This window comes from Ylistrum balloti, unplaced genomic scaffold, assembly GCF_031769215.1.
Source record: "Ylistrum balloti isolate Yb309-2 unplaced genomic scaffold, AGI_CSIRO_Ybal_v1 Utg369742, whole genome shotgun sequence".
NCBI classification, from domain to species: Eukaryota; Metazoa; Mollusca; class Bivalvia; order Pectinida; family Pectinidae; genus Ylistrum; species Ylistrum balloti.
The window spans coordinates 1,287,365-1,341,815 of NW_026781951.1; the positions used below are offsets into that span (position 1 = coordinate 1,287,365).

Below are 54,451 nucleotides of genomic sequence, written 5' to 3' on the forward strand. Positions count from 1 at the left end.
TTCAAGTCAAATAAACAATAAACAGTTAACTAAGAGACACGTACGTCCAGGTTATATAGATATATGTTGTTATGGGTTACGTCCCCTTAGCGTTTATCGAGTCTTAGCTAGGTACGTGAGCGCACTGGTAAAATGGTGTCTGTGATGATTGAGTGATTTTATCAAATTTCTATTACAGACTTAGTAGTTACAGTTTTACTCTTTCAGCCCGTGTGAGGATTGACCACGATAAAGATCCCCCTGAGACTTTTCGCAAAAAAGGATGCTAGTACAGGTGTCTAGGGCGATACAATTATTTTGAAGATATTGGACGGAACTGAAAATTAACACAAACCCAATCTAGATAGGCCCCACATTCTTCCTGCTAGAGTTAGGCTAAGGCAATATTAGGTCGGATCCGTCTTCTAAGACTAGTATAATCAAATGATCACAGCTATAGACGGTTAGACTATCCTTCTGAGGGGGATGCAGGTCGACCCTCATGTCGCAAGAACACTGACGTTCGTCAGTGAGACGATATACGAACACGGGAGGTGTCACGGAGAGGAAAAACTTGTCAATCTTACAGTTTTACTCGATGACCCGTACAGCCATGGTGATATAGGTATTTGTTGTAGTCTACATAGACACATCTACTATTCCTTAATAGTACGGTACATAACATGTCGGACTTATTTCGAATTTGAATCTATACTAGTATAAATATCCATGTTCAAAATCACAAACAAAAAATAACCACCTTCGATGATTATTATAAAAACCAGAGTGTTACAATTCAGTTCAAAAATATCTGTTGAAAAAAAAACATCATATTATATTATATGAGTGCATATGGTCAGTTATTACGAAGGACGCGCCAGTAAAGCCCCAGCTGAGAAACTCACAGATTACGAATATACGCAGACATCATCTGCTTTGGCTAGGGGTGTATACTAAAGACGCTCATGGATTTGGTTTAAAACAAATAAAAACTGCAAGAAGACCTAGAATTCGAAATTACACGGTTTGTATTGCACTGATTTTTGTCAAAATGCCAATTTCCAGTAATTGTGAGATATGTTCATATTTAAGATTTTCCGCTGAAGAAATGTACAATTTATTGTAGGAACGATGCGACGGAGGTAAATACAATGAGCAACGAAGAGAAATTCGAAGAGCGTTCATTTCAATGCCATTTTATTTTCCCCCGGCTCACAACAAAACAAAAGCAATTATTACATCGGATTTCGGTAAATTGTAATTTTAAAAAATAACCGGACAAGATATCCGGAATTGAATTATTAATTTCAGATAAGTTATTTGAAATAATAGAATGTAACTAATTTGTGCCATTTGAACTGTTCATATATTTTCCATGTCTATAAACAGGAATACAACTTTATTATTATATTTTTTTTTTACTTTTTTTAATCTTCATAACCTACATAAAATGTCAGTAACTAATAGAAAAATAAATGAAGAAATACATACTTTATACTTTTATTTGGGCAACTCCTTTAACTCGCAATCTCGATATATATTTATTTTATTTTGAAACACGTACTATTTAAAATTATCGCTACTCTGTAACAGTTATTCCCCTTGATAAAATCCGGATATGTATGAAACCGTCTGTTGCTTTATTGTGTATGATTCGTGACAGGTGCGAGCGACCTCAAACTTGCCAATAGTGAATGGACGGGAGAGAGAATTTGTAAACGGTTGTTATCATGGACAGGCCTATAAGATATCAAGTAGTAAGTAAACAAAGGTCTTAGATTATTTTCGAAAGCCATATGAATAGGTATCCGATGTCGTACACATCGGATTTCGGCCACCAAATCGCTAGCCTAGGCATTTGTCGCAGCTGTCAGTTGTCAGCCATGTTTTGTGATTGGGTTTAAGCTGTGCGTATAGTTATAGTTTTGTTATCAGTTACCAGGAGGTAGGTTTGTAGATGGTATAATGTATGATATTTCGGGTCCTAGTATCCCTATTTTCTGGAAAATTGCGAAAAACTGAGTTTTACTTTGATATCAATTATCAGGAGAGTAGAATTGAAAACGTATCACACTTTCTAAACAACCCTGGAGGACTAAGTAATGATCTTGTATGAAACCTGGTAAAACACTAGCCGCAGTATAACACTCGGCTAGAGAGCTTCTCTTTAGCTTGACCATCAGTTCAGCGTCAGACTCGTCAAACCAAGGGTCCCAGATTCGAAACCTAGAGACATTCAAATAGTGAACTCTGTTGCATATACAAACTTTGTATGTCCTATTTATGTTATATGAAAATCATTTGGCATTGAAAGATTTTTGGAAAGTTTCGACCAAAAGTGTCTGTCTTTAAAATGGTGATATGATGTCAATATTCACATTTATATTGCTGTTATTGATTTCAAAGCAAAACAAATTTATTTTCCTCACTGACCTGCTCAGACCGAAGAGTTGGCTATTTTCAAGCCATTCCAGGGTGTCTTTTTCTCTCTGTGCTTTAACTCTAAAATTCAGTTGTGGCATCATTACCAATTATACTAATTACAGTCTGGCACTGCCCATATAGGCTATCCCAGGTGGTGCCAGACAGTTATAGTTTCTGTAACTTAAAACGGAGATGATTGAGTTGAATTGAAGAATTTTGAAATAAAAATATTGTAGGTGAGAAAGTGTTTTATTCAGTTTTGATAAAATGATGTTTGAAAAAGAATCTGTTACCTGTATTGTCACAAAAATGTGTCATAGATACTGCTAATCATTTATCCACCTAATGACTTCCAGTTGACAAATGAGGGAGATGATGAACCTGCTCAACCTCTAGCTGTGGCTATGGTGCTGCCCCCTGTGGACCAACAGTCATCTCCACCTAGTGAGGAACCTGGTCAGTTAATATTATGATATAGATAAGCCTTATATTAATGATATAGTGCAAGATGAGTAATATGACTCCTGTGTCCTTTCATAGAAATCTTGATTTGTACAGCTTTGAAATAAAGTGTAATTTTATGGAGAATGTGCCACTAAAGAGAATGATGCTAACTTATTTGCCTGTCAGACTAAATCTGAATACTTGACATGTGAAAGCAAAAATGTGGTGAAATTATCCTTAAGGTTTGGTTAGACAAAGAAGGAAAATAACAGAATTTTCTGTTTGCATCCAAAACGTTTTACACACACTGACAGTTTTGAAGATAATGACTTTGTTACATGAATGCCATGAGAACTGTGGCAATTTTACAAAAAGAACACGTTGATTTTTACTCCGGTGAATGTGAGCAGATATTTTACACTTAGGATGTTTTCATTTTTAGAACATATGTACGGCACCAAGCTGCCATCTTATGATGAGGCTACAACTTTACCCACATATGAGGAGGCAGAAAGGTCAAAGGCTGCTGAGGCAGAGCGACAACAGGATGTGGAGAGTCAGAACCAGGAGGTCAATAAGTTGAATTATTATGGATATTATATATTTGCAAAACCAGAGGGGGAGGGACTGTATTTTTCATTAGCTCTCCATCCATTCATGTTTGTAGGTACATAGTTTTCAACTTCAGACATTTTTTAAAGACTAAAAATGGGTCAAGGTCACTTATTTTTCAATATAGTCATTGTCAACACAGTGGTAGCCTCAATTCTTTAGGGATTTTCATCAAATTTCACATACTTTTAAAGCACTAATATATCTTTGACAAGTTTGAAATTTGCCAAACAGCACAAAGCCCTTTACAGTGAAACAACTTGCAGGTGCCAGTAGGGGACATGTATTGTGAGGGCAGATAGGGGATATGTACTGCTCTAACAATACTCACTAACAATAGGCTTGTTTATGTTGTTTTTGGAACAAAACTTTAAATTGATGTACATGAAGCTGGATCAGATTTCACCATGAACTGATTAGCTCTGTATCTGATTGAAGGTTTATTATATTAGAAAATACTTAAGTGATATGAAATATGTAAAGGTACACAAGAAGAGCAATTCAAATGAGAAGTGCTAGAAACCTCACCCCCAGAATTGATTTCAACAGGACTCGTGGAAAAAGTTGTAATATTAAAAAAAGACCCAAACAGTACATCCACTATTCTTTCTAGGTGAAACATTAATTATAAGAAGCCACTTATTGACAGTACCATCATGTGTTTTTTGTGACCTTAAAGAAAATTATTTGATTGATAATTTTACCTTTACTAAATGTCTATTTCAGGATGTGGAACACAGCAGGCATCTTCTTAGAGTGACCTCCCTTGGTACAGATGGCATGTTTCTCTGTGCATTTGTGGGTTAGTGTACATCTATTCAATTTCCATTTCCATGTATGAGAATCAAACCTAAAAGATTTTAATGAAGTTTGATACTGTGTTGAGCACAGAAGTGTAATATAATACTTTCATAATGTAATGTATAGACAGAAGATTTTCCTGTGAAATTATTCCTATAGAAGATTGTACAAAAGGTACACAAGTGACTTTCAAGAGGCTGTTGGTCGTCCATTATAGCTGTTACTGATACAGTAATCAAAAATGGCAGTAGTAGTCCAAACTTTGAACAAGTGGTTCACCAGCTGATTTTTGAATCATGATTTTTAGCTCACCTGGCGTGGAGGGCCAAGTAATCCTATGGCATACTGAAGCATCCCTCTGTGATCTGTCCATCAACCCTTTTCCAAATCATTGCTACTTGTCATAAATGATGTACAGTATTTTGACCAAATTTTGTCAGAAACATCCTTAAGGGTGAGGGGTCACATGGTCAGGACCAAAAGGGGAATTTTTTAAATCCTATTTCTCTTGTAGGTATTATGGGGTGTTGTCCAAATTTGGTCTGAGGCATCCTTTGGTGAAAGAGAATCATTTCGAATAAACAATGGATATCGATAGGGCCCAATAGGGGAAATAGAGCAAATACTTCAAAATCCAACTGTAGGAATGTTTGTTATTGGTCAAATTTAGTTTAAAGCATTCTTTTGTTTCAATTTTTTTAAATCATACTTCTCCTGAAGGAGAGATTAGATTTTGCTGAAATTTGGTCTGACTCGTGCTAAAGTAAATTGAAATCAGTTTTGTATTAATGGTGGGTCTCTGGAACCCTTGGGATGGAAGGGCGAGTACCCATTTAAGGGGAAATAGAAAAAGAACACATTCTTTTAAATTCGTTGTAGGAATGGCAGGATTCTGTCCTAATTAGGTATGAAGTATGCATTATTTGTCTTACCCCCTGACAGTGATGGGGCCCAATGAGGAAACAGATATTGTGTGCGTGTTGTGTGTTATGAAATTAATAATTTATTTTCCTTTAGTTTGGATGAAGCATTCTCAGCCAAACAAAGCTATGTGAATGATACTGGCCCTATGGGCCTCTTGTTGGAATGTGTCATCAATGTTTGGTTATATTTCAGTTGCGTTCTTTTTTAACTGGATTGGATTTCTTTTCTCCATTTGTGTGTTCACCACAATTGCTGGAAGATGTGGTGCACTCTCTGGACTTGGGCTTTCCATTGTCAAGTGGGTTGCCATTGTCAAGGTAATAAAATTTTAGAAATCACTTTAGTTTACCAAGTTTTGAAGTTAATTTAGCACCACAGCTTTAATACTGTAAACTGAAATTAGCAGTGTCTAATTTCACCTTACTATTGCATGGTGAACATGTTGAACTGGCAATAAAGAAAAAGTTACAGTATACTGTTTTAGCTCACCTGGCCTGAGGGGCCAAGTAACCTTATACTGTGGTGCAGCATCCATCTTCCAGTGTCAACTTTTTCCTTTAAACAACTTCTTCTCAATAAGCAATGGACCAAATGTTGTGATCTTGGCTGGTATGTTCCAAGGATTAGTTGACAAAACAAGTGCTTTCTGTTTTCAGCAAAATGACTGGGCTTCTGGCTATGCTGACAGCGATTCCTGGATATGGTGGCTTCTAATACTTTGTGGTATGTTTAATAACCTTGACATGTACTGTGTAGTCAATTTGCTTCGCCATAAAACATCAGTTTTAAACTGATAATTTTAGAGAGGTATGTGTACATATATTACCAAAATATTAGCAGAACAACATAGATGTACAAGTGATATTCAAGGGAAGTTTTCATACAAATGGCTGCTAGTCATGATTGAACTTAGTTTAGTACAAACAGTGCATCTAACTTACATGGGGAGGAGGTGGAGGGAGTGTTTTAAATACATATAGATATACTATATATTTTTAATTAATAAATTTCAGCAAACTAAACTGGGCAATACAAGCCCTATAGTCTTCTTGTAGTGCATTTGTTTAGTGAAACTTCAATATAAAAATCAGTCACAAAAATAATTAAGGAAAAATCATTGATCCCTTAGTGATGTTGTTCTTCAAAATTCAGACATTTAAAGAATGATTCTGTTGTGATATATGCTTGCGAAATAATGGCTCAACCTTCATTAGCTTACCTGGCCAAAATTTAGGACCAACTTTTCTATAAATTGTAACTAGTCATGAATATCTCAGCAGATTTTAATCAAATTTTGGCTGAACCATCTCTAGGGGAAGGGGAACCAGCTTTGTATAAATGGTCAGTCTTGGTCCCCTAGAGGCCAGAAAGGCAGGGTCCGATAATCTATCAATTCTTTTAAAATCTATCTTGTTCATCAGGAATCACAGGATATTGTCCAAATTTGGTCTGAAGCATGCTTGCATGAAGGGAAATCAGTTTTGTATAAACAGTGGGTCTGGGCCCCCAGGGGCCAAAGGGGCAGGGTGCAGTAAAAAACATCTGTCTTGTTTTTAAGAAAAACAGGATATTGTCAAACTTTGTTCTGATGTATGCTTGGATGAAATCAGTTTCATATAAATGGTGGGGCTGGAGCTAGAGGGGTGAGGCCCCATTGGGAATATCTGTCAATTGAAGGTGACGGGAAATAAATCTTGTATAAATGATGGGTTTCAACCCCCTTGGAAATAGAGAAAATCCCTTAAAATCCTACTTCTCATGTAGGAATGATTGGATTTTGACCATATTTGGTCTGAAGGATTGTTTGATGTAGAGGAATTCGTTTTTAGGTCACCTGAGACAAAGTCTCATCGTGACCTATTGCGATCACCTCCGCTGTAATGCATCTTGTGTCATGCATGTGCATTGTACATCCATAAACAATTTAACATTTTTGACTTCTCAAAAACCCCTGAGACATTTTCAATGAAATTTTGAAGAAACCTTCCCTGGTCTTAGATGAACCAAAATAGTGAATTATACGGTCCCCACCCTACAGGGGCCTGGGAGACAGGGCCAAAGGGTCAAATTGACTTAAATTTCAAAAATATTCTCCTCAACATCCAGATATGGTAGAATCGAATACTCTTCGTGGATAGAAGTATCTTAAGGTGGTTTACCAAAAGTGTGAATTTCACGGCCCAAGGGTCTGGTATATCCCCATTGGGAGGGGGTAAAGTTTACTATAGTATATAGGAAAAATGGATTTTTTAACATTTGTTTAATTTCCATTGGAGACGTTTCAAATTTGGTAAGAATTATGAGCAAAGGATGACAGCTATATGGCATGTCCATATTGATCCTATTTGATCCCAAGGGGCCTATGGGCAGGAAGGAAGGGCAGGGCCCAACAGGGGAAATACAGCAAGTTCTTTGAAATCTTTCTACTGTAGGAATATGTGGATGTTGTCCCATTTTGGTCTAAAGCATGCTATGGTGAAGAGGAACAATATTTTGTGAACAGTGGGTTCCGTCCTTCTTGAGTGGGAGAACTGGGACCAAATAGTGGAATCAGAGAAAATTCTTTAAAATCCTTCTTATGTTGGAAACCCTAACATCTGATCCCCTTTGGGAGGAAGGGTGGGCCTATTACAGGGAAATAGATAAAAGTGTTTTAAATACTTTTCCCTTAGACAATAAATAAACTTTTTTAAAAATTTTTGTTTATAATAAATAAATTTCAGCAAACTAAACCAGATAAACAATACAGGCCCTATGGGCCTCTTGCTTTGTAATGATTGACTGTAATGTGAAACAGTATTTGTAGATGTACTTAAAAATGTCACTAATATTTTAAACATTGTGTTTTTATAGGTTTCATGATCTTCCTGAGAGGTGCAATCCATTATGCCAAGATAAAGTATGAGTGGAATCGTCTAGCTCATAACATTCGCTCTCAATACTTCTTCACTCTGTAAGGCAACCTGTTTGTACTCATCGGTGGGAACTATGAATAGAGGTGGTGAATGATATCTGTTTATCCATGGAATTGGAACTTTGGGCAAATCATTTATTCAATACCTGAATGGTATATTTTTGATTTTGAATTTGATTTTTTTTCATATTTTTGGTACATGTATTTGGAATCCTCCAGAATGTGAATGGTGCCAATCTCTTTTTTTTCAGTGCAGATATTTGTGTTCCATAGAATTAATTAATGACTGCAAAGTATCTATCGCCATGGTAAATATGCAGAGTATGTTATATGTACAGCTTGGTGAAAATACTGATAACTACGAAAGAAAAAAGCAAAAAAGCTGAAATATTCTTTTCAGTGTGATATTCCTGAAAACAGTTTTGCATACACTTGAACAGTGGTAATTTTAATTGGATTTTTCAGGCCAAAACACAATATCCAAAAATGGTGGTTGTTACTCAGAGATAAAGTGGTATCTCAAAGCATTGGTGAATCCACTGGAAGAGCACTAGTCTTAACTCCAGAAATATTACAGAGTGGATTTACCTAAAAAAAGTCTTAATTTATGAAGGATCTGAGAGAACATTCTGATCTTCCAGAGTTACTGCCCTTCATTTCACTCTGTTAGTGCCTCTGATGTATCCTGCCACTTTTTTTGGACCGAGGCTTGATCATGTGATCCATCTGAGCCAGACAGTTTTATGTTACATTGTCATGAAATAGGGATCACATGGGACTCTACCAAACAGAGCTTACCTATCATACACTGTTCGGTTTGAGATAATGGTGAAGAACAAACTTTATTATTAGACTCTGCATTAATATTTTCCAATTAGATTTGACAAAGTGTTAATTTTCTAATAAATCATTTATATATAACAATATACCAATATGGATTAGAACAGTCTCAACACTACAGTATTGTTCAAACATCAACTGCTAAATAATGTGCAGTTACCCATAAATATTGATAATATTATTCAATTTTTAGAACCATATTAAAACACATATGACATCATTCACAGGATGTTCATTATTATATCATCTGAAGGATGATTTAGAATCGTTCATTTGATTAAAAAGAAGTGTGCTTGTCAGTAATGGACAATGAAACATATTTTTAATGAGGTCATAGACTTAGGATGTATCATGTATACGTTTATTCTATAGATACATAGATGAACATACATATAAGTATGTGATGGAAATGTTATCAAAGCTTAGTAAGTTGGTGACACTTTTACCCAGAAAGATATTAATTGTTGGAAGTATTTTATATATCTATATATAGACAGCTGTTATAGAATACTGTGACCAGTGGTCATGAAAGTGATTGGTTGATTCCATGATGTAATGCATTATTAAGAAATAGTCTCTCTCTTAACTCATTTAAGGATGTTTAAGTGATTTTTATGTGCTTGAACAAACTTGGATATAATTCTATATACAAGTCTGTGGTGCTTTTGATTAAACAAATGGAAAGGGCGAGCCTCTGTTAAGGATTAGTATCTAATACAAGTGATATCTGACCATCTATCTGTCTTATCCAGATGAATTCACAGTCCAATTAACTAATGACTGTCAAAGTGTGACACCTAGTCCCCTTGGACTGTTGTAGCCATGGTGATAACAAATAACAAAGACTTCCTATTGGAAATTACTTGTTAAGAATTACAGGCTAAGAACTTTCTCATTGCAAGATCTTCAATAAGAATGAAATGTACTCTTGCCTTTGAAATTCCAACTGTATTGGCTATGCATCTCTGTAAAACTCGCGTGTCAGTCATAACAATATCATGGACTTTATTGACCATTTCCGAGGTTGCGACAGTGACAGGCCTTTCAGGATAGGCATCATCCCCAAGGCTATGCACCACCCACCTTTTCACTGCAGCATATGAAAAGGCATCGTCCTTAGAGTTGCTACCATATCAGCATGGATTTCCATAGGTGATACACTTTTCTTACGCAAATATTGAATCACTGCTCTTTCAGTGATTTTGTCCATTTTGCAAAAGTCACTTGCCTTGTTAAGAGTGCCACCTCTTTGACATAAAGTGACCAAATGACATCATTCTTCAGTTACACAACTTTAAATATTCAGAGAATAGTAGAGCTGAAAAAGGACATCCCTTTTTAATTTCCTCAATACAAGGCTGACATTTTATCAATCAGCCTTCATAGTTATATTTAACAGTTGCTGTTCAAGTCTGTTTGGTCACTTCATAAAGTTTTGAAGGATGAAAGTTGTTAATTAAAGGTTGAGTAGGAAATGGCCTAGCCAATATTGGCCTGATAATCTACTTAAAACTCGGAGAACAGTTTATGTTAAGCAACTCTCATTGCACTGGAAACATCAAAATCAAAAATAAATTTCAATTTTACTTTTTGAAATTTCTTTTGCAGTTTCCGTTGTCTGGCCAGTAGCGTCAACTTTTCCCTTCAAAGGAATTTTTCTCAATAACCAATAGGTCTAGTGTACTGATATTAGGCCTGTGTCTTATATACAAGCGTGCCTGTCTATGATAGGTTGTCTTCCAACTGGTCACTTATAATATAAGTCTGCACACCTTTGCATCTTAAGTAACCACTTCACCATCTACATCCTCTTTCTTCTTTCCATCTCTAGGGCTACATTAGTTTAATGAAAAATGGTCAGCGTTTGTGATATGATGTTGCTATACATTAAGACCTGATAAAAACTCAGGATTTTTTTTAACAGTAGTAGTTGTACGAGCCTTATTATTGAAATGCTACATGAATCAGCATGTTAAAATCAATAAAAGATACCTACAGGTAGCTTTGATCCTGTCCCGTCTTTTCAAACTTTGTGGCACCATAAAATGTCATTTTCTTTGGTAATGTTGTGTTAAATTTCCTTTGTAATGTTCAAATAAAATATGTTTTTGTTAAAAAGAAAAAAATTCTACATACTGAATTTGTGCAAAACTGTGCAAAAACATTTCGGAAGTATTAGGAGATTCTTTTTTGTATACTGGACGTACATATGCTTGTGGAATATTTTTACATAAAGTCACTTTAAGACTTAAAGATTTGATGTTTATATATATACTAATATTAGTAGACATTTTCAAATTTAATATTTGAACTATTTAATGTTTTAAGTGTTATATGCTACTTTCAGAGCCATTGTTCTCTATATATTTGTCTTTCCATATGACTTGTGTGAGATTTGTGTCATGATATCGATGTATTGTTGTTCTAGTGGTAACAGAAACTGATTCAGTGTATAGAAATGTTTCCATCTTGGTTATGTTATATCGCCAGTTAAATTACGTCTGTAGCTATAGGATCATCCATGCCAATCTTCCATGGTACGGAATTAAAAAATAAAATAATTTTATCATCACAAATATTGTTAGTGTGTCTGTGTTTCCCAGGCTTTGATAACAGTGTATTCAGTTTCATGTAATACACACATAACACTACATCTGAAGTTGCTGAATGGTCAACAGATTCCAAACAGAAAGTTGATTTAGTTAAAACAATATTTTTATTAAATATTCAACAATATAACACATAAAAGGGTAAATATTAATTCCTTTCCCAAATAAGTTACTGAATCATGTCTTGGTCAGCATTTATTTGGACAGATCAATATCATAACAAAGGTAAAAGATCAATTTTGAGCACACTGCATACTATCAGCTTAAATTACAACTTCATCACCAATTCACCTTTTAGATTTTAACTAAATTTTTGAATTCTGACTTGGATCACTTTCTGATTTAGCCTGAATTTGGTCTCCATTCTTGGTTGAAGAGGAGTGAATTCTGTATAAACAGTGCATCCCAGCAATTTTTATGAAAATGAATTTGACCTCTGTTTGACCACAAGGGTGGGACCCAATAGGGAAATTTTTTGTCATATTAGAAATTCTTTATTAAATGGCTGAATAGCTAAATTATCTAGGTGAGTGATGCAGGCCCCTTTGGCCTCTTGTTATATTTTTCCTTCACAAAGATAAGAGTCCAACAAAGCTTTAGAAAAATTGCTGTCCCTATTAAATTTCATTTCATAAAATTATTTTTTATTTTTCTTTTTTGCTGATTTTGAACGCTGTGCAGTCAAGTCACTCAATTTTTTGTCCAGTTTCCTATGGAGAGCAGCCTGTCGGGCAGGATCTGGTGGAGGTGGTTTGGTAGCACTGCTACAATACAAAACACCTTTCTTAACATGCATAGAACGTGCCTGAGCCTTAGCCACCTCTCCACACCCGTGAATCTCCGGAATATGGTGAGACAAACAGAAACGTCTCATACAAAACTCACACTGTTGACCCAGGGTCTTCACTTTCACTTTACATTTTGTGAAGCCACAAACTTCATCAAGTTTCTGAGCTGCAGCTAGCAATCCATCAAAGTCAGCTGCATCCACTTTTTCAATTTTGGCAGTAGCACTTGGTGGAGACAGCTTTTTTATACCATTTTGTTGTTTTACCGTGACCTTAGCTGAAGTGCCCTGAGACTTTTTATTTGCTTTTGCAGAGCATTCTCTTCTTGAACAATGGATTTCATGTAGGCTGAAGTTGGCCTTGATGACATCTTTACTACAGTGAGGACAAACTAACTTGTCACTTTTTTTTCCCTCCTGCTGCGTTGACTTTTCCTCTAAAGGTTCAATACTTTTAGTCTCTTCTGTTTCATTTCTCAACTGATGACTAGAAGTCTTTGTTGTCTTAGATTGAACCTGACCACCAGGTTTGGACACAACAATGAACCTCTCCTTATCTTCTCCCTTGCTGACATGAGTTAGAGACAGCTTCCCTGCTAGCTGTAAGAAGGAGAAAATCATTACATCAATGGAAATTCTCCAAGACACTGACTATTACAAACATCAATTTGCCACCTGGATAAGAGTTCTCCCAATTTTCAAAAAATATTTTACACTGTTGAGAAAGAGTTCAATACATATAAAACCTTTTCAAATGCAAGTAGAATGCATATCCCGTATTTACCAATTAAAAACAATTGATTCACAAATTTAAACAAGCCTCTCAGATTTGTGGAATGTGTCCTAGCTTATATACATACTTCATGCACCAGCATTCTCTCAAAAGATGTGAGTGTAGCTGGGAACTCCATACAATCCACTTCAGTATTGGCAACAAACTTTTCTAGGATCTCCCTATACTTCTGTGTTTTCTGCTCTGTAATCACTTCATCACTGAAATGAAACATTCAGTCTAAAAATAAAATACTTCATTTTAATTGTTGAACAGCATAATAACAATGCCTCTTGTTAATTGGTGCCACATGAACAAACTAAAAGAACAAAAAGAAATTTTCTGATTGCTTATTTTGACAAATTGAAATACTTTTTTCATTATCTTTTGAAAAATACATAAACAAGAGGCTTTGCCTGTTATTCAATCCAATTTGACGTTTACATCTTGTCAATAAAATTTGTTGAAATGAAAAAATGAAATGAACAAGAGGCCTGCATCGCTCACTTTGCTATATTAGCTATTCAGTCATTTAATAAAAAAATTCAAATTTGATTAATAATCTCTCACCCTAGGGGGCTGGGATGACCTGTTTATACAGAAATGGTTCCCATTCACCAAAGAATACAGAACCAAAAATCCAAGCATTGCTACAGGAGGAGTAGGATTTCAAAGATTACTCTATGTCCCCTCTTGAGCCCCACTCCTCCCGCCCCAGGGGGCTAAAAACCTTATGTTTACACAAGATCATTTCCCTTCATCCAAGAAATTCTTCAGACTAAATTTGGGGAAAATCCATTCATTCCTATAGGAGGAGTAGGTTTTTTAAAGACTTTACTGTATTTCCCCTTTGGAGCCCCACTCTTCCTTCCCTATGGGGCCAAGACTTGCAGTGTAAACAAAACTGATTCCCCTTCCCTAACAATGCTCTGAACTAAATTTGGCCAAAATTCTATTATTCCTACAGGAGGAGCCTGATTTTAAAGAATTGCTGAATTTCCCCTATTTGGCCCTGCCTCTCCTGCTCCAACGGGTCAAGACCTTCTGTCTATACAAAAGTGATTACCCTTCATCCAACAATGCTTGAGACTAAAATAAGGCAAAATCCAATCATTCCTACAGGAGGAGTGGGATTTCAAAGAAATTGCTAAATTACACTTATTGGGTCATGCCCTCTCACTCCAAGGGGCTGAGACCCACCATTTATACAAAATATGTTCTTCTTCCCCTAAGGATGCTTCTGACAAAATTTGGTCAAAATCTGCTTGGTCTTTCATGACTAGTAGTGATTTGTAGAAAAAGTTGACAGAGGGACAGACAATGGATGCCTTGGGATGTCAAACTGATTCATTTTATGGCCTAACTAGTTAACCTGATCAACTGAATGGTTTACCTGATGTCATCATTGGTTAACCCAGTGGCCTGGTTGGTTAACATGATGACCTGACTGGTTTACCTAATGACCTGACTGGTTTACCTGATTGGTAAACTGGTTTACCTGATGACCTGACTGGTTAACCTAATGACCTGACTGGTTTACCTGAATGCTAAACTGGTTTACCTGATGACCTGACTGGTTTACCAGATTGCCTAACTGGTTTACCTGATGACCTGACTGGTTTACCAGATTGCCTCACTGGTTTACCTGATGACATGACAGGTTTACCTGATGACCTGACTGGTTTACCAGATTGCCTAACTGGTTTACCTGATGACATGACAGGTTTACCTGATGACCTGATTGGTTTACCAGATTGCCTAACTGGTTTACTTGATGACCTAACTGGTTTAACTGATGACCTGACTGGTTTACCAGATTGCCTAACTGGTTTACCTGATGACCTGACTGGTTTACCAGATTGCCTAACTGGTTTACCTGATGACCTGACTGGTTTACCAGATTGCCTAACTGGTTTATCTGATGACCTGACTGGTTTATCAGATTGCCTAACTGGTTTACCTGATGACCTGACTGGCTTACCAGATTGCCTAACTGGTTTACCTGATGACCTGACTGGTTTACCAGATTGCCTAACTGGTTTAACTGATGACCTGACTGGTTTACCAGATTGCCTAACTGGTTTACCTGATGACATGACAGGTTTACCTGATGACCTGACTGGTTTACCAGATTGCCTAACTGGTTTACCTGACGACCTGACTGGTTTACCAGATTGCCTAACTGGTTTACCTGATGACATGACAGGTTTACCTGATGACCTGACTGGTTTACCAGATTGCCTAACTGGTTTACCTGATGACATGACAGGTTTACCTGATGACCTGACTGGTTTACCAGATTGCCTAACTGGTTTACCTGATGACCTGACTGGTTTACCAGATTGCCTAACTGGTTTATCTGATGACCTGACTGGTTTACCAGATTGCCTAACTGGTTTAACTGATGACCTGACTGGTTTACCAGATTGCCTAACTGGTTTACCTGATGACATGACAGGTTTACCTGATGACCTGACTGGTTTACCAGATTGCCTAACTGGTTTACCTGATGACATGACAGGTTTACCTGATGACCTGACTGGTTTACCAGATTGCCTAACTGGTTTACCTGATGACATGACAGGTTTACCTGATGACCTGACTGGTTTACCAGATTGCCTAACTGGTTTACCTGATGACATGACAGGTTTACCTGATGACCTGACTGGTTTACCAGATTGCCTAACTGGTTTACCTGATGACATGACAGGTTTACCTGATGACCTGACTGGTTTACCAGATTGCCTAACTGGTTTACCTGATGACATGACAGGTTTACCTGATGACCTGACTGGTTTACCAGATTGCCTAACTGGTTTACCTGATGACATGACAGGTTTACCTGATGACCTGATTGGTTTACCAGATTGCCTAACTGGTTTACCTGATGACCTAACTGGTTTACCTGATGACCTGACTGGTTTACCAGATTGCCTAACTGGTTTACCTGATGACCTGACTGGTTTACCAGATTGCCTAACTGGTTTACCTGATGACCTGACTGGTTTACCAGATTGCCTAACTGGTTTTACCTGATGACCTGACTGGTTTACCAGATTGCCTTACTGGTTTACCTGATGACCTGACTGGTTTACCAGATTGCCTAACTGGTTTACCTGATGACCTGACTGGTTTACCAGATTGCCTAACTGGTTTAACTGATGACCTGATTAGTTTACCAGATTGCCTAACTGGTTTAACTGATGACCTGATTGGTTTACCAGATTGCCTAACTGCTGGTTAACATGATGACCTAACTGGTTTACCTGATGGCCTGACTGGTTCACCAGATTGCCTAACTGGTTTACCTGATTACCTGATTGGTTTACCAGATTGCCTTACTGGTTTACCTGATGACCTGATTGGTTTGCCAGATTGCCTAAGTGGTTTACTTCCTGAATGGGTTACCTGATGGCCTGAATAGTTTGCCCATTTTTTGTACTAATGTCTTACCTTAGATGTGTCTTGCTGTCTCTGTTTCTCTGATCCCTTGAAGAACCAATGGCAGATACTGTTTTACTACTGTCAGAACTGTGAGTCTGTTTAGGTTTGGACACCGATGATTTTGGCCTGGCTGCAGATCCCTTACTCTTTTTAACCGAGTTCAATTTCAAGAGATCATCAAGATGTTCAGGACGAATATTTTTGTTGTTGAAAATTCCAGCTAAAAAGTAGAAAAATAAATAAAAATAAACATTTTGCTTTAAACAAGTTGAAATATATTTACAATGACAATACATTAAATGAACTTATTCATAATGAATTGTAAACATCATTCTGATTTTTCATCCCCACATATGTTTTAATCTCATGTTAAGATACAAGGTCACAAATTTGTCATGCTAATCTGCAAGAGGCTCAGACTTGGATTTGGTTGACAAAGTCAGCACAAAGGAGGAAGCATTAATTTCAACTGGACCTTTTTTTACCCTAACCTACCTTTACAGTCTTAAATGAAGTTTTATAGTACTCAAACAAAGAGAAGTTAGGTCTGAGAGCAGGCTTTGAAAGTTTTAAACAATTATGACACTGGCAAGGAATCCTAGCTAACATGTTAACTAAAACAAGAGGCCCATAGGGCCTGTATTGCTCATCTTGATCTTAAAAGCTAAGCAAGGGTATACAAGCCTACAGGTTAGGTATTTCAAATATTTCCATATCAAATCTCAGTAACTTAACCTGTTTAATGGAGAAAGACCAATGGGTAAATTCTTATATCATTACCGTCTTTTTCTTTTGATGCCGAGTAAGAGTTTTTATGGTTATTGGATTGGAATTTGACCCAGTGTAAGGCAGTAGTAACGCAGTTGATTTGCAGGCTAACTTACATAATCTGCAGTAGTGTTAGTATTATTTATTGTGTTGAGACTACTAAAACCTCTGCAGTTTGTACAAGAATCATTGGAGAAAGTAACAAAAAGGATTCTGCATGCCTCTGGCCAACTACTGCAATTCCACTGCAATAGTCTACTGCTAACTTATTAACATGCTCCTGAATTGCAACAGGGAATTCATAAGGGGGTTTTAAAGAATTTGTCCTATTTCCCCTTTTGCACTCCTTCTCTCCCATCCTTGGGGAAAGACTGATCATTCACACAAAATTGATTGCCCTTTTCCCAAGAATGCTTCACGCCAAATTTGATTAAAAACTAATCATCGAATGGACAAAGGGATGGACAGAAACAAACATTATAATCCCCTTCTGTTTCACTAATAAGTCATTTGGAGTAACTGATGGTTTCATTAAGGCCCTGTAGAATCAGCAACAAATAAACATCTTATAGTATAGATGATAATACACAACAATACAATACAGTGTGTACAATAGCTACGGAGCGTGTAAGTGTGATAGTAGGATTTTTTTTTCCGTGTCAAAATCCCGAAAGTTTTAGACAAAGTTACTTACAATCTATGTAGTCCTGAGCTGTCTGCACCTCTCCATGTGATCCCAGATAATCTACCAAAGACTTGAGAAAGTTGTTATGTGAAACTGTCTCAGTGTCACAAATCACTGCCAGGTGGCGCCGGGCTCTGGTCACTGCTACATTTATTCTCCTATATTCTGACAGAAATCCAACTTCACCTGAAAAGATGCCACAAAAAATATTAATCTAGATGAAATACCCTTCAGAATATTTTTGAAATCAAACATCCAAGAGCAACTGATGGGTTACAGCAAAATCAAGAGTGACTCTTGGCTTGGTTTCATACCCCATCAACAGCCAGGGTCTGGGGTGACTGATGCCTGGGATTACTTCCCCATCAACAGTCAGGGTCTGGAGTGACTGATGCCTGGGATTACTTCCCCATCAACAGCCAGGGTCTGGAGTGACTGATGCCTGGGATTACTTCCCCATCAACAGCCAGGGTCTGGAGTGACTGTTGGCTGGGATTACTTCCCCATCAACAGCCAGGGTCTGGAGTGACTGATGCCTGGGATTACTTCCCCATCAACAGTCAGGGTCTGGAGTGACTGATGCCTTGGATTACTTCCCCATCAACAGCCAGGGTCTGGAGTGACTGATGCCTGGGATTACTTCCCCATCAACAGTCAGGGTCTGGAGTGACTGATGCCTGGGATTACTACTCATCAACAGCCAGGGTCTGGAGTGACTGATGCCTGGGATTACTTCCCCATCAACAGCCAGGGTCTGGAGTGACTGATGCCTGGGATTACTTCCCCATCAACAGTCAGGGTCTGGAGTGACTGATGCCTGGGATTACTTCCCCATCAACAGCCAGGGTCTGATGAGTGACTGATGCCTGGGATTACTTCCCCATCAACAGCCAGGGTCTGGAGTGACTGACTGGGATTACTTCCCCATCAACAGCCAGGGTCTGGAGTGACTGATGCCTGGGATTACTTCCCCATCAACAGCCAGGGTCTGGAGTGACTGATGCCTGGGATTACTTCCCCATCAACAGCCAGGGTCTGGAGTGACTGATGCCTGGGATTACTTCCCCATCAACAGCCAGGGTCTGGAGTGACTGATGCCTGGAGTGGGATTACTTCCCCATCAACAGCCAGGGTCTGGAGTGACTGATGCCTGGGATTACTTCCCCATCAACAGCCAGGGTCTGGAGTGACTGATGCCTGGGATTACTTCCCCATCAACAGTCAGGGTCTGGAGTGACTGATGCCTGGGATTACTTCCCCATCAACAGCCAGGGTCTGGAGTGACTGATGCCTGGGATTACTTCCCCATCAACAGTCAGGGTCTGGAGTGACTGATGCCTGGGATTACTTCCCCATCAACAGCCAGGGTCTGGAGTGACTGATGCCTGGGATTACTTCCCCATCAACAGCCAGGGTCTGGAGTGACTGATGCCTGGGATTACTTCCCCATCAACAGCCAGGGTCTGGAGTGACTGATGCCTGGGATTACTTCCCCATCAACAGTCAGGGTCTGGAGTGACTGATGCCTGGGATTACTTCCCCATCAACAGCCAGGGTCTGGAGTGACTGATGCCTGGGATTACTTCCCCATCAACAGCCAGGGTCTGGAGTGACTGATGCCTGGGATTACTTCCCCATCAACAGCCAGGGTCTGGAGTGACTGATGCCTGGGATTACTTCCCCATCAACAGCCAGGGTCTGGAGTGACTGATGCCTGGGATTACTTCCCCATCAACAGCCAGGGTCTGGAGTGACTGATGCCTGGGATTACTTCCCCATCAACAGCCAGGGTCTGGAGTGACTGATGCCTGGGATTACTTCCCCATCAACAGCCGGGGTCTATAGTGACTGATGCCTAGGATTACTTTCCCATCAACAGCCAGGGTCTGGAGTGACTGATGCCTGGGATTACTTCCCCATCAACAGCCAGGGTCTGGAGTGACTGATGCCTGGGATTACTTCCCCATCAACAGTCAGGGTCTGGAGTGACTGATGCCTTGGATTCTACTCCATCAACAGCCAGGGTCTGGAGTGACTGATGCCTGGGATTACTTCCCCATCAACAGCCAGGGTCTGGAGTGACTGATGCCTGGGATTACTTCCCCATCAACAGTCAGGGTCTGGAGTGACTGATGCCTGGGATTACTTCCCCATCAACAGCCAGGGTCTGGAGTGACTGATGCCTTGGATTCTACTCCATCAACAGCCAGGGTCTGGAGTGACTGATGCCTGGGATTACTTCCCCATCAACAGCCAGGGTCTGGAGTGACTGATGCCTGGGATTACTTCCCCATCAACAGCCAGGGTCTGGAGTGACTGATGCCTTGGATTCTACTCCATCAACAGCCAGGGTCTAGAGTGACTGATGCCTGGGATTACTTCCCCATCAACAGCCAGGGTCTAGAGTGACTGATGGCTGGGATTACTTCCCCAACAACAGTCAGGGTCTGGAGTGACTGATGCCTGGGATTGGTTCCCCAACAATTGCCAGGGTCTGGATGGTTGACATGTTCCCTGACGTTCACTATGAGATGTAGGGGGTGTGTTCTCTTGATTTACATTATTACAATGAGATGGCTATATGTGTATACTGGCATTTAGAAAAGCAACTTGTGTTTTGAAGCAAAACAGATTCGGGTGTAGGTCTGTTATGTTTTGTGGAGGAATTTTCCATCGTATAACGACACCTTTAGTGATCATGAATTAGCATTTAATGTCGGTACACTATCAAGAAGACATCCTGAGGCCCCATGTTGTGTCTTTTATTATAGGCACCATTTGACCTTTCAGCATGGCCAGAAGTTACAAAACTTTCTTGCAACCCAGAACGTCCCTATTGATTGGCCTCCATATAGCCCTAATTTGTCCCCAGTGGAGGACTTGCATAATGAATTAAGTAAAAGAGTTCGGAATTCAGCAAACATTCCCATATTTCCGTACCTCTCCTGTTACTTCTGACCAGTGTTATGATGACAGCTTCTTTCTCACGTCCTTGAAAACCATCCACTGACTTGATCTCCACATCTGGATAATTAGGGCAGATTCTGAGGCGTAACAGCTCCACCTATATTCATATGTGACAAGTCTAAATAAGATTTCATTTAAATCTTGCATTAAGAGGATGGGATTGGTTTCATAATGTTGAAATTCATAATTAATTCTCTACTATCAGTTCATTCATTAAAGTCTTTTTGAATTCAACTGTAGCCTCAAAAGAAACATAAACAATATTGTGAGTTTATAAGGTTGGACTTTCATTAATTCAAATGTTCTATATTACAGACACCTCAACAGGTGTTGCTGAATTGTCTGTCACAATGTCAATTGTATTTTCTGAATTACCTGTAAGTTGTAGGGAGCTATGACTGCTATCTCCTGCTGTTTTACACCTGTCATAATCAGCCTGTCAACATGACTACAGACTATATCTGCCTCTCCTGCAAAAGATACATGGGTCTCAGAAATATAGCTACTGTATCATGTGTTTTAACATCAGATTTCTTGGTCTCAGAAATATAGCTACTGTATCATGTGTTTTAACATCAGATTTCTTGGTCTCAGAAATATAGCTACTTTATTGTGTGAAACTACTTTATTGTGTGTTTTAAACATCAGATTTCTTTATTGTGTTGGTCTCAGAAATATAGCTACTTTATTGTGTGTTTTAACATCAGATTTCTTGGTCTCAGAAATATAGCTACTTTATTGTGTGTTTTAACATCAGATTTCTTGGTCTCAGAAATATAGCTACTTTATTGTGTGTTTTAACATCAGATTTCTTGGTCTCAGAAATATAGCTACTTTATTGTGTGTTTTAACATCAAATTTACCTAATTGTGTTGAGCCCTAGTGAGTGAAGATTCCTACAACAAATTACTGCCGAGACTAGCACATCAGTTTTTCATCTAATATTTTTGTGTCTATTTCTAAGTTTAAGAAAATTTCATGAAAACAAAAGCAGGAGGCCATGAATTAAAAATACTTTTCTTTGAACTTTTCACAAACTAATCTGTGTCAAGTGTTACTGTGTATGATTAAGCATAATGGATCTATCAGGTTATTTTCAACAAGTGAACAGTCACCGGAGTTACAATGCTTCTTTAACATGTCACAGAAATGTTTTTGTTTAAAGTAAAAGTAAGAAAACTTTAACTGCATTGTACACATAATGCAAGCTGCAAAACATTAACTGCTGTTCCATGCTAAAACTTCTAACCAAGTCTGATTAAATGAAATTAAACTCAAATATTGTATTTCCTCTATAAAATCTTCGATCCATGAAGAGTTGGAACATCGTTGGCCCATTTTTGGCCCCATCCATCTGCCCCTGGGGGTCAGCCGAGGTTAAAATGTGCATCTCATTGAACCATCAGCTTATACTGATAATTCTAACCCAGACTGAATGAAAAAAGAAAATTAACATATTATGCTCAAAAATATAATTTCCCTATATACACTATAGTAAGTCTCACCTTTTCCCCAAGCAGAAATGTGAGAACCTGGGGTCATGAAATTCACAATTTTGGTAAAGCACCATTAGGCACTTTCATCATGAGGAGTATATAATTCTACTTTATCTGGGTATTGAAAAGGAGATTTTTTAAATTTCATATTAATCATGACTAACCTTCGTTTCCCTTAGATATTTCCTCAGGTGTGTCCATCTCAGATAAGTCACAACCAGCTGTGTCAATTAACAGTAGGGGCATGCTGGCTATCTCCTCCTCTGCATTTACAGCCTCCAAGTCACTATAAATATAGAAAAGTGTTGTATTTTAACTAAGCAATCTGGCCTACTCATTCTCATAGTCTCCAAGTCACTTCAAATATTGGGTTATATATACTGTGTTTTAACTAAAACAAGCTGGTCAGCTTCAGAGTATTCACAGCCTCCGTGTCACTACTAAGACAAGTGCTTTACAAACTGACCTTACCTATAACCACAGAATGTTTGTAAAATGTAATGACTCTGTTCCTAACGAAAAAATAGATCACCTAACAAAAATTTTAGTTGTTATACATCATATCAAAATGTGTGAAAAAAATTGTCTTAAACCAATGCAAGTGCATACACTAGCAGGTTGTACCTAAATATTGTACATTATTGACCATTTGTTTAAAGGACATAACTCCAAGGGTTCTGCTCACATTCTGAAAACAAGAGGCCCACAGTCCTTAAAGGTCATCTGACTATAAAGACCTATCTCGAAAAGGCCAAAAAGACCAAAAATAAATTGCTCAGATACTCTACAGATTTCAAAGAGACATTGTTGGTTCAGAAAATCATTTTAGAAATACACAGAACTTGAATTTATTCTCTAATATAACAAACATTCCATGTTAATAACAAAACCCTAGAGTATGTCCCAATAACTGCTGACATGTTAATAATGACATGTTAATAACAAAACCCTAGAGTATGTCCCAATAACTGCTGACATGTTAATAACAAAACTAGAGTATGTCCCAATAACTGCTGACATGTTAATAACAAAACCCTAGAGTATGTCCCAATAACTGCTGACATGTTAATAACAAAACCCTAGAGTATGTCCCAATAACTGCTGACATGTTAATAACAAAACCCTAGAGTATGTCCCAATAACTGCTGACATGTTAATAACAAAACCCTAGAGTATGTCCCAATAACTGCTGACATGTTAATAACAAAACCCTAGAGTATGTCCCAATAACTGCTGACATGTTAATAACAAAACCCTAGAGTATGTCCCAATAACTGCTGACATGTTAATAAAAAAACCCTAGAGTATGTCCCAATAACTGCTGACATGTTAATAACAAAACCCTAGAGTATGTCCCAATAACTGCTGACATGTTAATAACAAAACCCTAGAGTATGTCCCAATAACTGCTGACATGTTAATAACAAAACCCTGGAGTATGTCCCAATAACTGCTGACATGTTAATAATTGTCCGTCTTCCACTGACCTGAGAAGATGACCAGCCACTGTAGGGTGAGCTGTCAGTTTGCTGTGATAGATTTGATCAGATGACCACTGCATGATTAGCTGGTGCATGCGGTACTGTGTGGTCAGCATGCGGACCACTTTGGTATGATAGAGGTCAATTATCCTTTCCATCAAGGTTACTTCCAGCCCGTCTTTGGCTGCTCTGAAAATACAATGTTAGTGAAAAAAGGAACAGTTAACTCCATAATAACATTGTTATATTGTAATAATCAACAAGAGGCCCAATGGACCTGCAACACTTACCTGGTGAATATATACCAGCCAAATATGCCTATAAGCCTTTTAGCTCATGGAAAGAAGTTTAAATAAGGTATTAAATTTAACCCCTGTGACCTGAATATAAGTAAAAGTTATTTACTTTCGCTTACTTTATCGGGCTTCATCCTAGAAAAATCAAAGCTAAATATAATGCCTCTAGGCTTTTTAGTTCAGGAGAAGAAGTGTTAAGAAGTTTGACCCCTGTCACCATTTACATACATAAAGGTCATTTCTTTTTGCAAAACTTGTCAAGCTTTATCCAAGGAACATACCAGCCAAATATCAAAACATTTAGTCCATTGGTTATTGAAAAGAAGTTGTTTGAAGGAAAAAGTTGACACTGGACGCCAGATGACAGACCGACACCGACAGACACGGCATTACCACATAAGCTCATTTGGCCCTTAAATTGAGTTAACAATAATGTAACTTTTGTTGACTATCGCTGTGCATAGGGCATATTCACCCTTTTGGCAATAAAGCAAAACTAACAGGTGGGCTAAAGTAGGATATTAATACAGAAAGATCTCAATTTTAACAGGTGTCAAGAAAAATAAGACAGCAGCAGTAAAGAAAACCATAGAGAAGTGCTTGTATACAGCATTTGTATGTCATTATGGCTGATAAATTGGCATCCTGCTAAATTTTAACATTTAGCAGCATAACATTCGCATTAATGTAAAGAAAGTAGTGCTACATTTCAAAAAAGTGAAGTGAAAAAACTTGGATCCATCAAGACTTTGAATCATTCCTGGTTGGTTATACTGATGGTTTCATGTTCATGACTATAGTTGATGACACAGTATTTCTATTCAAACAAATACCAAAACAAAAGTTTAAAAGAAATGAGGAATTTTTTTATCTTAAACAAAATATTTTCATTCATGAAACAAAAAACATGATCTTAAATAGAAATCAATGAGAAATGGACACGTGCTTATGTTTACATTTCTGCCTTTATGTCACATAGTTTATGTACTTTATGGATTGATATTAAATGCTGTATAGCATTACAGCCATCTTCAAAGTATTGTGCTCTGTCCTAAAATGACAGCACTCAATAAAATATCATTAGTTGCAAAAATTACAAGGCTGATTGCCAATGTCATGACAATGGCTAGCCTGAATCAATGGGAGAATGCATGATTGACAGACAAATCAATTGCATTTCTCATGCCTTTCTGCTTATAATTAATCCATAAATTAAACCAAACTATGTCTTATTACCGCAATGTCAGTGGTGAACATTACATGACATCTCATTATCTTTGATTAAAGGTCGTGTAAACATTACACGACATCCTATTATCTTTGATTAAAGGTCGTGTAAACATTACACGACATCCTATTATCTTTGATTAAATGTTGTGTAAACATTACATGACATCCTATTACATTTGATTAAAGGTCATGTAAACATTACATGACATCCTATTATCTTTGATTAAAGGTCGTGTAAACATTACATGACATCCTATTATCTTTGATTAAAGGTCGTGTAAACATTACATGACATCCTATTACATTTTATTAAAGGTCGTGTAAACATTACACGACACCCTATTATCTTTGATTAAAGGTCATGGCTTGTAAGTACTTTAACTTTAATCTGTGTTCAGACATAATTTTGTAACACAGAGCTTATGATAGTGGTCTATTGTCATTCCAATGTTAGGTAGCACTCTTTGTTCAAATGTGCGAAATTTTGCTGTGGGGCAAAAATACCTGTACATGACGGATTAATGTTTTGTTTGAATCAAGAGGTGTCAATGACTATAATAGCTAATGGTCCATGAAAAAACTTTGATATGTTGAAAAGGTTGATTGATAAAACTTTGATTTACAACGGGGTAAGTTAGTAATATATGGGGGTAAAATTGGGGACAGGCCATAAAAATTTGATACATTGAGAAATTTAAATCAAGGAAGTTTGATTCATAGAAGTTTGTTAGTATCAGAAAGGAATCTGTTGATATCCAATGAAATGCTCTTAGTATTGTGGTGATTTTATATAATACTCTACAGACGACTTGCCCCACTGGTACGAGTTGACAGTTGGTTGTATGTCAACTTGTCCCGAAGGTGTTGTGTAACAGTGCGTGCAACACATCGCCAGTTTGTGTTCAGTCATACCTACGATACAGACATGCTTTCACATTCTAGGTCTGACAACGAACCCCTTGCCGATTACGGCCTTTGTAGTCTATGACTATATATACCCTTAGTGTGTCCCACATTCCCTTATCTTACAACAGTATGGACACCAATATAGAATATACTGAGGGTACAAGTTACAGACAAGTCTCCAACAGTCAATCTATATGACATTCAGTAAGGTAAAATGTTACTTACTCCTGACTGAGGATGGTTGGAGGTAACTGCATGTGGTCCCCAGCTAGAACACATCGAGGGGCCCTCAGTAAGGGAATCCAACAAGCCACCTCAACTGCCTACAAACAAAGTAGAACACAGTATTAATTTATTGGAGTTATTGGTATCAACTCAAATTTTTTTCAGAACCTCTTAAAAGGAATCCAGCGAAACAAATTGGTCAAATTCTAAGTCTTTAATCACTTAGTGAAGCCTAAACATGATACACAGATATAAAAAATAAAACCCACCTGTGAACATTCATCAATGACAGTTAACTGAAAGTGATCTTTATCCAGAAATTTGACTGGTCCTTCTGGAGAAGCTGATGTCAGTGTTGCCAAGACAACATCTGCTCGTTTTAATATCTCTTTTGTTGCTGCTTGCTCACGCTGTGCCAATTCTTTCCGAAGGAATTTCATTTCTCCACGCAGTGCATGCTTCTCTCCTTTGTCTTTAGTTTTCTTCATCTGTGACTGGAAAGTAAAAAAAAAATTATATTTTCTTATTCTAATAATCTTGGTCACGAGGATGTCAAGTACAGATTTAAAAAACAAGAGGCCCATGGGATATCTGACTATAAAGACCTATATATGAAAGAGGCCAAATAGGCCTAAAAGAAATTGCTCAATTACACTACAGCTTACATAGAAGACATTGGTTGGTTCATAAAGACATTTTCTGCAAAGTTGAAATATTATTTAAACATGCACTACACAAATGCCATTACTTGGGACAAACTGCTTGTTGAAAGGCCCAATATCATGATCTTTGACCCTTTGCTTATGCATTTCAACACATTCGACCCCTGGGACCTTAAAAGCGAATCAAAGTCATTCATATTTACAAACGTTGTAGCCCTTAATACCATCATTCTACAGGCCCAATATTAGTACTCTGGGCCTTTTGGTTATTAAGAAGAAATCATTTAAATTTGACATATCTGACACATTTAACATTTAAAGTAGGTCAGGGTCATTTATATTAACAAACGTGGTAGCCCTTCATCCCATCATGCTACAGGATTTATATAAAATATTAGCACCCTTGGCCTTTTTGTTATTGAGAAGTTGCTTAAAGATTTGAACACATTTTACCCCAGTGACCTTAAAAGTGGGTCAAGGTCATTCAGTTTAACAAACTTGGTAGCACTTCATCCTAGCATGTTACAGGCACAATATCAGCACTATGGGCCTTTTGGTTATTGAGAAGAAGTTGAAAATGTAAATTGTTTATGATGCACAATGCACGCTAAATGCAGGTGACACTTGACAAAAGGTGATCGCAATAGGTCACTTGAAACTCTGTCTCTGTCTTGAAAACTTGTCTATTGCAAAATTGGTGTCCTCATTACTTTTGTAAATAAAATTTATTTGAAGGCATAAAATTAAAGATATACATATCCATGACAATATATTAAAATAAAAATGGGGCAAAGTCACAATTGTTGAGTATGTAGAGTATTTGTTATAAGAGAGAAAGTTTGTCTGTATTTTATGAATTGGTGCAGAAGAAGGGCATTTGAAGAAAGAAGTTGCAGCCATTTTTTATTCGGAGATGTTAAGAAATAGACAATGGACATCTACAGCCCCAAGGTGATTTATATGTGGAATTTCAGAAAAATTCTTGTAGTAATTTCTGAGAAACTGTGATAACAAGAAAAGTTTCAGAAAATGACGAAGTTAAATATCTTCTAAAGTTTCAAGCATCTACGTTAAAAACTCTAGGAGGAGTTGATTATACAAAACTGGTACCCCTTTTCCCCGCCCACCTGCCCGACATTCACCATACTGTAAGCCCGGATTTGCACCATGTGCAACCCGGCCAACTAGATAGTAACTTTTCATGACTTTAACAATAAAATGTACTTGAAAAGGAAATATATTCCAAAATGGTGTCCATACATAAACAGCTGTTTTATCTTCTCCTTTATTGGTCAGGATGCAACGTCATTTCATGGGAAATCTACTACATCATGATGTTTCATCTTGTTTTAGATTTCAAACAATGGTTGTCCTGGACGTAACAAATATTTTATGATGCCGAATTCTGCCTCATATGCATAGAAACAAGCATACCATCCCCTGAATATGTATAATCTTACTACGGTTAAATCTAAAATTCATGAAATATCAACAAGCTACCAACTATCTGAGGATTACTGACAGATCTAACCCTCGTCACTTTCTAACCATGTAGTACTTTGAATATGAAAAAGTTGTTATATTACCCAAGCTTTATCAATATCCTTTCGTACATCTTCTACCAACTTAGTTTCCTCACTGTTTGCTAAGATGGCATCTAGGGAGTATTTCTGAATGTGTGGAAGAACTCGTGCAGGATGTCCAAGTCGTACAATTTTCAGTTTGTTTTTGGCAAGTCTCTCCACCAGATTGTCTACAGCGATGTTTGAGGGGGTGCACACAAATACCTGTAAGATATGTCAATAATCAGACAGAACAATGTATAGACCATCATTTTTATCAGTACACCATACTATATCTCACTAATATCTAACGTGGCAAACAAGGAAGAAATATTTTCTAGTATTATACCCGATATTCAACAAAGGCCCAATGGGCCTGCAGTACTCACTTAGCATTTATTGGGTAAAAAATGGTCAAATTTGAGAACAGTTTCACAGTTGCATATTTTAAATGGTTACTATGTCTACCATAGCTGCAATAACAAATAGAAAAATTAACCCCAGTGACATTGAACCTAGGTCAGGGTCATTTCCTTTCACAAACTTTGTCAGGCTTCATCCCAAGAACACACCAGCCAAATTTGACCTGTGGCCTTTGAACATAGGTCAAGGTTTATTATTTTTCCAAACTTTTTTGGGCTTCATCCTAGAAACATACCAGCCAAATATCATGCCTTTAGGCCTTTTACTTATTAAGAAGAAATTTTTTAAAGGTTTTAACAAATCTGATCCCTATGACCTTATATATAGCTCAAGGTAATTTTGTCTGGCAAACTTTTTGGGCTTCATCCTAGGAACATACCAGAAGTTCTTTAAAGGAAAAAGTTAACACTGAATGACAGACTGATGATGGCCTGGTGAGCTAATAAATCATACCATTTAAATGGAATATCAAATTATTGTCTATACCCAAATGACATTACCTATTGTATATTAGTACTGACAACAACGTGAAATATGAATACTTACAATTTATTACATATCCTCATTTAATTTTATATCAAGACTAACTTCTCCGATAGGTTTCAACAGACATTTAAATAATTAACTTCAATACATTTTTCATACCTTCATGTTAAGTTTAACAGCCTGCGTAATGACCTCCACGACTGTAGTTGTTTTTCCTGTGCCTGGAGGACCATGAATTACAGCTAACTCTGGCTGAGACAAGGCAAATCTCACAGCCTCTTTTTGGGAGTCATCCAGGTTTTGATTTATGAATGTAAATTCTGAGAAAACAAAAAACACACCATAGGTGTATCAAATACCAACATGACTGATACATCAACATAATGTAACCTCTAATTCTCTAACAACTTTATACTACACAAAGTCACTATTAGCTGTTGTTATGTAACCTATCAGGATATATCATCACATGGTGGGCTAGTCAAATCACCACTTTTTGTTATAGCCATTTTTTCAGAAGTGCTGGATGGTTCTTTCTCAGACTGACCATCCCACCATCTGATGATGGTGGGCTAAAATTTAGTCAATGACCTACATTGTATACATTCATGCTTGTTATTTAATTTCATATTTCAATTACTGTTCACCATATTTCAATTACCGTTCACCACATTATTACTTCAGAAATGATCTGTTGTTTTTTACAGGTCCCATGGGCAGTCACTATAACAGATTACATAAAATATAAGATTTTATCATCTAATGGCAATGCTGATTTCATAAACATACAGTGTGCCTCAACATCAGATTTTGAGAACCTACCTTTAATGATATAAGGTGGAGTTAACTCCCTTTCCCCAAACAACACTCCAACAAGTCGGCTGGCTGGACAAGGAGTGAGGGATTGTAGATCATGAAGAGCTCTATAGAGAAAAAATGTATCATGTAATTTATATTAAATGTAAGAACAATGCTGAATTGACTAATATTTTGGAATTACAAGAGGCCAAATAGGCTTGCTTTGCTCACCTGGTTTTCAATGTTCCTCAAACACAGCATTGGTGTTAATATCACAGACATATTTACATATGCGCCATTGGCATTCAAAGTGGACACATCCAATTGATTTAAAGCAATTTCCACTTCAATGAGCTTCTAATACTCAACTCTAAACAGTGACAGTTATGACCTGGGTTTAAGTAAATACCAGTTCTTTTTTCTCAAAAGTCTCAAAGACAAGTGCAAAGTATATAGTAAATATCTCTCCTTCTGCTGCCTCTGTGGTCAAACAGACCTTGATTTCATCGCCTGCATACACTTCTGATGCAAGTGTACTGACCATTTATCAATAGTAAATGAAACACAACAAAAACATGTCTGTATTTATACTCACCGTTTTAATCTCTTGTAAGTGACATCATTTGCTAGTTTCTGCAGTTTATATGAATCATCATCTCTTAAGAGAAAAAGATCCTGGCTATCATCAAAAGCAACACAAATAGAAGTTTTACTGGCCTTGGTGATGATTCCTGAACCAATATCTTCTGTCTGGTCATCAGAAGACCGACTTAACCCAGCAATGTCACCTGTAAAAAGTAACTCAAATCATCACAACAAACTCAACCCAGCAATGTCACCTGTAAAAAGTAACTCAAACCATCACAACAAACTCAACCCAGCAATGTCACCTGTAAAAAGTAACTCAAACCATCACAACAAACTCAACCCAGCAATGTCACCTGTAAAAAGTAACTCAAACCATCACAACAAACTCAACCCAGCAATGTCACCTGTAAAAAGTAACTCAAACCATCACAACAAACTCAACCCAGCAATGTCACCTGTAAAAAGTAACTCAAACCATCACAACAAACTCAACCCAGCAATGTCACCTGTAAAAAGTAACTCAAATCATCACAACAAACTCAACCCAGCAATGTCACCTGTAAAAAGTAACTCATCAACCAAACCATCACAACAAACTCAACCCAGCAATGTCACCTGTAAAAAGTAACTCAAACCATCACAACAAACTCAACCCAGCAATGTCACCTGTAAAAAGTAACTCAAACCATCACAACAAACTCAACCCAGCAATGTCACCTGTAAAAAGTAACTCAAACCATCACAACAAACTCAACCCAGCAATGTCACCTGTAAAAAGTAACTCAAACCATCACAACAAACTCAACCCAGCAATGTCACCTGTAAAAAGTAACTCAAACCATCACAACAAACTCAACCCAGCAATGTCACCTGTAAAAAGTAACTCAAACCATCACAACAAACTCAACCCAGCAATGTCACCTGTAAAAAGTAACCCAAATCATCACAACAAACTCAACCCAGCAACCCAGCAATGTCACCTGTAAAAAGTAACTCAAACCATCACAACAAACTCAACCCAGCAATGTCACCTGTAAAAAGTAACTCAAATCATCACAACAAACTCAACCCAGCAATGTCACCTGTAAAAAGTAACTCAAACCATCACAACAAACTCAACCCAGCAATGTCACCTGTAAAAAGTAACTCAACCCATCATAACAAACTCAACCCAGCAATGTCACCTGTAAAAAGTAACTCAAACCATCACAACAAACTCAACCCAGCAATGTCACCTGTAAAAAGTAACTCAAACCATCACAACAAACTCAACCCAGCAATGTCACCTGTAAAAAGTAACTCAAATCATCACAACAAACTCAACCCAGCAATGTCACCTGTAAAAAGTAACTCATCAACCAAACCATCACAACAAACTCAACCCAGCAATGTCACCTGTAAAAAGTAACTCATCAACCAAACCATCACAACAAACTCAACCCAGCAATGTCACCTGTAAAAAGTAACTCAAATCATCACAACAAACTCAACCCAGCAATGTCACCTGTAAAAAGTAACTCAAATCATCACAACAAACTCAACCCAGCAATGTCACCTGTAAAAAGTAACTCAAACCATCACAACAAACTCAACCCAGCAATGTCACCTGTAAAAAGTAACTCAAACCATCACAACAAACTCAACCCAGCAATGTCACCTGTAAAAAGTAACTCATCAACCAATCCATCACAACAAACTCAACCCAGCAATGTCACCTGTAAAAAGTAACTCAAACCATCACAACAAACTCAACCCAGCAATGTCACCTGTAAAAAGTAACCCAAATCATCACAACAAACTCAACCCAGCAATGTCACCTGTAAAAAGTAACTCAAACCATCACAACAAACTCAACCCAGCAATGTCACCTGTAAAAAGTAACTCAAACCATCACAACAAACTCAACCCAGCAATGTCACCTGTAAAAAGTAACTCAAACCATCACAACAAACTCAACCCAGCAATGTCACCTGTAAAAAGTAACTCAAACCATCACAACAAACTCAACCCAGCAATGTCACCTGTAAAAAGTAACTCAAACCATCACAACAAACTCAACCCAGCAATGTCACCTGTAAAAAGTAACTCCTCAACCAAACCATCACAACAAACTCAACCCAGCAATGTCACCTGTAAAAAGTAACTCAAATCATCACAACAAACTCAACCCAGCAATGTCACCTGTAAAAAGTAACTCATCAACCAAACCATCACAACAAACTCAACCCAGCAATGTCACCTGTAAAAAGTAACTCAACCCATCATAACAAACTCAACCCAGCAATGTCACCTGTAAAAAGTAACTCAACCCATCATAACAAACTCAACCCAGCAATGTCACCTGTAAAAAGTAACTCAAACCATCACAACAAACTCAACCCAGCAATGTCACCTGTAAAAAGTAACTCAAATCATCACAACAAACTCAACCCAGCAATGTCACCTGTAAAAAGTAACTCATCAACCAAACCATCACAACAAACTCAACCCAGCAATGTCACCTGTAAAAAGTAACTCAACCCATCATAACAAACTCAACCCAGCAATGTCACCTGTAAAAAGTAACTCAACCCATCATAACAAACTCAACCCAGCAATGTCACCTGTAAAAAGTAACTCAAACCATCACAACAAACTCAACCTAGCAATGTCACCTGTAAAAAGTAACTCAACCCATCATAACAAACTCAACCCAGCAATGTCACCTGTAAAAAGTAACTCAACCCATCATAACAAACTCAACCCAGCAATGTCACCTGTAAAAAGTAACTCAAACCATCACAACAAACTCAACCCAGCAATGTCACCTGTAAAAAGTAACTCAAACCATCACAACAAACTCAACCCAGCAATGTCACCTGTAAAAAGTAACTCAAACCATCACAACAAACTCAACCCAGCAATGTCACCTGTAAAAAGTAACTCAAACCATCACAACAAACTCAACCCAGCAATGTCACCTGTAAAAAGTAACTCAAACCATCACAACAAACTCAACCCAGCAATGTCACCTGTAAAAAGTAACTCAAACCATCACAACAAACTCAACCCAGCAATGTCACCTAAAAAGTAACTCAAACCATCACAACAAACTCAACCCAGCAATGTCACCTGTAAAAAGTAACTCAAACCATCACAACAAACTCAACCCAGCAATGTCACCTGTAAAAAGTAACTCATCAACCAAACCATCACAACAAACTCAACCCAGCAATGTCACCTGTAAAAAGTAACTCAAACCATCACAACAAACTCAACCCAGCAATGTCACCTGTAAAAAGTAACTCAAACCATCATAACAAACTCAACCCAGCAATGTCACCTGTAAAAAGTAACTCAACCCATCATAACAAACTCAACCCAGCAATGTCACCTGTAAAAAGTAACTCAAACCATCACAACAAACTCAACCCAGCAATGTCACCTGTAAAAAGTAACTCAAACCATCACAACAAACTCAACCCAGCAATGTCACCTGTAAAAAGTAACTCATCAACCAAACCATCACAACAAACTCAACCCAGCAATGTCACCTGTAAAAAGTAACTCAAACCATCACAACAAACTCAACCCAGCAATGTCACCTGTAAAAAGTAACTCATCAACCAAACCATCACAACAAATCTAATTCTGCATTGACATGATTATACAAGTCTTTATCCCAGGAACCTACTTGCCAAATATGATTATAGTTGTCTTATAAGTTCTTAAGATCTTCACTGAAAATGCTGACACATAGATTTAAACTTTTGTTGAATTTCCAGGACCCATTATTTTGACATAAAGTGGGTTCTTGAATTTCCCCCAGGAAATCCCAGGGTCCACAACTGATCTAAATCCCAAAACAAACTACCACCTTGGCGTTAAATATAGATTAATACTTATTCTTCATTACAGGTGAAGTGAAAGTAAATATAAGCCTTTGAGCCAATTCACACATCATACCTGGCGTGAAATTGTGGGAAGGCAGCTCATGTTGATTTCTGCTCTTCTCAAATGTGATGACAATTCTCCCATAAAATCCTGTTCTCCGTCCCGCTATGCATAGCTTTAGAAGACATACCCCTCTCCTCTGTAGCTCTTTGATGGGCAACTTCTCTGTCAAAATTCTAAATATGACAAACAAAATAGAATTCAATATAACTCTGGTAAATAGCAAGAGGTCCTATGTTTGATTCCGCGAATGAATAATGACTTCTGTAAGATGAAAATGATGATTAAGAAGTGTTGAGCATTTTAAACTTGATTACAGCTCAGTTACAAGGCTAAGATTTATAGCATACACATTGAAAAATATATATATATATATCCTACTTTCTTTGTTTCTATTGGCAGGGAATGAACTTTTAACAAATCAAACAGACATATAACAACCATTCTACACCTATATAATCTTAACACAAAACTACGACTGTCTTTAAGTACAAAATTTTGGCTCTGAGTGCCCAAAGTTTGATTCTAATTGAGAAAGATGCATCGAAACCTTCCCCAGAAATAACAATAACAAACTTTTGTGTTTAAAAATGTTGTCAAAATCCAAGATGGCTGCCTGTCAGTCATTTTGTTTTTGTGATCAGTCCCAAAATCAAATGGAACAGTTAGGGGCAATGGGAAACCTATTTATGAATTCTAAGAGAAGTGCTTAAGGAGAAATTGTTATAACAATATTTCCTACTCATAAACAAAGACGTTCACTGGTCATACATTTTGTTTCTGATCAGTCCCAACATCAACAGGCACAATAATAGACTGATGGGAATCAACATATGAAATTTCGGTAAGAACCTTCAAATTCTCCTCCGGGAAGTACATCAACAAATCACAAAGATCAAAAACCAAAAACAAAATGAACTTGCACATGAAATTGTGAATGATTCAACCACTTCTTCTAAAGAAATAAAGGATATCTAATAGTGTCTTCAGTGAAAAAAGATATTTCACAAGCATATCTTATATTTTAGTATCTTTCATACGTAGCATGATTGAAAGACACAACAAATATTAGACACAAAATGTATGTGAAGTATTAAATTTTCTATTCATTACATTTTTAAAAGCATAATATTACTGGCCTATCAAAGACACGTATAAAAGAATGAAGATGACTATGTTTTTCTTAAAATGTTTTGCTGCACTGTCAAGACGTTTGGCTGGAGAATGGGTTTGACCTCTGATAAGGTCATTTCAGCTATTGGCTTGCATTGTTTGCTGACTTCCAAGAAAATGAAAATTTACCATGGAAATGAATGTTGTGTTACTTGTAAACAACCCCTCCAAAAGCGTTATTTTTCCTATTTCATTAGTATCATCAATGTGATATTTCTCTATATTCCACTTGTAAAAATGTAATAGAGTGAGAGTTCGTGATTTTGAACGTGTTCATGTTTTTCGTTTTCAAAATGAGGTTAATCAGAAGTGCTATATTTAGAACAGAAAACACATGACTCTGCAAATACACAAAAAGGGATAATCTACAGCTAGTTGAACGAAACAAACGAAAAATCACCATTGCAAATTTACATACTCTTACTACAGGTATATTAATAACAAATTTCAAAGGCCAAAAAGTTATTAAGTTTGATGTGTTGGAATTCTAGTGTATCTTTGTACATTGCTTCTGCAAGGACTTGCACTCAAAACCTCTGGTTTACTATATTTTGTAGTGTAGTGTTACCAACTATGCTGTATGGCTGCGAAATGTGGAACTCTTACACGAAAAATGCTATTTTAGAGTTAATGTTTTGGAACAAGTTACGCAACGGTAGCATTTCATATAAATGGAAGGCAACATTCCATGTACACCTCTTGAATACTATATATGGACCTTGCTATAACGTCCGAATAGGTTTCATACCGGACATATTTCATATTTTTCAGAAGTTTGGAACAGTTTCTTTTGTGAGCGATTTCATATTCAACGAATTTGTACCTTCCAAAGCATGCTGGAGTCATTTTCTGAAACGTTTTTTGAACGACTTTTATGATTGACAATGGCGCGAAGATATGAGCTGTAGGCCGGAGTTGCACAGATATGCAAAGATTCATTCTTATCAGGGAGTAAATCCGGTGTTACAGGTAAGTAAGCAAAAATCATCTGTGGTTACGTGGGAAATAACCGAAATAACAATATAATTCTACATTTCCTTACACTATGTCCAAAGTTATAGAAAACTAGGGATTTGTTGTTTGATCAGGTAGTTAACATTATTGACGTCAATGACTATGCTGTGTTTTCCAACTTTGATGAGCAGGAGCAGTGTAGTTTTTTAGGAGATCTTAGTGTTATATATCTTACAGAAGATATCTGGGGGAATCTGATGATCAACCTCTCACAAACTATGAACACAATGTCCAACGAAATGACTGACTTTTTAGTTGCCACATGAAAAAAAACGACGCAATACATGGTGTTCATGAAATAGTGTGAATATTCTTGTTTTTTTCTGTATTAATATCGATTAACGAGGAAATAAAGAATGTCTGTCTATTTTTAGGCTCAAACGATCGAGTTGAACATAAGATTTCTAGTGCCCAGCAGCTAGTATTCATCAGCGTTACAATCATCCTACAAACAAACAAACAAAGGGAATGGGTCTTTTAGGCTGTGGCATCACAAACTGGAACTTGAGATTAGTCATGATAGTGATCATAAAACTCATTGCGATTTAAAACATGGTCTCTGGCCTCCTATAACACCATCTGACGTTCGTAAGCTTCTCGCCGTGTAAACCTCAGACCGTTGCCATGTTGGAGTACGTATTTGCGGTAGATAAGGCGAGAAAGTCAAGATTCTAAAAATCTTTTTTCTTCGTCTACGTTTTCTACCTTGTTTCTTCTAATTCAGCCTCCCTTTCCTTTTCTAGAAGTCGCAAATGTTTACGGGTAAACTGTTCCATGCTGGGTTATAGAAACTGGAAGTCCTATATGGATTTTAGACGTAGTTGCGTATTTTCATATCATATCTACTTTCATTTTAGCTAGGGTTACACAGGCATAAAGAACCATTTTATTTTATTATTTCCATCTTAACAGTTTGCGTTTTATATCAAAAAGTTATTATCACCACATGTACATAGTTACAGTTAATTGTGAAATGAAAAATACAGAAATACACACAATAAACGTAAATAAGTAGACTTGCACAAGCCCGTAACGGAACAAGATGTTGGGAGCCACGTTATAAGTTTATAACATGACTCCAAACATCTTGGTACATTTTGTCTGTGCCGTACTGATGAACATTTTGGTTTCATTTTTGATGATAAATCATCGAGCAAAAGTTGTTTTTAACACTGAACTATTTCAATGAATTTGTAGTGAACTAACACAGACTTAAAGGTAGATCATACAAACAGCTTAATACAATTAATGCCAAAATGTAAATTAGTAATTTCAAATAATACTGAAACTTCGGGACTGTTAAGGATAATGTTACCGTACAGCTAATATCTGATCCTCGCTGAATGGATGGCACCCAGGGTCCTGATGAATGGAACCAAAAAGAGTCAACTAACTGAATTTATTTTTATGCGTTTAGATGCAATACATATATGGTAGAATTAAATAATTTTCGTCGATGGAAAGGTTAGAAAGTGTTTCACAAAAACTTGAATGTTGTGACCCAGAAAGCTGGTAAGTGCTCCTAGGGAGATGTAAATCAAACTTAGTATACTTTGCCACTGAGGTGACATTAAGGCCATTAGGAGTCATGTATTATAAATATTATGTCTCTCGTTTCAAACATGCTCTTTTTCCAGTACTGCACAACAGAACAATAACTGTATATCTCACGCCAAAGAAACATTCAGGGTTTGTAGTATTGGAAAGCCCATGAAGTTGAAATGGTAATAATGTGTCACAATTTTAAGTGAGAAAACATTGCTATATGTTTTAACGATAATTTAAAGCATACCAAAGTTTAAAGAGATTGTTGGAAAACTGAAAGAAATTTAAACATAACTTATTGCAATCTGATTACAAAAGGATAGGGCACCAGTTATTACAATTCCAAATCACCGTTTCCAATATGTTTTACACAGCAATCTATAATACAAACAAGTTAATTTACAACAAACATATATAATTGGTAAGAGACAGAAGAAGCCTTGTGATGAATGTCCAGTATGATTAACCTGGTAATCTTGACCCGGTAACTTCACAAATAATTCTTACCATGCAACTTTGTTTTGTAATGCTACAAAAATATTTGTCAGTTAAAAAAATTAAATTTGACCTTGACATTTGAACTGATAACATTGACCTGTGGTCAGGTGACTTCTCATTTGATTTCAGTTAATATATTTCGTTATGTCATAAATAAACATATAAATTTAATGTTCAGATGGTATATATTTGTGATGTATATTCCCATTTTTACTTGTAGTAATGGTGGCCTTAACCTTTGACCTCTGAACAAGAAACAATTGTGAGCTAGCATTTCTTGTGAAGAAGCAACGGAGAACGTACTGGAGGAGTGTAAGCATACGAGTATTTAACTGAAGTTGTTTTGTAGCAATACGTTTTATTGTATGGTACGTGACCTTTGACCTAAAGACTCAAAATTCACTCCCACCAAAGCACTTTCTTTGAAGAAGCATGGGGTACAGTGCAATTGACTGATCAGAACTTAAGATATAGTTGTTAAATCATGTCAGTTTTGTCGTGCTTCGATAGATACAGAAAAAAGGTTTACATGGGCTGAAATTCTAGGACTGTAATACTGATGCTTTTCTGTGTCATTCTTATATTTATTAACAGGAGCTTTGTGTGCTAGCATCAATCCTTTTATCTTATATTTAATGTTCTTTTTATCTATAAACCTATCATCAAGTTATTAAGCATCAGTGCATTTTGTTGTCATTTGTATCGCCTGTACTTATGTTTTGTGGGAGAGGACGTCGATAAGTTTTTAACTAGCGTCCAATCCTGTTTGATTGCATCAAATAAAATATGTTTAAACTAACAATGCCCTCGCATCCTATTGTTTGTAATACCGGGACCGCGCGTGCTTTTATTTGCTAGCAATAGAATTAACTGCATTCATATACAGAGTTAGTTTCACGATATATGAATAATAAAATCAAAGTATAGTGGTGGCTTTCATCATGTGTGCTATTAACGCGAGCAGGTCCGCTGTGTTATGTTTTCAACTCAACACGTGCGATACAGGACCGAGCAATGGACGTGTACATCATCTATCTACGATCATTATAATAACGGCGTAAACATATTACGTATAAATTTCTATATGAATATATACATGGCTGCATTGAGTTTGGCCAGAGACCTACAATTTTGTTATTTCCACATCTTTGTCCCTACTCTATTTGCCAAGTGGCGCTTTTGCCCCCCTCCTTCACATAATGAGTTAGTTTGTGTAATTATTTAGATATACATGTAACTCAGTTCCAGTGTGATGTAACATGGCCTTGTATATATGTTTTTATTTTATGTCGTTTTCTGTAATAAACGGCCAGTATCATTTCACACATCTGTTTTACTGGTTATCTTTCACAATGTTTGATGTTCTCTTCATGTACATGAGAACTGATCATCATAAATATACACGTAGTTCTTTGGGCAAGGCTCTTCAGGGCAGTATACTTCATATCTGTACCAGTGCTTTACGTTGTTAGAGTATCAGCGTGGCCGCTAAGACATATCTGTACCAGCGCTTTACGTTGTTAGAGTATCAGCGTGGCTGCTAAGACATATCTGTACCAGTGCTTTACGTTGTTAGCGTATCAGCGTGGCCGCTAAGACATATCTGTACCAGTGCTTTACGTTGTTAGAGTATCAGCGTGGCCCAGTGCTCTAAGGGTTCCTTAATATACACGTACCTTGACCGGACGGTAGCCAAATACCAATTACGACAAACTAACTTCAAACTGCCGTATTTCAAACAACAAAATTTCTTATTTTTTCTGATACACCACACTGTATGTTTAGCGAGGATATCGGGACCTCACTCGCTACATAAAAATCCAGGCGGACGGAGCGGCGTCACAAATGAACTGGACTGTATCTCCGATGATACTCGGTGTATCTAAGATAGCTGGACAGTTTCCGGTTTTGTGAATACCCTGAGTATCTCCGGAGATACATCCGTTTCACGTGATGTATTTTTTTCACTGCCAAAACTAAGTTTCATGTTTTGTAATTTGATGTAACTTCTGTGTTACTCAACCTACTCAGATGAATAAATTGTCGTTTTTTACTACAATGTATAAACAAAGAAACTGTTCAGATATCCTAGGGAGGGGTGAGGCTAAATGGAAAAATTATATCCTACGCTCTCATTTTCAAGTAAGTATCGTACATACTCATATCTAGACGCAATACACATCAAATCTGTAAGCAGTTTTTTTCTCGGTTCATTTTCCCCAGAACAATCAATGTTTTCTAACGACCTTCACCTACAAGTATGCTACCACGCGACTCTTTAGTCAATGCTTTCCGTTATGGATTATCCAACAACTATTATATCTTTATATTTGCTCCAGGCAGACAGAGTTATATAAAACCAGCACCAAGAATTAATAACATTCTATACAGTACTGAAACAAATCCATATTTGCCACACGTGCGCACACACATGTAGCAACATGCATAAATACAAGGACAAGTGCAATACAAAGTCACACGCACACATAAAAAACAAGCACCAGAAGTCGATAGGAAAAGTTTCATCGCCAAAAACTTACATACATATGTAATATTCAACTGAACCTTTAACCTTGCTGAAGCTGAAGGACACTTGAAAGATTGAATTAAATACAAAAGGAAATGATCAGAAATTACTTTACACATGAAGATAATGCAACCGTAAATATCAGTAACTGTAGCACTCTATCGAGACCAAAACTACAGACTTCCAACGAAAGCCCTTAATTCTCATCATTCGTGTCATGGAAAATACTTTTAAATGAAATATTAAGTGTCCCGTGAAAAAAAACAGCATCTGGTTGCCATCTGCTCAGTGAGGACTCTTCCCAATCTTGTTCATTAATATGCATAATGTAGCAGCGACATGAACGGTTTATCTGCCTCTGCGATGTACCTTAATAATATTCGTTGTAAGACCGTAAACTGTTGACGCCGACATCTTGTTTTTATAATAAATTCACGTGCGATTCCCACAATGAAACTGTGTAAAACTGATATATGTTTTAGTGAATATATATATCGAACAAGGGTGACAAAATCAAAATAAACACCTACAGACTCTAAAATTCCACATCCCAACAGTCACAAATATATATCTATTTCGACGTGTATAAATATAATTATTTAAAAGTAAATGATTCCATAGTTATGCCCAGATGTTATATACATCTCTGGTATCGGTCCATGTGGAATTCTTTTCAGAGTACAAGTAGCAAGGGCTTACACCGTGTCAGTAGCTAAGAAAAGCACACGTATAGAATCTGCGCTCAATCAATCCGCATTTTGCAGCAAGGCGATTTCCCGCGAAATGCCAACGAGCGTTTGAACTTGGTCACGTGATGTAAACAGCAGCATTAACTGCATGTGATCACGTTTAGACTCATTGCTACAAGGTATAGAATTATTGAACACGACGATAGTAACTATTATTAATTTATTTGTCATTTTGGTAAATATGACAGAAAATATCATGTCAACTCTCAACGGCCATCCGGTGTTTCACGCAGATGACAGAACCCATGATGGATCCGAATCTGTCGTCCCAACAAGTTCAGCGATTGCCCGTGGAAAGGCCCTGAAGAACGCCATGTCTTTCGTTCGTTCCCCGCCTTCTAAACCAGGACCAGGTTCGCCTATGGTAAAGTGATGAGCTCTCATTGTCACAATTAGTTTTTATTTAGGGTCCTGATGTTTTCAAATGTCGACAGTTGAACGGCTAACGGAATAGTGACTACGGACAAGTTTGCATGAATTTAAAATAGGCCTCACTTATTAAGAAGATTTGGATAGGTTCCATTTGTTCCTAGAAACAGATTGGTGACATGAGCACCCAACAGTTACTTTTTTCGGTTTTCGGTATTTGAGATAACCATATTACGTTAGGGTAGATCTGTCTTGAGAGATACTTATGTCCCAGGCGTTGTTTGTTTAGATATGTCCTGGGTGATGTTTGTATAGATAATGTCCTGGGTGATGTTTGTGGAGATATGTCCTGGGTGATGTTTGTGTAGATATGTCCTGGGTGATGTTTGTGTAGATATGTCCTGGGAGATGTTTGTGTAGATATGTCCTGGGAGATGTTTGTGTAGATATGTCCTGGGTGATGTTTGTGTAGATATGTCCTGGGTGATGTTTGTGTAGATATGTCCTGGGTGATGTTTGTGTAGATATGTCCTGGGTGATGTTTGTGTAGATATGTCCTGGGTGATGTTTGTGTAGATATGTCCTGGGTGATGTTTGTGTAGATATGTCCTGGGTGATGTTTGTGTAGATATGTCCTGGGTGATGTGTCCTGGGTGATGTCTGTGATATGTCCTGGGTGATGTTTGTGTAGATATGTCCTGGGTGATGTTGTGTGATATGTCCAGGGTGATGTTTGTGTAGATATGTCCTGGGTGATGTTTGTGTAGATATGTCCTGGGTGATGTTTGTGTAGATATGTCCTGGGTGATGTTTGTGTAGATATGTCCTGGGTGATGTTTGTGTAGATATGTCCTGATGTTTGTGTGATGTTTGTGTAGATATGTCCTGGGTGATGTTTGTGTAGATATGTCCTGGGTGATGTTTGTGTAGATATGTCCTGGGTGTTGTTTGTGTAGATATGTCCTGGGTGATGTTTGTGTAGATATGTCCTGGGTGATGTTTGTGTAGATATGTCCTGGGTGATGTTTGTGTAGATATGTCCTGGGTGATGTTTGTGTAGATATGTCCTGGGTGATGTTTGTGTAGATATGTCCTGGGAGATGTTTGTGTAGATATGTCCTGGGTGATGTTTGTGTAGATATGTCCTGGGTGATGTTTGTGTAGATATGTCCTGGGTGATGTTTGTGTAGATATGTCCTGGGTGATGTTTGTGTAGATATGTCCTGGGTGATGTTTGTGTAGATATGTCCTGGGTGATGTTTGTGTAGATATGGATGTTTGTGTAGATATGTCCTGGGTGATGTTTGTGTAGATATGTCCTGGGTGATGTTTGTGTAGATATGTCCTGGGTGATGTTTGTGTAGATATGTCCTGGGAGATGTTTGTGTAGATATGTCCTGGGTGATGTTTGTGTAGATATGTCCTGGGTGATGTTTGTGTAGATATGTCCTGGGTGATGTTTGTGTATATATGTCCTGGGAGATGTTTGTGTAGGTATGTCCTGAGTGATGTTTGTGTAGATATGTTCTGGGTGATGTTTATGTAGATATGTCCTTGGAGGTTTTTGTGTAGATATGTCCTGGGTGATGTTTGTGTAGATATGTCCTGGGTGATGTTTGTGTAGATATGTCCTTGGTGATGTTTGTTGACATATGTCCTGGGTGATGTTTGTGTAGATATGTCCTGGGTGATGTTTGTGTAGATATGTCCTGGGTGATGTTTGTGTAGATATGTCCTGGGTGATGTTTGTGTAGATATGTCCTGGGTGATGTTTGTGTAGATATGTCCTGGGAGATGTTTGTGTAGATATGTCCTCGGAGATGTTTGTGTAGATGTCCTGGGAGATATTTGTTGACATATGTCCTGGGAGATGTTTGTGTAGATGTGTCCTTGGTGATCTTTGTGTAGATATGTCCTGGGTGATGTTTGTGTAGATATGTCCTGGGTGATGTTTGTGTAGATATGTCCTGGGTGATGTTTGTGTAGATATGTCCTGGGTGATGTTTGTGTAGATATATCCTGGGTGGTGTTTGTGGAGATATGTCCTGGGTGATGTTTGTGTAGATATGTCCTGGGTGATGTTTGTGTAGATATGTCCTGGGTGATGATTGTGTAGATCAGTACTTGGAGATGTTTGTGTAGATATATCCTGGGTGATGTTTGTGTAGATATGTCCTGGGTGATGTTTGTGTAGATATGTCCTGGGTGATGTTTGTGTAGATATGTCCTGGGTGATGTTTGTGTAGATATGTCCTGGGTGATGTTTGTGTAGATATGTCCTGGGTGATGTTTGTGTAGATATGTCCTTGGTGATGGTTGTTGACATATGTCCTGGGTGATGTTTGTGTAGATATGTCCTGGGTGATGTTTGTGTAGAATATGTCCTGGGTGATGTTTGTGTATATATGTCCTGGGTGATGTTTGTGTAGATATGTCCTGGGTGATGTTTGTGTAGATATGTCCTAAGAGATGTTTTTTGTAGATATGTCCTGGGTGATGTTTGTGTAGATATGTCCTGGATGATGTTTGTGTAAATATGTCCTGGGTGATGTTTGTGTAGATATGTCCTGGGTGATGTTTGTGTAGATATGTCCTGGGAGATGTTTGTGTAGATATGTCCTGGGAGATGTTTGTGTAGATATGTCCTGGATATGTCCTGGGAGATGTTTGTATAATTATGTTTGTGGATTTCTGGGAGATGTTTGTGTAGATATGTCCTGAGAGTACTGGGTGATGTTTGTGTAAAATTTATTTCAGTAAGTGATATTGAGATACAGGTTTTACAAGCTATTAAGATAGTGGATATGATTGCTAACTGAATATTTAAGGGTTGCTAAATGCTAATATATATTTCTGCATAGATTACTTATATTTCTACAATAGATTATTTCTCAATCTGGAGTCATGAGGATTACAATTCCTAAATAGCTGATGCATTAACTGGCCACTCAATTTGACCACAGGCAATACTGATTGCACAAAGAACATTTTCCCTTATCCCCAATTATTACAACAAAGAAGGTGATATCAGGTATTTACCTTGGGATCTGTCTGGCACTACCCCTGAACAGCTAATTCAGTTATCCAGTGATATAGCGAGATCATATCTATACATAAACATTTTAAACATTTGTCATTTCATCATCACAATTTTCCCCTTACAACACATGCATCAATAGCTAGGTCTAACATACACAACTTCCTGATGTATTCAAATGATCCAACTTATAGTAAAACAAAAAAGAATTGCTTTGAACAATCACATGACAGAAAAATGTTTTTATTTGAAAAATCATTTGTTTGAACTATTCGCGGATATAACTTGTGCTCCAGAAGTGTAGCTGTGTTGTGGGCATGACCGGTTGATTGTTTTTTATTTCAACCAAGCGTGACCACACAGAATTCAATATTATGATAAGAAGGAAGGGTCCTGCCATGCTTGGTACACAAATTGTCTTGATGCTTAAGTGGGTTTAAACTCTATGTAATAACATGTTGTTACAAATATCGTCAAGGTAACAGAACTCAGTAAAAGGTTGTGTTTGTTTTTACAGGAGGTGGGGGAATACAAAGTGGAATGTATCTGTAACAGAGATATAAAGACGATTCTTTGTCGGTCCTGTGGAATGACTTTCAAAGGCCGAGTTCGACGAACCTGTCTGATGCACCCCAACAACATCCATCTGATGGACCTGGAGTGCTGCCCAAATTGTAAGGCTTCCCATATCAAGGAATTTGCAGAAAGCATGGCCAGCAAACGTAACATATGACTCCGCCCTCCAAAGCAAGGTTCCAGAAAAGTGCCAAACACATTGAAGACAGAGTGTGAAAAAATACTGTTAAACTGTCTAATTTATGTTGCAAAATAACGAAATTCCAACTAGAGTTGGTAATAGAATAATGTTATTGTAGGTTTTGTTTTATGTTGCTTTTATTTGCAAGCTTTAAACTTTCTTTTTCCACAAAATATTTTCATTTACTTGAAAGGAGATGTGTGCCAAAATATCAGTCATTGAAGTTTTTCCGGAATTCATATAGATACTGGGAATCAAAGTTGTTTCATCTGTGTGTTTACAAAGTTTTGTGATAGACTTTTTGTAAGCCAGTGCTGCTTGTCTATAATGTGTGGATAGAGTATTGCTAAAATCTAAATTACAATTGACCTTATTACAATATAAAATTAATTTCTCCAAGACAAACAGCATTGTAAATATTCCTGTTAAAAGATTTTTTTGTTCAATCTGATAGGTATGCATACTTCCATCATTCCAGTATTCATAACAGGATGATAACAGGATGATAACAGGATGATAGCAGGATGAAATTGTCAGTATTCATAACAGGATGATAACAGGATGAAATTGTCAGTATTCATAACAGGATGATAACAGGATGAAATTGTCAGTATTCATAACAGGATGAAATTGTCAGTATTCATAACAGGATGAAATTGTCAGTATTCATAACAGGATGAAATTGTCAGTATTCATAACAGGATGAAATTGTCAGTATTCATAACAGGATGAAATTGTCAGTATTCATAACAGGATGATAACAGGATGAAATTGTCAGTATTCATAACAGGATGATAACAGGATGAAATTGTCAGTATTCATAGTAGGATGATAACAGGATGAAATTGTCAGTATTCATAGTAGGATGAAATTGTCAGTATTCATAACAGGATGATAACAGGATGAAATTGTCAGTATTCATAGTAGGATGAAATTGTCAGTATTCATAACAGGATGATAACAGGATGAAATTGTCAGTATTCATAGTAGGATGAAATTGTCAGTATTCATAGTAGGATGAAATTGTCAGTATTCATAACAGGATGATAACAGGATGATAACATGATGAAATTGTCAGTATTCATAGCAGAATGAAATTGTCAGTATTCATAACAGGTTTTTTATATTTAAAAAAAAACAAGTATACTTCAATGGTAAAGCAAAGGGAGCCAGTCATTTGATAGAATAGGATCAAGGTAAGTACTTCGTACATGAAGGAGTGATTCTAAGGTCAAACAAGTACACAAGTACTTTGTGGGAGCGATGTGTAAGGGACAGACAAGTACACTTGAATATGATGGAATGATGTGTAGGGTTCAAACACACTTGTACCTGATGGGGTGATTGTAAGGTTAAAGAAAAACACATATACCTGATGGGGTGATGGTACGGTCAGAGAAGTACACATGTACCTGATGGGGTGATGGTACGGTCAGAGAAGTACACATGTACCTGATGGGGTGATGGTACGGTCAGAGAAGTACAAATGTACCTGATGGGGTGATGGTTAAGTTAGAGAAGTACACATGTACCTGATGGGGTGATGTAGTACCTAGCTGAGGAATGTTTGATGTCAGATGAGTGTGTTGTACCTACCTGGTAATGTTTGATGTCCGATGAGTGTGTTGTACTTAGCTGAGTAATGTTTGATGTCAGATGAGTGTGTTGTTCCTAGCTGAGGAATGTTTGATGTCAGATGAGTGTGTTGTACCTAGCTGAGTAATGTTTGATGTCAGCTGAGTGTGTTGTACCTAGCTGATAATGTGTGATGTCAGATGAATGTGTAGTACCTAGCTGAGTAATGTGTGATGTCAGATGAATGTGTAGTACCTAGCTGAGTAATGTTGGATGTCTGATAAGTTTAAAAAGTCATAAACATGCCCCTATTATGGAATTATTACTTGCTTTGATTGTGCTGACTTTTTTTTGTCATAACAGTGATGAAATTGTCAGTATATAACAGGATGAAATTGTGAATCCTTGATAACAGGATGAAATTGTCAGTATTCATAACAGGATGAAATTGTCAGTATTCATAACAGGATGTCCTTTAAATTTGTCTGGCAATGTCAGTCATTTGTCCTTACATCATTAATGTTATCATCAATCATTTGTCCTTACATCATTAATGTTATCATCAATCATTTGTCCTTACATCATTAATGTTATCATCAATCATTTGTCAGGATGAAATTTACATCATTAATGTTATCATCAATCATTTGTCCTCAATCATTAATGTTATCATCAATCATTTGTCCTTACATCATTAATGTTATCATCAATCATTTGTCCTCAATCATTAATGTTATCATCAATCATTTGTCCTTACATCATTAATGTTATCATCAATCATTTGTCCTTACATCATTAATGTTATCATCAATCATTTGTCCTCAATCATTAATGTTATCATCAATCATTTGTCCTTACATCATTAATGTTATCATCAATCATTTGTCCTTACATCATTAATGTTATCATCAATCATTTGTCCTTAATCATTAATGTTATCATCAATCATTTGTCCTTAATCATTAATGTTATCATCAATCATTTGTCCTTCCATCATTAATGTTATCATCAATCATTTGTCCTTACATCATTAATGTTATCATCAATCATTTGTCCTTAATCATTAATGTTATCATCAATCATTTGTCCTCAATCATTAATGTTATCATCAATCATTTGTCCTTTATCATTAATGTTATCATCAATCATTTGTCCTTTATCATTAATGTTATCATCAATCATTTGTCCTTAATCATTAATGTTTATCATCAATCAGTGTGTTGTCCTTAATCATTAATGTTATCATCAGTGTGTTGTCCTTAATCATTAATGTTTCATCAGATCAGTGTGTTGTCCTTAATCAGGAATGTTTGATGTCAGATCAGTGTGTTGTACCTAATCATTAATGTTATGTCAATCAGTGTGTTGTACATCATTAATGTTGATGTCAGATGAATGTGTAGTACCTACATCATTAATGTGTGATGTCAGATCATGTGTGTCCTTAATAATTAATGTTATCATCAATCATTTAAAAAGTCATAAACATCATTAATGTTACATCTTTGAATCATTTGTCTCCAGTGTTACATCATTAATGTTATCATCCTTTTGTCCTACCATCATTAATGTTATGAGTAAGCTTGTCCTCAATCATTAATGTTATCATCAATCATTTGTCCTTACATCATTAATGTTATCATCAATCATTTGTCCTTAATCATTAATGTTATCATCAATCATTTGTCCTTACATCATTAATGTTATCATCAATCATTTGTCCTTACATCATTAATGTTATCATCAATCATTTGTCCTTAATCATTAATGTTATCATCAATCATTTGTCCTTACATCATTAATGTTATCATCAATCATTTGTCCTTAATCATTAATGTTATCATCAATCATTTGTCCTTACATCATTAATGTTATCATCAATCATTTGTCCTCAATCATTAATGTTATCATCAATCATTTGTCCTTTATCATTAGTGTTATCAGTACTTCTTTAGAATTGTTGAATCTTCCTGAAAGTTTTTATCAAAACCAGTATCACCTTTTAGTTAAAATCCTTCATTTTGAGATATTCAGGAAATAATTGCTGAATGGTGAAGATATCCCATGGTCCCTAGATATTGTCAGTGTTGGGACTGAACAGGAGAACTAAAGGGCCTACATGCAAGTCATTCTATCAGCTCACCATCTACATATGTATATACAACAGTTTATTTCAGTTTTCCTAGTTTTAAAGTACTTACGTTGTCATTATACTGGATAGTTGTGCCAGACATTTAAAACCTTTAAAGTCCTCTGAGTGATGAAAGTCTTCAGAAAAGTTGTCTATAATCCAAATGGTGATAAACATAATATATGTTCCAGTGAGAAACTATGTATATACAATGTTTAGTAAATAAAGTTATGTAGTTAAGTTTCTGTTAACATATTTGTTTTGATATTTATTTGATGAATGTGACAAAATATCATTGTATGTACAGTGACATGTGAAAAGTGGTCTTTCCATCCGTTATTAGCCCACTATCATCAGATGGTGGGGTATTCAAATCGCCTTGCGTCCGTGGTCTGTTCTCCAACCGTCCGTCCGTAAACAATTCTTGTTACCGCTATTTCTGGAAAAATTACTGGATGGATCTTTCTCAAATTTCATATGCAGGTTCCACTTGGTCCCTAGTTGTGCATTGTACCTTTTTTGGACTGATTCAAATTCAAGATGGCCGCCAGGCAACCATAAAATCTTGTTACCGCTATTTCTGAGGAAGTACTGGATGGATACTTCTGATATTTCATAGGTATTGGTTCCCCTTGGTCCCTAGTTGTGCATTGTACTTCTTTTGGACTGATTTGAATTCAAGTTGGCCCACAGGCAGCCACAGGCAGTAATACAGCACCATAATTCTATCATCTTGATTCAAGACCATGTCCATTATCCACCTGTAAGGACTGCTACTGATAATACTTTGGGATCTTTTTCACATGATATTTGCTTTGCCTTAATAAAAATATCTTGTGCATTGTACTTCTGTTCATGAACATTTACAAAACCTGTTGCACAAAAAAAAAAAAAAAAAATTCAAGTTGGCCCACAGGCAGCCATCTTGGATGTCGACAATAATACAGCACAAGCATATCTTTTTCGATATTCTATCATATTGATTCAAGACCATGTCCATTATCCACCTGTAACCGACTGCTATCTGATAATACTTTGGGATCTTTTTCACATGATATTTGCTAATGGGTGCTTAATAAAAATATCTTGTGCCATCATTGAGTACATTCAATGAAGACCAGTTCATGAACATTTACAAAACCTGTAGCACAAAAAAAAAAAAAAAAATCTTCAAGAACAGAAAACGGACCCTCAAATGGTGGGCGCCAAGATCCCTCTGGGATCTCTTGTTTAGTGTAAGCTCCCCTGACATGAACAGACATCAACTTTTACCTTCAATGACTACTTTAAGCTCCCCTGGCATGAACAGACATCAACTTTTACCTTCAATGACTACTTTAAGCTCCCCTGGCATGAACAGACATCAACGTTTACCTTCAATGACTACTTTAAGCTCCCCTGGCATGAACAGACATCAACGTTTACCTTCAATGACTACTTTAAGCTCCCCTGACATGAACAGACATCAACGTTTACCTTCAATGACTACTTTAAGCTCCCCTGGCATGAACAGACATCAACTTTTACCTTCAATGACTACTTTAAGCTCCCCTGGCATGAACAGACATCAACTTTTACCTTCAATGACTACTTTAAGCTCCCCTGGCATGAACAGACATCAACTTTTACCTTCAATGACTACTTTAAGCTCCCCTGGCATGAACAGACATCAACCTTTACCTTCAATGACTACTTTAAGCTCCCCTGGCATGAACAGACATCAACGTTTACCTTCAATGACTACTTTAAGCTCCCCTGGCATGAACAGACATCAACTTTTACCTTCAATGACTACTTTAAGCTCCCCTGACATGAACAGACATCAACTTTTACCTTCAATGACTACTTTAAGCTCCCCTGGCATGAACAGACATCAACTTTTACCTTCAATGACTACTTTAAGCTCCCCTGGCATGAACAGACATCAACGTTTACCTTCAATGACTACTTTAAGCTCCCCTGGCATGAACAGACATCAACTTTTACCTTCAATGACTACTTTAAGCTCCCCTGGCATGAACAGACATCAACTTTTACCTTCAATGACTACTTTAAGCTCCCCTGACATGAACAGACATCAACGTTTACCTTCAATGACTACTTTAAGCTCCCCTGGCATGAACAGACATCAACGTTTACCTTCAATGACTACTTTAAGCTCCCCTGGCATGAACAGACATCAACTTTTACCTTCAATGACTACTTTAAGCTCCCCTGGCATGAACAGACATCAACTTTTACCTTCAATGACTTCTATTGAATAACCAAAAGGCTCACAGTGAAATTTGATAATAGACCTGTAGCATGCTGGGACGAAGGGCTACAAAATTTGTTGAAATGATTGACCTTAACCTACTGTCCATACCACAGGAGTTGAATATGTAAAATCTTCAAACAACCTCTCACCAAGCAAAAACCTCCGGATGCTGATATTGGACTAGTGGTATGCTGAAAATGGCCTTGGCCGACTTTCAAGGTCATAGTGGTCAGATAATTGTGCAATTGGTTCTAGAATTAATGATACTGGTAAGTTCCGACCTCTCATTTCTGTATTACTAGAATCTCTCCCAGTTGAATAATAGTCTCTTTTCATCTGCGATGATTTACAATTATAAATATCATGTCCTTGAATAATGTAATACATTTTAAATACATAATTAAGCAATCCTAGATAGTTCAAAATTTACCCCTGTTGTAAACTGATCCAGCTAGCCATGGTAAAGTGACCCTGTGACCTTTGATAACCTTTATATTGAACTTTGACAAAACTTTATATAAAAGGTAACCGATTACTTATTTCTGCTTGTTTTCATATACTGAGACTTTTTCTCTGGAGAAACATTGATGTCATCTGATAACACCTATGTATATATATATAATCATCCCTGCTGTCGTCTTCATTTCCTTCATTATGTTCTACTTTGCTGCTTTCTGCTACGTCCCCATATTCTTCTGTCCCATCCTCAGTAAGATCGATCGTCTCATTTTGACACACATTTCTTGGTGTTCATAATTTGTCACAACTTAATTTGCTATACGATATGGAAATGAAAAGTTTGGTTTTAACGTTAAAAAGAATTTAGGACCAGTACGATATGTGACCTTTGGTGACCTGTCTATTGACATGAACACCTGCAGTATAATCATAATTAAATTTATGCAACTTCCAATGATATATAGTTGTGAGGGTTTAACGCAATAACCGCAGCCAAGACTAATGATACCAGATTCATGTTCCTGAGATCTTTACATGTAAAAAGTGTTAGCAGGAAAGAGATAATGAACTCCCACTGGGTATCCGTGATAATTACCCGATCTAACGGTCACGTGATCAGGTAATCATTTAGCGGTAAGCCCTATAGGATCTTTGCTTCCTTTTTGACTCCTTGGATCTGACCTCGGGATTCATCAATCACAGTGAACGTCTTCGAGTACAGATCTAGGATTTCGGGTTAGAGGGATGCATGTTTAAAAATGTTTTCTGACATTGTGTGCTGTCCCAATTGTTTTCTTTATATCTACATAATATGATGAATATAATCGTGGATTACCCCTTCAGGAAGTTTCTGATCCTAAATATCCAAGTGAAGGGGATTTCCAGAGATGCAAATTGATGTGAGGATGATAGGGAAGTTTGATTGTTGTCATACTGATCTCATTGGCAAAGTTTGTTTTTCCCTGTGCAAATTAGGATGTGTAGATTAAGCTAAGGTTTTTACGAACGAAAGGTTTATTTCAGTCGCCGCTTACACCAGACTCCCTAACACCGTCTGTTTTTGATTCCCGTCGCCGCTTACACCAGACTCCCAACACCGTCTTCTTTGGATTCACATCGGTGGTTACATCGCCCAATGGAGTTTCGTCGCCATTTGTTATAAAGTTTCATCGCCGTCTGTTCTGGGGTGTGATCATCTGGAGTCTCATTGTCACTTGTTTGAGAAGTTCATCGCCACTTATGTTTCTCGTAGATGAGTGCCAACACCGTTAGTATTAATAAACATTGAAATACTTGATTGAAAA

At 37.2% G+C, this 54,451-nt stretch overlaps 3 protein-coding genes across 3 annotated transcripts; 2 read left to right on the plus strand and 1 right to left on the minus strand.

Moving 5' to 3' along the window:
• Positions 1-1,648: 1,648 nt before the first annotated feature.
• On the plus strand, positions 1,649-11,514 carry LOC132543148 (NEDD4 family-interacting protein 2-like). Its single transcript, XM_060206614.1, has 7 exons — positions 1,649-1,736; positions 2,760-2,859; positions 3,290-3,417; positions 4,186-4,261; positions 5,377-5,501; positions 5,841-5,907; positions 8,038-11,514. Exons 1-7 carry the CDS (start codon positions 1,710-1,712, stop codon positions 8,139-8,141), a joined length of 627 nt encoding a protein of 208 aa, XP_060062597.1. The 5' UTR covers positions 1,649-1,709; the 3' UTR covers positions 8,142-11,514.
• A 168-nt stretch (positions 11,515-11,682) lies between these two features.
• LOC132543160 (DNA-binding protein SMUBP-2-like) lies at positions 11,683-38,019 on the minus strand. The gene is made up of 16 exons (XM_060206631.1): positions 37,949-38,019; positions 35,069-35,232; positions 31,131-31,323; positions 30,560-30,660; positions 29,897-30,057; positions 28,853-29,053; positions 26,874-27,098; positions 26,605-26,702; positions 23,954-24,136; positions 22,631-22,752; positions 21,346-21,440; positions 20,944-21,067; positions 18,013-18,189; positions 16,560-16,770; positions 13,195-13,327; positions 11,683-12,934 (listed from the first exon to the last, which is right to left on the minus strand). The coding sequence occupies exons 1-16, from the start codon at positions 38,017-38,019 to the stop codon at positions 12,185-12,187; spliced, it is 3,009 nt and encodes a 1,002-aa protein (XP_060062614.1). The 3' UTR covers positions 11,683-12,184.
• A 4,739-nt stretch (positions 38,020-42,758) lies between these two features.
• On the plus strand, positions 42,759-46,701 carry LOC132543158 (uncharacterized). Its single transcript, XM_060206628.1, has 2 exons — positions 42,759-42,926; positions 46,486-46,701. The coding sequence occupies exons 1-2, from the start codon at positions 42,759-42,761 to the stop codon at positions 46,699-46,701; spliced, it is 384 nt and encodes a 127-aa protein (XP_060062611.1).
• Positions 46,702-54,451: the final 7,750 nt, after the last annotated feature.

What these genes read in the sequence shown, in the direction of transcription:
- LOC132543158 (XM_060206628.1), top strand. Translation starts at nt 42,759, where the DNA reads ATGTCAACTCTCAACGGCCATCCGGTGTTTCACGCAGATGACAGAACC. An exon ending in CAGGACCAGGTTCGCCTATG is followed by an intron (nt 42,927 to 46,485) that starts GTAAAGTGATGA and finishes TTGTTTTTACAG; the next exon opens with GAGGTGGGGGAATACAAAGT.
- LOC132543160 (XM_060206631.1), bottom strand. Translation starts at nt 38,019, where the DNA reads ATGGAACAGTTTACCCGTAAACATTTGCGACTTCTAGAAAAGGAAAGG. An exon ending in TCCACCTTATATCATTAAAG is followed by an intron (nt 30,058 to 30,559) that starts GTAGGTTCTCAA and finishes TTGTTTTCTCAG; the next exon opens with AATTTACATTCATAAATCAA. An exon ending in CCAACCATCCTCAGTCAGGA is followed by an intron (nt 24,137 to 26,604) that starts GTAAGTAACATT and finishes TTGTATTTTCAG; the next exon opens with AGCAGCCAAAGACGGGCTGG.
- LOC132543148 (XM_060206614.1), top strand. Translation starts at nt 1,710, where the DNA reads ATGGACAGGCCTATAAGATATCAAGTA. An exon ending in AGTGGGTTGCCATTGTCAAG is followed by an intron (nt 5,502 to 5,840) that starts GTAATAAAATTT and finishes TTCTGTTTTCAG; the next exon opens with CAAAATGACTGGGCTTCTGG. An exon ending in GTGGCTTCTAATACTTTGTG is followed by an intron (nt 5,908 to 8,037) that starts GTATGTTTAATA and finishes GTGTTTTTATAG; the next exon opens with GTTTCATGATCTTCCTGAGA.